Here is a 72089-nt window from a genome sequence, read left to right as displayed (position 1 = left end):
CAAAATACTTAAGCGTTATCGTAAAAATCATTCTCACATATTGAATACAAGTTATTTTACTCCATGTCACAAAATTACAATCACCGTTACTTTAAAATATAAAAAGTAGGTAATAACATTTTATGTAATCATATTCATTCAAAGATTCTAGCAAACTTTAAAGGTTCATTTTATGACATTCATTCATTTTTATTACTACGCTATATTGCCAAACGTAAAATAAATATAAGTTCACATATTATCTTTAAAAGTTTGTGTTATTATACGAAAATTGAAAAATAACATTTCAAACACTTGAAACAGTCTCCTATCCTATTAGGAGACCTCCATAATATATTAACTGCTCCTCCTCTTACTATATATTTATAACAACAAGTGAATCATTTAAACAAAATAACCAATAAAAGACAAAAAAACCATGCTAACTTGAAGTATTTTACTTGGTACAGTAAATAAAAGATTTAAAACTTAAATACTTAAAAAAAAAAAAATTATTAAAATTAAAGACAAACATATTATATTGCACCTGTACCAACATATTATAATGTAACTCATTTGTGTCAAATATGTACACGTGGTTCAAGAACACGAGGCTTATAAATAGATCAGTAGTATTTAAGTGGTTTTCGATAACCTGATAATAAATTGGCTTTTTTTTAATGTTCAAAAAGTTACTCGCGTAAACTGCACCTATATAGAGCTTTTTAAACTGTATTTGAAAAATAACTAAACCTTGAGAATAATTTATTAAATAGATGAATTAAAATGGGTATCTTTCTCGTTTTCAATGAGTGGTTGAGGTCAGAAGAATAGTAACATACAAATACACAATATATATATATGTATATTATAATATATGTAATTTGTATTGATGCCATATATAATAAACAAATACAAAATTTGACCAATCCCAATCCGGTTAAAATAAATGGCTATAACCTATTTGGACAAAAACCCGAATCAAGGCCTGGCAATAAATCATAATAGTAAAAAAAAAATTAACGAGTGAATAATCGCAACTACAATATAAGTTATAACAAAACAAAATGGGGTTTGGTTTAGCTTAATGTTGACTCTCCTAATCAAAATATATCGAAACATGTTTTTATTCTAATTTATAATACGTTATTAGATTAGGTACTCACTAAGATTCATATACGATTATAGGATAACAAGGAACTAATAAAGTAATAAACAGTGATATACTGCACCTAAACTTACTTTTTCAAAAAGCCAATTGAACATTTAAGGTAAATCTTTTGATAGGCTGTATGAATAACACTTTGATTGACCAGATTACTAGTTTGGCAAACACTGTCAAATAAAAAAAAAACACTTATGGAGATAGGTATTTAATAATTCGTTTGTTTAATAAAGTGTAATTATTTATTTTATGGAATTAGGTTTAAGACTTTTAGATGTGTTTTTTAAACCTTTAAGTATCAATAAATTTTAATCATACATTATGTACAATTAATGCAGTTTGATTATATTATTGTTATTACTCTAGTCTCTCGATTATACGATAAATATTGTACTAAATTATAATTTAATATCGAATTTAAACAGAAAGATTTATCCTACAATGGCAATACTACAGAAGTTGTATGTTTGAACTGGTTTTATTTTTGTTGTACGTCCCTAATACAGTAAAATTGTTAAAGATGTAATTATTAAAAGACCATAAAATTCAATTTTAACCTATGCAAATACAATGTTAACACATTTATTCACATAATACAAGTCTTAGTAAATATTAGGTACTTACTCAAGTTATTCAAAGTTAAAATATTAAAATACTTTTACATAAACAATAAAACATTTAATCTATATATTATAAATTAAACATAAAAAGATAGTTATTAAAACATATAAAAACTATTTCATATTATATTACACAGAGGGACCTGGTTGTATATAAGATATCATTATTCATAAGTTACGTTCAAATAAAAAAAAAGTTCCTTACATTTTTTTTATATATATTTTGGTTGATAGATAATTAGATGTATTTTTAATTAATTAATAAAACATAGAACCAGTTTAGGACTGGCTGGTATTGAGACTTAGGAAGTAAAAAATATAAGATATATATATGTAGTTTTTTTATAGATTTATTTACATATGAATAGAATAATATATGTATAGTGTATTAGTATACACCTTAACTAGAAACATGGATTTCAATAATTAAGCGTCGTATAAAAATAGGTGTATGGACTGTTAAGTATTTTTAAACTAAGAAATTATGTAACTAATCTATAAGCTAAATGACTATAATATAGGCAAAATCTCATAAATAAATTATAAACTTGTGTAATTTAAATACAGAACTTAATCATAAATTACTATTTGAAAAAAAAACCATTTACACACAAAATGAACGATTTATTATTTTTTTGGTATTGTTTTATAATAGCTAAATATTTTTTTGTTAATAGCTAAGTATTTATTGTATTATGAAAATTGAAAGTTTAATTGTATAACAGACATGTAATCATTGGTTATACCTATACGTTATAACTGATATTTATATGAGTTTGACTGAATTTCAGAATAACTAATGGTACAATAATTATTACCATAAGTAATACTCAATTTCGCTTTGATTATTAAGAAACCAAATTCATTATCGAAATGAAAATTTAACGGAACATCAAGATAAATCAATTGATTGTCAATCACTAATATTATATTATTTAAATTAAATTGAAGGATTAAACTGTGAATAGAAAAATAGTTAAATCGAATAACTAATAAATAAGGTTTAATCAGGAGAATAGATTAAAACTAGGATTGGTTAAAATCGAATACAAAAAAATAAGCATTTATGCTACTTTAATATCGTGGGTACGAAAAAAAGCGCGATGTATATGTAGCTAAAAGATAGATAATTTTATTGGAGATAAGTGGCTCAAACTTAAATTTGCCCGTGAAAAAAGATGAGCTTATACTTTATATAGAACATGATAACAAACGTAATTGAAAGTATTATTACAAAACAAGATAAGATATTTCATGGCCATTAATAAGACACACAAATTTCATTAATGACGTAAGGATTAAATAATGTTATATAATATTTTTACCTACCTAAAGTGTTATAGGTACTAATCTAAACATCTAAAATACATCTACAATCTAAAATTAAATATTGTTGAAATAATTGTTCTGTAAGGTATTATGTGTATTGTTCTTTTACTTACTCGAAAAGTTTATTATTTAACTAACTTACATCATCGACTATGATAGATTAGTGCAGACTTCTTTGGAATCACATTTATATTAAAATCTAAATGTGTGATATGCAATATGTATATTTTTACTGTGGCCTTGAACAGTGATTTTGTGCAAAAACTATTACGTCTATTATACTGTTATAAACCCTATAGTAAAATCAACTAGACAGGAATTATAGCACTATAGCTATTGTTTCTTATCTCCCAACGCGTTTTATAAAGAAAAATAGAACAAGTTATGGTTCAAGACCACTTCAAGCACTAATCACGATTCGATAACAATCGTCGGTCGCCGTGTGTTGCTCGAAACCAATATCGTTTTGAAAGAAAGTATGATTTTTAGTTTTTTGAGATTCAAAACCGAGTAGTGACAATTTATTGGACCACTAAATATTTTATTAATTTTTTATCGCAACTATAATGTTCATCGTTTTGTTGGATAATCAATAATACATTTCTCAAGAACTAATCAAGTGAACCATTTTAGAATTAAAACATATTATAATTTATAATAATGTTCAATAATTTTTATTAGGTCACACTACAACCAGAAGTCATTATCTAGTTTAAATCAAACACTCCTCACTTAACTACGGACAGGGCGTCAGGGCCATAATGTTTAAGACGGAGGGGGGCATAGTGTCTCGAGTTGACCCTGGTGGCAATTTTATATCGAGAAATTAAGCTAAAAATAATATCAACTGCAAGTGGCAGGTGACGTACTCTAAACTGTATATTCTTAATTTTATTTCACAAGTTTTGAAAAAACAAAAGAATAATTGAAATTACTATGATTAATAATGCAAATCCATATTATATAATAATGAGTGTAATATAATTTGTCCTGTCAACATAATATGTATATTATACAGATATTATCAAGAAAATGATTACTATGATTGATAACAGTTAGTTACAATCTTAGATCCAAGTATAATATGACCCAAGTCTTAAGGTTATAGCAATAGTAATAATACATGGAAACAATGTCTATTATAATTCTTAAGTTTTCGACCGATAAATAATTTTTCAAAAATTCAATTATTTTGATCAAAAAGCCGTAATATTCAATACACGTTTTGTTATATTATAGCCTAATTCCTAGAAGTATATAGGTCTTAAGTATATAACAAATTAATACACAAAACACAAAAGGTATTATATATCCATTATTATACACATATTAATATACTATTATTATAACATTATATATAAAGACATAATTATTACTACTACGGACATTTTTTTAATCTCTTTGACTGTTTTATTACACAGTTATTGTTAACTGAATAAATATTTTATGTACAATGAATAAAGTTTTCAAAGTTAAAAAATATAAATTATGTAGGTAATCAAATAAAATGATATGTATTAAAGTTTAAACATTAACTATGGGTCCTATCATAAAACATTTTAGATTACCAAATTTGTTTTTTTTATTGTTTATTATTTATTTTGAACGTTTCTACATACTACATTGACAAATTCGTTATTTTTTCCAATGTACCTATAATTACATATAATTTTAAATACATAATACGATGTTGCAAATAATATAGTAACAATACATATTACATAGGCAGTGATGAAAGCAATGCAGTCGGAGAACCTGATGAATTTTTGCTTTTGTGTCGGTTAAGAATTTATGTAGAGGTAGCCAAGGTCTCAAGTGTATGAATTAGCTTATCATAATGTTCAGGTAATATGTGTACATTTAAAAAAACGCATTTCCCCGAAATCGATATAAAAGTAAGTTTGAAAAGTTTAATAGCTCTTATATTATATGACAAATCCATAATAATACAATAATTATGGGAAGCATTTATATACTCACTACTAAAGAAATTATACAAAATCTGAAATAAATCACAACAATAACCGGGTAACCGGGTATATAGTTGTATCAAATTTTTTAATAAAACGCAGTAACTAAACTTTCTTAAGAAAAAAGATATTATTACTTTATAAACATTGAAAATGGCATAATATTATAAAAAAATTAATTTCTTCTATGGTTTTCTAAAGAAACGTCTGAAAAATAGAGAAGGTGTGAAATTATCTAGGACCTACTATAAGGCAACCATCTCTATGAACCCATCTGACCATGGTTTAGTTTAATGAACTTTCAATATAATATATAGTATAATATATGCTCGCAGAGAAAACAATTCAAAAGTCTTGAATTATCATCAACAATAGATGTCTGACCTTGGACTATTTAACTGTTTAAAAATAAAAACATTACCAGATGAATGATTTACACCACACGGAACGTGTGAAATTATATGTTCCCCATTGATAGTATTATGTAATAACAACAAAATTGTCTGGAATATTATAGGCATGCATATTTATATATGATACATATACGCCTTTAAGAGCAGAAAATATTTAAATTCTCAGTAGCTTACTTGATTAACGTTAATAGAATAATATTATCTAAACAACTAAGCAATACATTAGTATATTATTCATTAATCATTATTTTGTTTATATTTTAATATATTCAAAAATGTTATAATACCATGAGTAGAAATACATACAATACCTGAATATTTTTTCAACCCTTGTTTTAAAATACAATTCGATATAAATGTCCTATAATAACACGGCCAGGATACTTTTTTTTCACTTATACCATAATATTATAGTAGTGTCGTTGTAAAAACCCGAGATTAATTACACCAACCTAGGTACATTTTTTAAAAATATTTTATGAAATTTGAATTACACTTGTATGTACAGAAAATGTAATTTTTGTATCATGTCTCGTTCGACCACAAAAGATTTTTTCAATTTAATTGATAAATTAACAGTGATTAACAAAGTATTATTAGTACCTATACTTATTTGTAAAAAAAAAATGAAGCCAATCATGATGTTTTGAAATAGTTAAGACTCAAACAAATGAACTTTCTATATCAAAATATCAACTTTTAACACCTAAAATTACACACTTCATTGAAAAAATATAAAAATACATTTTAAATAGGTACTTATACCATTAACACGCACGTGAAAAATGTAACCATTATCAAACTATATACTTACTCATAAAAAAATGCGACAAACAATTTGTACTAGGTTTTTTTTTAAATTAAACACATTAATACATATAATAGGTAGCATATACGAAATAGGTTGCTAAAGTATAAAACATTATAGGTTTAAAAAATAAATAGAATGCATGATTATATGGTATATATTATGCAGGCATAAACAATTTAAAGTTACATTAATCGTAACGAACTGTGGTGATATATTGTCATAAATGGATATACAGGGAAATTAAATTTGTACAAAACATTCATTATTCCTTGTCCATTTTTGTCTTTTCGACAGAAAATTTTTGAAATAAATAGGTTCTTCTATTATAATTCATAATAATTATACACAATGTATACGAATATACTTCCAAAGTCGTAATACTATATTTTTTTTAAATATACTTCTTAAAGTTTTGAAACATCTGGGAAAATTAAAATTGTTGTGCACTACTCATGGCATTTCTTAACTAATGCTGATAAACGAAAAACTATTTATTCAATGATTTATACATAAAACTAACATTCTGATTTATATGGTATTATTAATATGGGTTGACTTATTAAAAAGAACTCCCTAATACTAATAAAATGTTATGTTATTTAGAATTACAGTTTTATTATAACTTTAAATGTTGAAATGATATTTAAAAATGTATCAAAATATCGAGATGATGTGTATTATGTTTAAAAAGAATCATCCTGTACATAAGGTTGAAATTTCGTGCATCATATAAGTGTTCTTGAAAATGAAACTGTACTGTCTCTACTAATAATAATATTCAAATATATATATATATATATATTATATAAATTGCTAAAGTAGTTGAAGGTTAAAAATGGCATAAATTAAACTAGTTAGTTGAAGATGAGTTTAAAAAAACTGATGCCCAAATTAAATTTAGAAAAAAATTGAGAAGTATTAAAAAGATTAATTGCAATAATTGTAATATAACTTTTAAGTAATAATTTCATACTTACTAACAGCATATATATTCAAAACATTGCAATTATTATTAGGTATGCAATAAAGTAGCCTTACTATATAGAAGAAAACAGTAAGGATGTCACATTTTAATTTAAGTACAAGAAACTAAAATCCTCAGTAAATAAAATTGAATTATTCATGAGTTTAGAATAAGAATTAATCGAAATATAAGTAGCAGAAATAATAATTAAATAACTTAAGATCAATATAATATGATGCTAATAAAATGGTAATATAATGTAAGACACCTGTAAAAAGATGACTAACAAAATAATTAGAACGACTAATTTTAATACAAAAATAATTATCTGAATGTTAAAAGGTTGTATGTGTTGTATGTAAAGATTAAAGGATAGCAATGTTGATTATTTCAATGACACTTTGTAGGTGTAAAAGTGACAAGAATTATCCACTTTCTAAAAAAAATATTGTTGTATCATGCATAGGTTAAGTACTTATTTATTAATTTGTTATTTTTTAATATCACATTCAGCATCAATCAACGTAATGTAGGGTTTAAATGCATTCGATGATACGTATGTACCTAATGATTTATGAGCAATAAAATCATTTTGACATGGGTAATGCGGACATATCATTGTGTCACATTGTAATCCGATTCATTAATAATTACATATCGCACCTATATAGGTACAACACAACAGTATTATTTTAATCATTAACTTATTTCGTACTGGATAATTTCAATATTTAAAAAAAAAATATTATCGTAATAGTTATTATTGATGAAAAAAAATGGATGCAGTATGCACATTACAAAAGAACTATAAAAAAAATATTAAAAATTATCTCAAAAATAACGAATTATAATAATTTCCCATATGAACTAGAAACTGAAAGCCAATTTTCATGGTATAACAGATTTCACCAGCATTTTTTGTGAATTCTTTGACATACGAGTGAAACGAAAAATAACGAGGGCATTGAATACAAAAAAAAAATCAACTTTATCGATACCTATTCTTTTTGTAAGGTTACATGCACATGTATGTCACGACGTTACGATATCTTCCACAGTCAAACAAAATAATTGGAGGATATGAATGATAAGTATAGGTACAAATATAGTCATATGAAAGAGTCATTGCAGGGAGACGAAGTTAGATACGAAGTTTCCTAAACATTGTATGCGCAAAACACTTTTAATGGCGTTCAGTTAAAATCGATGAACAGAAAATGATGAGGCTTTATCGTATAATAATATTAATAATTATAATACGTGTATTATATTTTAATCTGCCTTTTTTCGTTTATGACACTCGAAGCTTCGGTAAAATCAAAATACAACATTTCATATTTTAATAATATTACTTTTTTGACACGGGTACTTATTGATACCGTATTTATAGAAATTAGAAAGTAGCCTTAATACCTACTCCTTCTGTATTACCTAATAAATGCATATAAAATACATTTTTTTTAACATAAATCCACCTTTATTTACAATTCACACCCAACATACTCAAAATCTATAATCTCTTTATTTGGAATAATATAAGAAATCAACTTTTATCATTATTCTATTTTTATATTAAGTAATAATCATATTATACATGGTATAGCTAAATAGCTTGCCTCGCTAAGTAGATAATTACCAAAAGAGTTGAAATGTTTTCAATGATATTGTTCGTGAGAGTGTATGTTTATGAGTAGATTATATGATGATAAACTGTTGTCTGTTGTTGAACAAATAGCTCAAATACATTCTAAATTGATTTTTACGATATAAAACTGTGCATAACAGTAATGTTTTACGAACTATGAAGTGTTCAAATTTAAAGTTATAAAAAAACATTAACCAATTCCGCATCTAATATTCATAATTGTTTTATTAGTGTGGCTAAGCCAATTGTCCTAGAGTGGTATTAGCTTTTAATTGTATTATAATGTATAATTATTTTGTCAGTACAACTGTTAATAATAATATTTAATATAATAAATACATGTTACTTTAATATTTTCATAACTTATAAGACGTTATAAATAAAAACAAAACTCATAGGTCCTAATCGAGTATGTTATATTAATACTTTTTTATTATTTGTAAAGGTTACGTATAACATGTTATAAATATTTTAAGCTTAACGATCATAAATTGTTTTAGTATATAATACATTACTTATAACCTATATAATATTATATTGTTAAAATAAATTATTGTAATAATCGAAAGCGAGTTATACTACCAAATATCTACACTATACAGTCTGCAGCTTAAAGGATTAAACATTAAGTAAAATATCCTCTTACTTAGCTGATTTCGTAGGTCGACAAACATTTATAGTAAGTTATATTTTTATATTTGAATTTAACGCTTTACTGGTAAAAAAAATATGATCTCGGTTTATCAATTAATGGTAGGAACTCGCTTTCGAGTACACATTTTCTTCGCCTGTTTACACTTATATATTATGATTTATTCATAAATTACTCGGAAGTTTCAACAAAAATGCTTTATGAAACCGCTCTAAATAGTGTTAAATTAATAAAGCACGAGCCATCATAAAGTATAAATTCGTTAAGGCTTTAATACCCTCACAATAATATATGTTAATGAATATTTTACCAATTTTTTTTAGTTGTAATCCAGGCAACTTGTCACATTGCTCACTTGTGACACAAATATTTTATTATTCAATTTAACTTAAAAAATACTCAGTCTTCGTGAATTTTAAAATACATTTTTTTTAATGCAATCATGGATAGAAGCCTACATTATTAAAAAAGATATTAAGATATTCTAAATGTTTTCATATTTGTATGTCACTCGGGAAAATTGAAGGTTATCAAATTGTTATAAGTTATCACAAAATGTTTCATATGTGCAAACCTTTCAAACCTAGCAAATCTTCTCAAAAAATATTAAGTTCTAATTTTAAGGTATGTTTATAATCTGACGTATAAAAGATGGTAATGCACCTACTGTAACTAATGCAAACTAAAACCGTCGCAAATATTTATAAGTTAAATTGTGTCATCCAATGGCCTTTGACTCCGGCTTTGCTTTAATAAAAATAAAATTACATATCAAAACCTTTTAAATCAGACCTATTATACTTTATACGTCAATACGTCATAAGAGATCATAAAAAAATTCTAATACCTATATCAGGTACAAGAATTTTTTTATTACAGTTAATTTTTCTTAATTTGTGGGTATCAAATTCTCAATTTACAGATTTCACACAATAAGTTATTTTCGTCAACGAATATAATATGTGAAAAGTGTCTGAATTAAAATTTAAGCAATTTCTAGTTATGCGCGCATTAAGTGGCGGTCATGTAACGTGAATGGAAAATATAAAATATAAAATTTCAGAGGTCAAAAACAATCAACAGGAAAAATATCAGTAGGTACCTACTTCAAAACTTTTTTTTTTATATTTATGCGGTATTACAGTCTAAAAGAGTGTAAGTCACCCCCTTGATTGCAGAACTGTATTAATACAATGTTAATAACTAATAATCTAGTTCTAATAACTTGCATATGGTATTTAAAACATTGAAACATTATTATAATTTATTTATACTAATAACATTAACGTATTAAATATTTATTTATCGTATAACACATAAGTATAAATGTAATTATTAATCTAATGGTATTACCGAACTTAAGTGATCAATTTTCAACTAAAAATATAATAATATGAAACGTCGGTTTATACTGTCTTTATTGCGATACTTCTTGAATGAACTGTTTAAACCTGTTATAGAATTAGATAATTTTGACCAATTTTAATATTTTCATAGTCTAGTATAATAATCTCCAAGTACCTAATTTAATCGTGTAACATCACTTTACATTCTAAAACATTTATAACTATTGACATATAATTCTTGGTTATTTGAGTTTAAGCATGGCATGAACTTAATAAATATATTATACTTGCTAGCTATATAGTTAGTTATAAATAAATGTCCATTAATGGTATGCTAATTAGTTTAAGGACTTCTAAGATACATATAAATCACTTACCAAAAAAATGTCACGAATCACTCGTGAATTTTAAGTATATATTTTATAATCTACGTATCTTATTGATTTAATAGTTGTCAACCAATTTACATTATAAACATAATAAGTACATTACTACTTGACTTTTTTAAATTCATATCCAAACAGCAAATATTAAGTGAATAACAGTAAAAATTGATCGTATAATCATAAATTCATAATTCATAATATAAATGTGGACTCAAGCCCACGTATTTTTCACACTGTCTTGAATACTTTTGTACACCCATACCTACATTAAATTTATTAATGTATGTTATGAATTAATTAAAATTTAAAATAAGTTAAATTAGTATTTGTATAACTATTTTACAAACCATTGAATTGTTCGTGTAACATAAGTAGGTACAAAAACATTAATTTAAGTTTTCAAGTAATTGCATTTATAATGAATATAATGAATTAAAATAATTAAAAATGTTTTATACGTAAATTGGTAATAGAAAAATATTACCTAATTACAAAAAAAAACTCATCCAATCATACATAATTTAGACCTTTTGGTGAAGTTCAACATTTTTAAAAATTGAATCAATTTTACCAACCTGCGAGTTATAGTAAAGTTATGATAACATTTGAATTTTATACGTATTCTAAACTCTATACGAGTTCAGTGTATAATTTAAAGAACTTGATATTTTTGCAAGAGAAGGAAAGTCCTGCACACATTTTAAAGAATAACTTTTACATATATATAGTATATATACAAAATTCGTACATTAATTTTAGCCAATAATAATTAGCACATAAAGCCCCCCACTCCCTAATTGCGCCTATTTTCTCAGCAGTATTCTGTATAATAATATGAGTATTTATATGAGGTAAGTTAATCTTGATGCACGTTTTTTTTTAAATCTGCTATAAGCACATAAGTTATGTGTGTAAGTAATATTATAATAATTTCATTTTTAATCGAATCAAAATTTAAAATTTAAATTAAGAAAAAACAATAGACAAACAGCATAAAAAAAACGAAGATGTGGTCTACAACAACAGGACAGTTAACGGTCACCTCCAAAATAAACAGTTACCTCTAATGTGGATTTTGAGCAAAACGATGAATGTATTAGTTCTACAATGATGTGCAATTTTTTTGTGCCCGTCATTACCTTTTGGAGCAGTAAAGATGTTTCAATTGCTAACTTCTAGGGTAGTTTATGGCAGCTCCAAATTGGTTCTAGTTGGTGCTTTGGGGGTCAACTACTTTGTAGCTATTAAGTCAAAAAATGTTAATTTTAGAAACTTGAAACATATTCCATTATTATGTACATAAGGTTTAATTTTCTATTCACAATGAAACATATTTAGAATAACATTAAGCAATTTATTAGGATTTGTAATTTCCGAATATTGTTTTAATTTTTTTTTCTTAAGTGTCGATGAAAAGTTCTAGGCTCAATCAAAACGTTTGAAAATATAACTCGTGTAAATTAGTTAAGTTCCTCAAAAGTTGTTTGTATAAACTTAAAACTCATAAATATATTTTTGTAGATTTTCATATATTAAGTTCAAATTTCGACGAAATCGGATATTTAATTAAATAATTATATTGAAATGACTAACCCAGTGACAAGGTTCACTAGACACCTATCATACAGCGAAGAAACTTCTTAGTTTTTCGTTAATTATGAAAAATATAGGGCAACACTATGTGGGACAAACAGAAGTATGCTAAACTAGCTAATTTTTAAAACACTATTATTGCCTGGATAGTAGTAAATGAGCCAAAAAGTAATAATGTTAGAAATGTTCTTGCCAAGGCCCAAGGATTTTAAAGTAATATAATTTTATGAATGCCATAACTATATGACTAATAACTTACATTTTCTGACAATAAAACATCAATTTAGTGTTTATTTCAAATACATAAAAAAATCAACTATAGCTACCTAATTAATAATTTAAATGAAAACTACACGTTTAAAAGCGAATAATCAAATTTTATTTAAAACAATGGTACCTGTAATGAGAATAACATTCAAGAACCATGTCCGTTAAGTTTGTTCTTCAAAATGGGTACATAATGGATAACAAATTTTGAGACGATTTTTAAAATTTTTTTACCGTCTAGTTAAAATAAAAAAAATAAAAAATGACTAGTGGTTTATTGGCGTCCGCGGTCTTGTAGAAGATTTAGAAAATACACTCACGTTTTTTTTAGAAACATTTTAAATTTAAATTCTTACACGATTAATCAAAATCACGAAAAATTGTAAATAATATTTTGTAGTTAAGAATGCATACAATTTTTTTAATGTTCATACGACCCATAAAATAGTTAAATAATATAATAAAATAGGTTTATACATTTAAAACTTGATATTTTTATGTATATTATTGTATTTGACTATACACAGCGATATTTTCAAAGACTTTAGTATTTTGATTTATTTTAAACTATTGCTTAACCATACTACGAACCTATTCACACGTACACTGTTCTAAGGAAAGTCATAATAAGTTAATAACAAAAACAAGAAAAATGCTTTTAAAAATACGAATGAATGCATTAATAATACTACAAAATTTACAAGAGTGCCTTGAAAATTGATTTTAATTTTAAGATAAAATGTATAAGCGAACTGTAATATGGTTATAAAAAAATAAAAGTTTAAAAATGTTAATCAGTTTGAATTAAATAAAAATAAATCATTTATTTAAACGAACTCCAAAGCTAGCGCATAAAAATGTGCGGAATGTTAATTAAATACGTGTTTTGCTTTTCCTTAATTTTTTCACTCGCACGTAAAATGTAAAACCATCATTGGGAAATAGAGGAATATTCGGGGGGTTTTATTGTTATATTGGTGAACAGTGGCGGTTCTAGAGTACGAGTGGGCAGCTGTCCGTACCAAAACTTCTGGTACTCTTTATTGAAAAATTAAACAATGTAACGCCAATTATATTAAGTATTTGTGTCGTACATTTTTTACTAAGAAAATATGAGGTGAGGGAATGAATTTTATTTGCAGTTAAAAAATAATTATGAAAGTACTGTTTCCGGTACAGCAAGTTATCATCACCGGCTGGTGAACTTAAAAACGTGAACAAAAGTCAAAAACTTTTAGTAATTAAATACCTACTTAAAAATATTCAATTTTTTGTTAAATACTCAATTTTTAAGTATGGAATCATTATTCGTAATTATAGTATTTATTATAGTAACTCATCACAATCAACTAATATAAATTACCGCAAGTGCGTAGGTACCAAACCGCAAATTTTGCCAGTAATTTTTTTTTAAAACTAAAATTTATATACCTATATTACTTATTAGTAAAATAAATATTTAATTATATGTATTATGTAAAATGTTTATTTTGCTATTATTATAATGATTATGGTGTTGATTCGAATATTATCGTCTATATTATATCAGGCTCCATATTGGTACCTAATCTAAATACCAGCCTCAAATATTTCAGATTTTTATAATACTCATGTTTATTCGCTTAATATACATCATATTTAATGTTACAATAATAAAATATTGCTAATTCTAATTTTTTTCTCAAACTAAGATTTTCTTAGCGTACCACCATGAACTTTTGGTGTATCTCCGCCGGTTGAGAGCCACCACCATACGTAATATGTAATTTCTTTATAAGAGAACTTCAAAAGTTTTCATCTTGAAATGTTTAGTTTGAATACTCCAATCGTTAAAAAGACGAAAGACAAAATCTTATATTTATAATATATTATTCTTACTCATAATTATTATTCAGAATCGAATCTGCAATTCTGTTTTTGTTTAAATTTAACAAACTTTGTGGACGGGTTACATGCTTTCATTTCTAGTCGTCTATAGGAGGAGCATTACTTAACTGCAGGTCTCCGTTAAAAACGGTATACGTACATCGTAGGAATTAGATGATTCAGGGCCGGATCCAGAAATTTATCGGGNACAGACAGACACAGGGGTGGATCCAGAAATGTACAAGGGGGAGGCGGGTAATTAAAATGTATCCAACAGATACTATTCATACTTAATAACATACTTTTTAATATCACCATTATTTTGGGTAGTGGGTACCTACGTTATTAATTTATTATCGTTTTAACGATAAGTAATAGTGAATATGGCTAGTATTTCTGACAAGGCGCAACGAAATAAATTTGAATATAATAAGCTCAAGGGGGAGGGGGGCGGGTATTTACCCCATTACTCCACCTTGGATCCGCCACTGAGATAATTTCCTTGTGCGGTGTGACTTCTGTCGGTCTACAAGTGCCAGATTGTCAGGCGACTGAGATACCATTACCGTGATGTATCCATCACCATTACATCCACCTCCTGCGTACATCTGTGTGGAGAGTGCACTAGTGTAGTGCAGTAAGTTTGCGCTCGGAGGAGGAGGCGGCGGCGGCACTGGCGACGATCGCACGTGCGCGTGCTTTGCGGATTATCCGCCAGGTATCGCTTTGGCCGGTGGCCGCCGCCGGAACCGCCGTCGCTACCGCCGCGCGGGTGAGTGTGCTGCGTGCGAGCGGTTTCGTTAGAGAACGAAACCGGGTAACCAACGCAGTCGTCTCTATCTGGTTCAGTGTTTCACATTGTCAGTGTGTTAGGAGTGCCGCCACCGCAGCGGTCTGCCCGAAAGCTACACGTTCGTATTTCCGCGTACGGTCGCTATATACCAACGTATATCATTGCAGTAAAAATAAATCGCACAGAAACCGTCACCGTCGATCCGTACAGAGATCGCGCGATTTAATGTCATAGCAATATATTCTTCCGCGAAAAAAAAACCCTGTGCAGAATATCACAAAGCGAAAAAATTTTAAATCTGCCCGAATTTTACCGCGAAAAACCTCCGTCGAGTCGCCGTGTCCGTCATCCCAGCTTTTTACGACGATTTTTCTTTCCATTCCGATGAGAGGGCTCCACATTGAAACGTCCGACACTTTTTTTTCGATCCGTTGAGTCGTATTAATTTTTTTCTCTCACCGCCAACATCGACCGCCACGATTAGCGACACCGCCGCCTCCGCGACCGCTTCGACGATGATCATATCCAAGGACCTGTTCTTGTTGGGCGATCAAGACTACCTGCGATTGCCCAAAGACGACAAACGGTCCAGGAATGCGAACAAACCGCTCAGGTCAGTCTCATTCATACATATATAATATGTGTATTATATCGTATTCTATTTTTGAAGACTACCTACTTGCCATATTAGTCAGTGTTGCTGCACGGCTAAGATTGAGCGTTTTTCGATACTTATTATTTTTGGCTAAAGAAAACCCCACCGGCATCTGCAAATCAGCCGTTATCTCGTAGTTAGTAAAAATAATAATAAAATCAGTGTTAGAATAAAAAAATGTATATTTACAATAATTTTGCAATCCGAAGTTTATCGTTAATGTATTTATAATACAACACAGGTAGGTGCCTATAAAAGTCCATAAAATACACGATAATGTGTACCTACTTAGTACCAATCCATCGGATAATGATCTATAGTAGTAATAATCATTTAGTTTATAATATAATATCTAATAAACTCGTCTATGAAAATTATGAATACATATCAGTCACAAGCTCCAATAGACCTCCGTCCTCCATACACTATATGAAATATTAATCGGCTTCTCTAAAACTCTTAAAGTTGTCATAGGCATTTTCCGCCCTTTTCCACGGGTCCTGCCGCGGAAGGTAGACGTACAGAATCCGCGGCGGCGGGGACTGGGTCAATAACCTCCGCGGTCGGCCCGGCGCAAATTGTGCCGTACACATTTTTTTTTAAAAATAAATTTGCTAGTAATATTACACGCTTAATCTATACTCCGCGTTTAGGTACTTGAGTCAGTTTTTTAATATTTTATTTTTAATACTATAAACGCGATATATATATATATATATATTTATTTTATTTTATTATATGACGTGTTGTATTTATAACATTCATTATAATAGGTAGATAAGTATGTATATTGCATTACTATAGTTATTCTATTCGATCTATTCGTCGGGGCCACAAAGTCTTTTACGAAGCTATATAGTTTTAAATCGTGCACAGTATTATAATATATTATGAACAATCGTGTTCCAATTCGGTCAACTAGTTTTATTAATTTCTCGAGAAACCATATAATAATTAATAATAATGATAATTTAAGGCGGTAACGCGAAAACAAAGTTCGGCTATATAATACTATACCTATTTCACAGTTTTACGATTGGAAGTGCTCTCGAAATAAATCATTAGAATACAATTAATACACAGTCCACACATGCGCGCAAACGACGACAGCTTTTGTAAATTCACCAAACCATAACTCCGCGCCGGTGCCGCCAACGCCGTGTTTTAAGTGCATAATTGACGACGACGAGTCGCATTGTACAGTTGTGAGTTCGCTGTATACGTAGCTAGGTACCTATATCGGCTATATCTTGCGACGCGATTCCGTAGGTTATATTAATATTATTATTACTATTATGTCATATTAAATTAAATATTATCGAGAGTATCGGTGTTGTGTATCTTTATAATATGAAGGTGTTTGAAGTAAAAAACGTATAGAAAAGTTGTTAAAAATGAATGGGTACGGGACCTACCTATAATAGTAACTCTGCAACGACGAAGATAAAAACACCGCAGTCGGCGATACGACGCGTTTGTGTGTATGTCTATTTTAATTCTAGACGAAAGTAATATAATATAATAAATTAACGAAATAAAAAATTATCCATACAAAATATTATCCTCAAGGTATCTTCTCGTCTCCGTGATTTTATATGTACAGTAGACAATATATAAGTTGTATAATAATATATAAACGCTTACAACAGTCCTTGGGCGAATATCTATTGTAATACGACTCGAATACGAGTAAAGTCTTTTTTTGAACCTTTGGCCGTGCGATATTGCGCGCTCGAGGACTATATTTGGACGCCCCAAAGTTATAGTTTCGTTTGCGAATCGCGATTGCAGTGTATACTAACATAATTATATTACACCACGGCGAATATAATTTTAATTTGCAGAATATCATTTACAGTTATTATTAATTTATAACTATGTACACACGAAGTGTACAATATTTCAGCTATCAATTTATTACTATGTAATTTGTGCTACAAGTATAATAATATAGTCTTATTATTATCATACATCCCTCCCGACAAGGACCTAAAATAAGATTTATTTTCGAGATTTTCTTGTTCAGGTACCTACTGCGCGCTGCAAGCACTAAATACAAAGAAAAACTTTTTATTCCTTTTGACTTGCGCGGCGCTCGATGCAAATCACAAACTTCCAGACGTTGGCTTTTCCCTTTCGTTTGACGCGCGCGTACGCACTAGAACAAACGCGTGGCGTAAGTTAACAGACTATAACGCGTTTAACCTAGTGCTGTGTATAATATACCTACATTTGTGTTCCGCAGTTTTTACTTTTATCGAGTGTTTTTGTTTCAGTTTTTTTGTATTTTTGCCGTTCTTATTCTTACAAATCTAAATTATTTTTTTTCAAATATATGAACAATAGTTACGAGCGAGTCTGCGGTCCGCGTACCCGTTTTTTGTGTGCGTGCAATAGGTGTGTCACGTGTTATTAACCAGTCTTCGGACTAAATCGCTGTTTAATTTTCATCTCACGTACCGCGACTACAGTCATAACGCGGAAAGTGAAACCGCATCATTCTGTCGCAAAGACAAAAAAAAGTATATATATACATTTATTATGCGAAAAAAATACGAAAAACAAAATTTAAAAATATGACGGGCGAGGCAAACGAGTGGTGCGCCGCAGCTGACGTTATCCGCAAAATTTCGAAATTTTTTTTTCGTTTCACTATACCTACCTACCATGTGTTGTCCTAGCATGAGGTCGAACAATCACGAAATAATACTATTGTCGCCTTGGCCTTGTGAGCACACATGAATTTGATTAAATTCGGTTTGATGTGGGTTGAGTAAGTTATATTATATTATTACACACTAAAAATATATGAATGCATATGTTATATAAGTACGACTTCAGTTATGTTAAGGTTGACACATGTGATGGGACACGTTTGAAATTACTTTATTATAAATTTATTTAATTCCTGATCAAAGAAGATTTAGTAAAAAATGTCTGCGCAATATTTTGCAGTAGAAAACATTTTAAAATTATTTCTTATAATATAGGGACAGGTCCATAAAATGAGATTAATTGGGGAGTTTTATTCAACAGTAATATTCTTATGTAAACAAGAATAATTTAATAATCTAGTTTAAGTGATCGATTATAGTTTTTACTTTCGAAAAATGCAATCTTATATAAGTGTTTATATACCTACTTATAAGTTATAAATACTGAATTTACTTGAAACATCGCTTGAACTTAAATCTTAAAATAACTTGGATATATGATTATTATAGGTTCGTTTTAGGTCAGAGAAATAACAGTTTACCTCCAACATTACATGCATACAATAGGTCTTATACGCATAAAAAAGTATCATTATGTCCACACATATACTTCGATAGTTAAAGAAGATAACGTGTGTATGTATATTGTATATGGATAACGTATTTGTTATAAATGGTACGTCGCGTCGAGTGCTTTCATACATTTACAATAGAAGATGGTTATCGAAAAACAATCAAAATTTAAAGTAAACATTATTCACAAATAAGTTGCTTTATCGTCAACAAATTGGAATTGCGTAGAATATTCCAGTAAAAAATTGTATACAGGTAAAAATTAAGTTCATTTTTTTCAATTTTTTTTATTAATGCCGCTCTATAAATAAGCACACGTATTTGAAGGAAATTAAAAAGAACTCAATTACGATACTTAAAAAAACATAGGTGTTATGTATAATATGTACCTATATAATGTACAACAGACATAAATGACTGACCATGTGATATGGACTTGACAGTTGATTGAAACCGGTTGTGTCGATTGTTTTGTTCGTATTTCTAAACGATCGTTTAATATAAATAAATTATTATGAGATGTGCATTTATTATTCGTTTATGGTTCAACGTGTAAAACGAAATGCCTCCTGGCCCCCGAGTGTCTTCGTTCCCTTCCATGTATACATATTTATACATCTAGCTTATAGTTATAGTAAACCTATACATGTATAATAGTGCATACAGTATATACGTTGTATAATATAATTATTAAATTATTTTATATTTTAGCGTTTGGCGCGTATGTATTCATTAATCTTTACAAATATACAGTTTTATTCAACTCGTTCATAAATATAATATGTATAATATTTTACCTCCTAATTTTCCAACGTTCAAGTTTAAAATGTTTTTTCTTCCATTTTATTTTTTTACGTCACGCGTTAATGTGTATGCTTTTTGCTCGTAATATATAGCTCACGCTGCGCGCGCATATAATATATTATATACGCAAGTGCGTGAGTACATATAATATGAATATATATATATTATGTGTGTGTGTGTGTGTGTGTGTGTGTGTGTAACCAGTGTTTTGACGTACGGTCAAAAAGTTGTATTTTTATCGTCGCTATTTTCGTTGTCCGATAAAAAAAATCGTGAATTCACGGACGGACACACGGGGCAGGCTAATTCTTTTGTTTCTTCCATTCGAGTTTTATTTATTTATGTATTATGTATTATTATTATTATTTCATTTACAATAATATCACATGCTGCACGTTTTTTGTATTCATTACACGGTAGCTGTCTCTAGTGACTATAGCCATCTAGCATAATATAATAATAATAATATTATTATTTTTGTTAAGTTTATAATGTAGAATAACGTTACCGACTGTATAGTACCTAAACCTGTATATACCTCTGAGGCTCTAAACATATATATGGGATTATACACAAGTTTGTTATTTCCACTACCACTCCGATGATTTTAACGTGTTTAAAAAAATTACGACAAATTTTGACCGACTCTATACGGCAGTCAACAATCGCGCACATTCCATTCCCGCGCGGTGCAGGTTCGTATATAATTTTGTTCCCAGACGGCGACTTAATATTATGTGTGTGAATTCAGATTTTTTAATTCAATCAAAACCCCATTTGAATGTTTAAAGAACGCATATACATTAAAAGTATTAAGTATAAATACTCGTCCGAATACAGAATTAAAATTGAACTTGATTAATACAACTCCAATTAGACGAAGTAAATGAGTATCCCTGCAATATACCAATTCGATGAATTTCGGCGCAGACGATTTAACTTATTGATGTGTGTTGTTTTTTAAAATTAATTTTTGAACATCGGCCAGACGGATGACTCGTGTTCTCGTATTATTGTATAATAATAATATAATGGTGTTTAACTTTTTTTTTAAAAAAAGAAAATTTTTCAGCAGAATTTTTACAATTCCACCGTGTGTAAAACCACGTTGCCGGGCGCGTGTTGTTCGCATATTATAATGAATACGTTGTGTATAATATATATTACACATACACATAGTGCGGCCGAGAGCCAAAGGACGCGTTTTGGCAAACGGCAAATTCTCGTGTAAATGACCCCGAGGGTCGCGTCGAGTGTCCAATTCATTATACATTTCCAATTTAAATTTCATTTCCTACTCACTGTATACACACCATGTACATAGTATAATTGTACACCACCGTGGCCGTCCATGTCATCCTTTATAAAAATATATATATTATATTATACGACTTTTGCGATCCGCCGCGCCGGGATCGACGGCCGGTCATTACATAATTGTCGTTATATTATATTATATTATTTTGTGATATATTCGGTGCGCGATTGCCATCATTATATTATTATATGTATGTGTGTGTGTTTGTGTGTGTGAGTGTGTATGTCGGAGAGTGTAGGCGCTATATTATAACGACTGCGTGCCTTGAATTGTCTTAAAAAAAATAAATCGACGTTATTAAAAACCCGACTACGTGCAGTTTCGCCCAATAAAATAACTGTATTTCAGCACACATTTCTCACCGCCGGGTGTATGTATACATATATAATATATATATATAATATTATCGATGATAATTTTTTCTTTCTTTCTTTTTCCGTTTCGTATACTTATCTGCAATTCGCCACTCGACCTTCCCATTTGTTCCGTTATATATCCTCGATCGCGTGGTTATACTATATACGTTTTATTTTATAATACCACGGACGCGTGCAATCGATACATAATGTACATTATACATAATACTCATATAATATTTTACATAAATATGGTACACTTATGGTTTATAAGGTAATTATATACGCTAAATACGTTACATACACAGTAGGAGCAACAGTGGAGGAATAGGATCTACATATTATTATAATATTAGTTTAATAAAAACATCGTAACACGCATCTTCCGTCTCTTTCTTCGACTCGCGTATACCGGTATACCTATAATCCATGTACAATATAATACTTATACATGTATGCATAATACAGACAATTATATTATTAGTGTATAGACCGGCTATTTTTGTCACGTTATACAGACCATATTTTATTATCACATACTATTACCTATATTATGTGCATTATACACGACACACGCGTGTTTTATTATTACGGTTGATTGACGACCGACAGCGAAACATTGCGCGCATTTCGGACGTGCGCCGTTGCAGCCTGCGCCCTGCAGGTATATAATATTATAATAATAAAGATGTACGCGCATGTAATCAGATACCTACCCATATTACCCATACATACAAGTGCATAATATATCATGTAGATGTAAATATCATATTTTCCCTTGCTTATTGTTCATTATATATATGGTGGTTATCTTTTTTTTTCAAAACATAGTCATCGATGTACGACGGCGTGATTGTATACATTATAGTAATGATAATATGCATTCGGGCTCTGGCCATGAAATTCTGGACTACATTATATATTATATTATTATTAAAATATACGAAAACGTCCGTTCATCCTGAAACCCAGCTTTGAGCACACTTAGTGTTTGTCATACAGAATAATATACCTACCATAGACGGACTGAATTAAATTTTTGAATTTGCTGCATTAAACAGGAAGTCTATGTAATAAACCATTTTTAAACATTACAAAAAGCGAAACTCTAATTTTTCGGACGTAAACATGGACGTTAACGCTCACTGATAAACTTAGACTAAAGACTGACAGACAGGGTAGTTCATGGCCCCTGAGGCCTGTGGCCACTCGCACACATCAATCATTTATACAGGAGACGCCGGAGTCTTGCCGGATCGTATTACCATGAACCGCCTGTAATATAAGTTTATGACTACGGTATGCTTACTGTAAAGGCGTAAACATATTATTATATAATTATATTATCTCGGATAATTATCAAAAGATTTTCAGAAAAGAATTTGACAGCGAAATCATTGAAAACTAAAATAAAACACGAATGTTGCCAATCCCGGTTTACCTCCCCTCGTCCCCTCCTCGATCACCTCCCACCGCCATCACTGTTGCTGCCACCACAAGCGCACTGCTTCAGCACGCACTCGCACCCATTTATGAAATTTATCCGATGAACGGCCTTACCTTCTGGCCTCGCGAAGAACTTGTAATATATAGACACGGACAGAGATTTCGTAAAAATGTCACAGAGCGATGCCAGAGGGGGGGGGGGATAAAGGGTACACGGACGGATGGCAGTTGCGGCGGCGGCGGCGGTCACCACCCCGCGGCTGGCAGGTCGCCAGACGCCGCGGCGGCCACGTCGTACACGTACGGTCGCGCGGGGTGGTGCGTGTGTATTCTTCAGGGGGACCGCGCGCGTGATCCGCGAGTTCAGTAACCTCTCAAGGCGAGTTGCGCGCGCAACACGCATGCACCGCCGACGACGCGCCACTACAGGCACCGTTCACACACTGCACCCTTCTTTGGCAAGAGAGACGAGTGCGTTTTTACTTTTTTCATTATTTTCGTTTTCCCTTATTGCGCCTGTGTTGTAGCCTGGAGAGCATAAAATAATAATAATTATTTACATATTATATTATATAGGTAGACGTATATAGTGCTCAAGGTTAGGTTTTTTCCGCCCGTGTACCATGCGAACAATGCGCCGCCGCGTCTCAGGGTCGGTCGACCGTATATTCGGATTAATTAGTTATTTTACACGTGCTAGCATTACAATTCTATATACTATTATGTATGTATATAATATATATGTTGGTGCTCGAGAGCATATTGAATGCAATCCCCTCGACGGCGTCACCCTACACGTTCCACACCGCGTCGCTCACTGCTGCAGAATATGCAACGACGACGCCACTCGCGTTGCATTCGGCCAGCCGGCGGCGGCATAACATGCATTATGTACCTATATAATATAGTCGACAACTATGACGATAATGCGATGTATATATATATATATATATACTATATACAATGGTGGTGTTGTGGTGCAGAGTGGTCGGTCGATATAGAGTGACGAAGAGGAGACGTCAGCGATGTAATAACAAAAAGTAGGATAATAATAATAACTCCTAGGTAAACATAATACTATTTGTGTTATATATGATATTATTATTATTATTATTATTATTATTATTATTATTATTGTTATATTATGCGACACTGCAGACGGGAAAAAACAAAAACTATTATTATAATATTATAGTAGGTACTCGGCGAATGCGCTGTGTACAATACACCTACTACAGTGTACCTAAATGACTCTATTTTGGTTATTATTTTCACTGAATATTCGCGTGCTAATTATTACCTTCCACTCTTTGTCACGCGCATAATGCACTATACAGTATAGTGTTCACACGTCACACCAAGTGTTCCACAGCAATTAAAACTTAAGATTGTTTGACTGGACTAAATTAACCCCCGTGGTGGATATTCTAATACAAGATTATATTGCACTACGGTAAGCGGTGAAAATGTAAAATAAACGGATAAGTCTTGAAACATAATTTGGTTAATTGTATTGGTCCAATTATCTTCACTGGACACTGTATACTATGACTTCACCAAACGTAGTACGAAATTGGGCTCGCACGTAAACACGTTAAGGAGTTATGTTACTTACATGGTGTATAAATATACATACATATGACGGTCGGAGAGAACCTTGAACAACGAGGACAATGCAACTTGCAATCTGCCGTCAAACGCCACACCGGCGTGACGATCGCGTCAGAGCAAATTTCGTAAAAAAATGTATCAACTTTAATCAGCAGATCTCGTTGAACTTTTGATCTCTAAGAGTATATTATTATGGGTAATACGGCTAATATGGTTTATTTTATTATAATAATTGTTATTATCGTATTTCTATAGCATTTATCTTCCATCTAGATATCAAACCCCCGTCGCAGTGCTTGACACTATTTTCGATATTATTATGCACGTTCTATTACCTTTTAAGGCCCGAAACGTACAAACGACTGGATATCACGTTTCTATAATATATCTAACAATTGTCATTCTTTATAATGTAAACGTAAAGTTTATTAGTCTAATACGCAATAACATTAACTGCGAGAGAAATTATAATTTTTCGTTTTTACGATTAAAACAAAATACCTACCCCTACTTATGTAACCGTAGTTAATGTGTACGACATAGAGTTGGAAACGAGTAGGGACTACCTATAGACTATACGTTTATAAATGTATAACGACGATATTATATTCGTAAGAACAATTATTTTGGTATTATTTATTAATAATAATAATCCTCACTCCTGTACTGACCAGTGCCCGCTCAGTGCTTACCCGTTATTATTATACTAACAGTTTATAACCAAAACACATGTGCAATAAGTTATTATGATTAGATTACACATTTATAACGTGAATCGCTTGATAGGAGAAGTGATATATAGTTTAGCTGCAGGCAGTGGCGTATATAGGGGGGAGGCCCCCTAGGCCAGAGCCCATAGTGAAATTGCAGGTTCAATTAAAGCATTGCATGTATATTTACACTGTTTACAGTTTTTCACCATGATTTAGTTAGCCGGTTGATTAAAGTCATTTTTGAGGAATCAACAAGGAAATGTTATATTCACTGGACTTGCTTTAATGACTTATTGACTTTGATGTTAAATTCATAGTAAGATAACATTAAAATATATAAACGACACTGCCAATATTTTTAAAAAAGAAACAAAAAATTAATTTTACATAATAATTATAAAATTGAATTACGCAATTTTTATTTACACTGTATAATATGTCATAATTATTAACTATATAACCACGCAGCTGCTCCCTTAAAAATGTACCTATGGGCTATGCTACTTGACTAGTGATAATTGATAAATTGGCCCATAGTGAAAATAATTCGTATATACGCCACTGGCTGCAGGGTATAATATTTATTTGTAGAGTAGGAATTTAAATGTTGCATTTATTTTGTCAGACCAAAAATGTAAACAATATATTGTCACATAACCACATGATATAAGCGGAGCTTAAAGTTTTGAATTTTAAGAAATGTCCGTATTCCGTGCTAACATTAATCTTGATACAATATATTTAAATAGTCAAATAATATTATGCTACTTATGAACAGCACTACAGCTGTGTAGGAGTTGCATGCAAAAATTAAGCAGTAAAGCTTTATCGGGCTTCCATGCTAGGAAACGATTCAAAACAAAAGATACTATATAATATTATTATTATTATATTATATTACAAAACCGTTGTGCGGGCGACGCTATGACGGCGCTTCAGCGGCAGACTGTATATTGGCAGGCCGAATTGCAATTCGACACACGTTACCGTAGGACGGCCGGAAAGGATATTCAGACGATGCAGGCGGCAACATAGGCGAGGGGGTTGTGATGCACCGCCACCGAAGCCACTTGACTTCGAAAGGGGGTGAAGGGACTCAACACGTGTCCCCACTCCCCGTGATAGGATGGGTCAACGGCCTCGTGTAGCAGCCCCGCCGCTGCACCCAGGGTCGGGTTAATAAGTGCGTTTGCATTATATAGATATGAACTCGCAAAACGGTCATCTACACGCATGTGCATAGTGCATCCGGGGTCTAAAAAAGTGTAACACGGTATTATACCACTATACAAGTGATATAAAAATAAAAAATTGAAACCGATCGACAATGTTGGTAAGGTGTATCACAAGAAAATGAAATACGTACAATAAAAATTGTAGTTATAACTTAGAAACCCCAATAAATCTTAGATATAATAATGATGACAATATATCGATGAATAGACATATTTGAAACTGCTCGTGGCGACTATATAATATATATTATGCATATATTACACGTTTAAAAATTCATTTCCAAGGTCGAAATAATTGCATTTAACAAATGCAAATAATTACGATATGCAATGCGCAGTTTTAAACGTTTGAAATTACTGAAACGAAAACAAAAATTAATAATAAAAATAACTACGATTACGGTACAAGGTCTATCGCATAATAATAACAAAATAGACAATAGTTGTATTCAATGTATTATGCACCTCTATTCTAGCTTCTGTGTGACTATGTAAGTGTCCGCCACTTTATTTTCTCTCTGCTACTAAGTAATAAGTCACGACTAATATATTGTTAAGATATGGCCATAATAAACTTTAGCATCAGCAACCTAACCAACACCAACGCACATAAAGTATAATATCATTTATAGGTATCAACGACCCTAGTCAAAATTGTTCAGAAAAATATTTATAATAACTACGATATTATTATGATGCGTTCGGAATGAGCTTCTTTTATAGGCCACGCTGCAAACGGAGATCAGCGATTTCTCGAATGAATAATACATTAGAATTAGATATCATTTTAGATATTGTATATTATGTACGCTCCAAGTTGGACGTTATACTGATGTGGCCCACGCTCGACAAAAAGGATTTGGATGTGCCTTTCTTACAATTTGACCCAGTTTGAGTCGTATATATGCTGTATATTTTGGTTTTTACATTTTACATATTTGGGTTGCGAATTTCTACCCATCCTTTTTCAGCGACAATGAGCAATACATTATTATATTCGTCATACAAAAAAGTCAACATATATTATTATCATCATAAATAGGTATGAAATATGTATAACGTATACATATTTTTAAATAGGTATTGATTAATGTGCGATTATCGTGTAAATTAAATGATGTTTGAACAAATTTCAGATTAGTTAAATGAAAAAACGTGGATTTATGGTCTGGTCGAAGACGGAAAAAAATATTTTAGTTCCGTCGTATAATACGCCGAGTCAATAAGTCATACTGTACCGGTTGTACCGCACAAATTAGACAAACAACAACTTAATTATTGTTATATATTTACCCAATTATCCAAAACAATTCAAGTGACATTTATTATTATTTATTATCTTTATCCACCCATGTATACAAACGCAATTAAACGCAACAACTATTATATTATATAAAGTGACGGATTTTCAGCAATGACGTCACAGTCGCCGCTTCTGGCATTTTATCAGACGCGTGTGCAAACAAATAAAAAAATAGAAAAAAAGTGAATGTCATCGGGGATGTGGTGAAAAAGAATAATATAATAAAAAAAATAATAATTTTTAAAAACCGGTCTACACTACACACGAGACCGACTATACACATCCGCAGGTCTCTCTTACACACACTCTCTCTGCCTCTTCTCCCTCTGGAAACGATTCGTTTCGCCACGTCGGGACCGATGCATCTACGATAAAAACGATAAAAATTCGCTGTTGCAGCTCAATGCACTTCTAACGCCAAATAGCGTGTGTGAAGCTATAGTTATCATTCTCATTTATGATAGTCTCCGATCATCAGCTACTTCCGTCGTACTGCTGCAGAAACTCTCGGTTTTACTATAGTACCTATTATACTTAAATTTATATATTATTTTGAGCATCGCGATCGAGTTACTACAAATCGGAATTTCTGATTTTTTTTTTTTTAATTTTGTTGAACTCGTTTCGAGTAATAAAATATGTATGTGTACAAACAAAAACTTAACAAAAGGAAAGCGAACACTCGAGAGTTGTTTGAGAGAAACGTAAGTAGGTAAAAATCATTGCCTATTGTACATCGTGTGCATATAATGCATTATTAATTGTATTCCAATGCAGCGTTTAAATCTTGTCGAGAACCTTTGTGTGAGAAGTATCGTTAATTTGTCTGATTAGTGTCCGTAGCTGTAGGCAGTTTGAAACAATATCGGGAATATAATATACCTGTATATTATTATTATTATTATTATGTCCAGCAATATGTACAAGAACAAAAAATTCTCGTTTTTAGATAAAAACAGATCTGTGCAATTCGTAAACCAAAGAAACATAATGTTCATCACACATTTCGGTTTTTATCTGCGACTACTATATGATAGTGCACGCTCATTTCGCCGCAGAAAGAAAAAAAAACGAATACAATATTTGTTAAAAAATACATTTATTGCGAATTTAATGACAATGCGGTTGCTTTTCAAACGTTTTTTATGAATACCTAGATATTGAATTAACTTACCATTGTGACAAAAAAGGCAGGTATGACATATTTATTTTATTTTAATATAAATAGGTAACTGTATAATGAAGTTTTCCTATGAATGTAAAATATATCTTTTCAACAATATTGTCCGACCAAAATAAAAGTGACAGAACGCCGATGAATCGCACTGCAGTGACGGCATAATATAATTACATTGATACATTTTTCTTGCCAAATGTTTCATCGACACGTGGTGGTTGTGTAATATACATGAATAATATAAAATAATTTTATTATACATATATATGATATTTAATAACAAATAATAATACACTGCACAGAACAAAACGTTATTATACATACCTATATGTAGTCATAATATTATGATATCAATAATTATCGAATAACATTTTTACAATGCAATTTTGTTGTTGTATATACATAAAAGTAAATTTAAGCCTGTAAGTTGAGACATTATTTGTTTTTGTATAGTGTGTACTGAGTACGTCATAATAATATATAGAATCCACTGAAAAAAAATGGGACATTTGTAATGATATGTTTAATATTGTGACACTTACGATTTTTAATTATTTATATTAAACGCACTATTTGCCAAGTACTCTTTAATCACAGTGTTACGTAATGTATAATATGTGAGTCAGATGAATTTATTTTCCAATTCGACACAAATTAATGAATTGCGCACAATATGTATATAGTATCTTTATCGGTTTTTAATTTCAGTTTCTCTATATGACATCGAAAGGTTTTATGAAAGTAGTTGCAAGTTGTCGCTTGTATTTTATGACCAGTTACAGATCTTATCGTGTACGCGTGCATGTCTAAATGTAAACGATTTACTTACCTTCTTTTAGAGATTTGTTTTGCAGTTATTTGCGAAGTCCACAAAGTCCAAAGCAGTTTTTGCTATTATGTGAGTTCTAGTCGAATAAGATGTGAGCATTTGTAAAGACTTTTATAAGGATACACGAGGAAACCTTAAAAATTACCCTTGAACAAATTAATAGTCGGTACTTGTAAGTTTGTAATTATTATACAGCTATATAGATATTATACTTTTTACACCAAGGTAAACTTTGTTTGATTATATAGTTAATTATAGTTCCTAGAAAACGGAAACGTTACCAATAAATGCGAAGTGGATTAATCTTCATCAGAAAGGTCATCTCGGGGTATTTTTAAATTGATTTTATTTTCTCGTAAAACACTTGTTTTTTTAATTTACTTCCCTGTGACACAATCGTTGTTCAAGTTTAACTATTATTATTATATATTTAATGATATATTACATGATTTATACCGTTTGGTATAGAGATCCAATAATATAATAATATTTTGGGTGGGAAATAATAGCAAAACTAATTCAAAATACGTTTTTACGGAGAGTACGTGTATTATAATATCAATTGACATGACCAATTTCAAAATGAATTATCAACGAGTAAAATTTGAATTGATATTTACAATAACTTACAGGTAACTATACCAATAACTTTTAAAATTTGTCAAACGATGTAGGATTTCTTCGTTTCCTCTTGGACACCAGCTGTACCTGCAAAGTCTATATTATATATTTTCATACTAGTATACAAAATAGTATAAATACCACACGATACATTACAGTCGGATGAACTTCTTGGCTTTGTCCCCGGGTCAACGATTATAACTACAATATGTTTTTATACATTATTAATATATCTAAAATATAAATAACAATAATAATACTATGCATATCGTGACGTTACATATAAACGACACCGTCATCGCCATTTATCGTCGTTCTTCCTACAAGCTTGAATCTTCATCGTCTCTGTAAGGACAATTTTTTAATGGCAATCTATTCACTAATTGTAAATATCTTCTACAATAATGATGATAATCATATGATCCAGAACTGTATGGAAAAACAGTTTATTGAGTGCAAATGTATCTTTAAATCTCCAAGAACTTAGTCACCTTATAATTTAAAAATACATAATTATAAGTGTAATTAAAAATATTGTTATTTCAAACTGTTTTATACTCTGCCTACATAATAATGACGAACGTTACCGAACTAGGATTTCAAAAATATCTCTATGCAAAAACATCCACAGTTACTGACACCACTTATTACGCTCTTGAAACCAGTGTAATTTCCTGAAGTAACTAGTTACAAGCTTTAACCATAACGCTGTACTCTGTAATAGCTAGTTGTGACTTGAGAATAAACTGAAAACACCATCCGATTCTGAAGAAATCTATTGGCATTATATAATTTCTATTGAAATCGGTCCGGTAGTTTCTGAGGTTAGAGCGTTTCCAAGCACGCAAATTCATCAGCTTTACAATATTCGATGCAAATTCATTGTAAAGTATCTATTTATTATTACCATGCTTTTACCGACAGAAAAATTGTATTAAATGTGATTATTATTATTATTATTTTCAAATGGTACTTGTGCAGTTGTGCACCAGTGATGACGGACGGGGTTGGCCTCGGTAGGGGTGGGGAAGGTGGAGTCCATTACCTGCCACAACCTCGTACCTGCAGGTACTATGCTTGCATATAATATTATTATTATTATTATTATTATAACAGGCACCTCGTCATTATAAACACACGTGTGTGTGTATATATATATAATATGTGCAGCTGCAGCAGCACCCTCTCGTGTAAATTTGCGTTATACGCGAGTCGCCGCCGCCCGTTCGCCCGACCGTTTAATAATACACAATAAATAACGATAATATTATTGTGATGTGTTATTATGTGTGTTGCTCGTTCGCATCCGCCGTCGTCATGTATTATTACATCGTAATGACGCAAATATAAAAAATTATCGCTCTCAACTACGAATACGTGGAACGCGTGTAGGTATATAGGCACACAATTCGCGAGATGTAGGTAAATGACGTAAATATACTGCACACACATCAAGTTGTTTTCACACGAATATAATCGAAATTCGCACCTATGTGCGAGTGCATAAGCAATGCAATTTTCATGGTCGCCCGTGCACTCGCTATTATAAACTATAATAAAAGGCTCATTTCAAACGAGCTGGAGAATAATCGAGTGAACGAATTTTCTTCAGACCTTACAGTGCTCGTGCAATCACCCACCTGTAATTTATTATTTCAGTGCTGATGTGTAACAATAATTAATCACATGGTCAGTGTTATACTGTTATCCTTTTCCACCGTAATTGCATCCGCAACAGATTCCCTTCGCGGCGTCGACGCACATGCACTTCGTAGTAGACCAGCTAATAGTGGTATTTTCGGCATAAACGAATTATTTTTTTTTAATCACAAAATATGTAATGACGGGGTTAGAATGACGTCTGTAGTGACCAACAGCCGATGACTTATCGAAACTGCTGATCTCCGGGAGGAGTGACTATGTATATTTATTTCGGTAATTATTCGCATACCGCATATACTGCAGTGATACATGTAAACGCGTTTTCGGTTCAGTGATCACATGGTACATCAGTCGGTATTATATGCCAACTGCATATGCAACGTCTCAGATTTCGTACGCGTTGCACCGCAATGGTCTGTGCATCTCTAACAGATGACGTTACGACGCCGCAAACGAATTTTATAATTTTCTTGGCGTATTGTAGGCGTACCAGTGTACCTGTACTACTATGATCGTATTATAATAAAATAGTAGAAAAGTCAACGAAGACCAAATCAAGTTTGTTCTATTATCGAGCCGATATAATATATTCTGCAGCGCGGCGCACACCGATCGTAGTGCTTAATATAGATATTATTCCGTTGGGTAAATGATATTCGTTTTTTTTTTTTTTTGATTCAGCGTCATTTACATGACAACAAAAATAAACACTAGGTATTGTAAACGTTTTTCGACTAATTTGAAATAAAATCGATGTACGTTCAGAACGCTAAAAGCGCTACTATTAATCGAAATTAGTGGGCCGCGGCGGTCATGCATAGTCTATGTCCTATGTATATACTTTTTAATAGAAATCTATTATTTGTGTGGCCGGACAATATTATTGTGTTATTGTAATACGTCCAGCATTTCTTAACGCACGCGGGTCTACAGGATAAAACGATTTAGGACTTAGACGCTTATTGCGATCCGATAGTATTATATTTTACTTCAGCGAATAATCGAAAATTGTTTTCGATCGCTGCAGTTCACAAAGCAACGTTTTCCTATAATTTCGGGTCGGTCGTGTCGAGGCACGAGCGTGTGTTATTCCCAAAATAACGAGCCAGTGACGACGCGAAGCTCAGTCGTATTTGATGCGGTTCTCTCGAATATTTGGCGAACGGATTGTGTGTGTTTGGGTGTGTGTTGGTGTGTGTGTGTGTGTGTGTGTGTGTGTATGTATGTGTGTGTGTGTGTGCATGAGCTCGGATTTTGTGTTTTTTCCTTCCTTTTTGCACCGTTGCCAAATTTCCGTGATGTGCTCGGCGGTGGGCCCGATAACCGGTTGAGCGTCGCCGGTTGGATGCATACACACTACGTAGGTACCTATTAGGTACCTACCGAAAAAAAAAAAATTACAAATTGAATATTATGGATATCGTTAAATCAAAATAATAATAAAATCGTAGAGACGGAACTATAGAGAGAGAGAGAGAGAACAAAAGTTCCATACGTGGTTTTCGGCGGGAATACTAAACGACGTCTACATCCCGCCTCGTATTATTTATTACCTGTTGCCTATTATATATACATGATTATGGTGGGCCATATTATTATACGCATGGTAGCTACGATATTTTTAAATTTAATTTAGATACTTGACAGCCGGGCTGTAGACGAAACGTTTCCGTACATATTATGCATGTACAAAGAATAGTTTACTGCAGTGGTCAGTAATCGCGTGCTGATATTGCCCACTCACTAAGTTTAACGATATTATATAATATTAAATTAGCATTGCCATCCGTAGGTTATGTACAAGCGCATGCATCAAACATTGAAAAATCAGTCCAATATTCAACATCGCTTATAGTTATGTTTAGACGACTTCCGCGTTGGCTATATAATAAAAGTATTGTGGAATTGAACTCATTTTATACACCCATTCCAATATAACTTATACTAACAGTAGTCTAACCGTAAATTGCGATCAAAATAGTTTGCCATTTACAAAATTTTAACAGTCATAAATCCCGCGGACTTGGTCATTAATGATAACTTAATTTTTTGTTTCAATTACAGGGATGCTTTGTCTGGACAACACTTTTTATAACGATACAAAGTCTGGTGTGTGATTTTTATACACGAAATATAACTTTGAAATTGTAGTTTCATTCGCGTATAATTTTATACTCTTACTTTTGTCTACGGCAGAGACACGATTTTGTCTATGAATCTAGACTCTGATAATAAACAAATCAGAATAATGTGCGTATTATTCGTCTGCAAGCACACACACACACACACACACACACACACACATTTAAATCAGGTGTGTTTTAGTAGGTATATCGTATATATATATATATATTGTGAATCGTTTTCACTTTTTCTTCTCTCCATCTCTCTCGATCATCACTCCTCCTCGTGGAAGAGTTCATTAATCCTTCAGACGCCGCGTGGTGGTTCGCATTTTTCTTAGTCGTTTCGACTACCCCTTGCCTCCACCGCCGGCAGTTGTACCACCACCACTCGGGCCAAGCGTGCATATTAATAATATAATATAGTTAAATAAATTCCGATTTAATTTCTGGCGTGCGAGAGCCGATCTTTTCGATATATATGTATTTTTTTTATTATTATTATTTTATTTTGTTGTGGGACCACAACTGGTTTCACGGAACACTGACCTTGACCCCTCTCTCCCGTCGTCACCTCGCGCCACCACAGCCGCCGATGCCAATGGTATGCACAACCGTCGAAGTCGTGCGTTTTTCTCTCTCTCTCTCTCTCTCTCTCTCTCTCTTTCTCTTCATGTGTATATAATATACATTATACATATTATATAAATGTATAAAAAGTACATCATTCCCAGATTTGGCCTGCCAACCCTTTTAGCGCGCCCATTCATATGTATATATATATATTATGTGCGTATATGATATTAATTTTCCATCACTCGCTCGTATATTATATATATATATATATATATAGAGGGAGGGAGGGAGACACTAGGAGTGCTACACAGGAACCAAAAGACGAAAATATATTTTTTTTAAACGTCCGTCGAAAACCGGTTTTTTTTTATTCGCGCGGCGGCAGGCTTCGAATGCCCGCTGAGAAGGGAAAAAAATCAGAAACAGTCAAAAATCCACTTGGGTTCGCTTGACCGCCGCCCTGAAACGTCGTCGTCCCGCGCGTCTGCCCCTGAAAAATGACGGTATGCCGACCCGGTGCATAATGAAATACCTCTATACGTATATAACTCATATATTATGTGTATATAAAGTGTATACGATATTATATACGCGAACGATGCCGTATTTATTCCTCAAGGTCATAACGCTATTACAACACGCGCGCGCGCGCGACTTGCATCCATTTGTATTATTATTATTGTTCGCGCGTGTGCCAGTCGATATTGTCGTCGTATGACACTTAACAATATAAGTGGCGGCGGTGTGCCGTTGTTGGAAATGAAATTTTTTTTTATAAAAATGCATAATGCCCGTATGTAGGTAGGTACATTGTTATAAATTGCACGGACGACCTCTGCGTCGCGCACATGCGCCCGGGCCAAACGTATAATGTAGGTACAGTGTAGAGGAAAACCCATCACAACAGTGCATAATAATTACATATTATTATTATCATTTGTGTACACCGTCCGATTATCAACGCAATTTTTAGACTCGTTAAATCGAGTGTTGACGTGTATGGCCAAGAAAATGTGTCAATACTTAAAAGTTTGACCAACGTGTGTAGAGATGAGTGTCCGTTACAATTGTTTTTGTTTTTCATTACAGAAACTTTGACTTGTTATGTATTTGAGTATATTGTAGTGACACGGTGACGGAGGTGCAATAAGGTATAGGTAATAGTTTTTACGGGTAGGTACCAATAGTATTTGTGTAGAGTTTGTATGCCCGTTTTCTTTTTGGTTTGTATTTCTATAAAAGATAGCTGGCGGATTGGCGTGAGTGCACCGCTCGCTGCAGTTGGCGGATAACTTAGATCGGAGCAGTACAAGGTGCATATTATGTGTATGCACAAGGGCATATCGAGGCCAAGGGGCTGTTTTGGGTGTATTCGATCCGTCAATAAACCACAGTTATAGGTTTATTTGTTTTTCAATGATAACTAATATGCGTCATAACTTCTAAAGGTACGAACTGAAATGTAAAGTTCTTTATTTACTAAACATTTAAACACATTTGGGTATTATACAAATGTTATTAATCTATTTTTCTTAATTCGTATTTATGATGTACACAGTATAAGTATAAGTACTTACTAGCGACCTACTCGCAAAAAAAGTCACCCTAAATATAATACTCAGCTCTGAGACTATAGGTGCAGACATGCAGCAATATATGATATATATAAATATTATACTGTCGACAATATGTAAATTTCAAAGAGAGTATAACAATTAAATATAAGGAGATAACATTTTAATTTACGAGGACGCCATAATGTAAATACAGCTACGAATGCTCTCCCCGTCCCCACCGAGCAGCGAGACGAGACGAAATAAAGCTATGTAATATAATATACCGACGTTTTAGAAATTATCCTCTAGTCGTAACCGAGGCCTGAGAAAATTCGACCCCCCTCCCCCCTATTTATTAGAATAATATTTGAATATCAAAAATAATTCACGATTCGAGGAGTTTCTTCTTCTTGCACGAGCGCGCACTGCAAGGTTTTATGCGCGCACGTATATTTCGTCTGCCGAAATCAATGTCAGTCCTTGCGCGTCACACACACACACACACACGCCGGTGCAGCGACAACGAACACGACCTTCGACAACATTAACATAATACACTCAAGCTTTAACGTCATAATAATAATATAATATAATATAATAATAGTAGCAATAATAATAATAATAATAATAATATTAATAATACATAGTGCATATCTACGATAATTGCGGCCCGAGACGGCGACACAATTTCGATGAATTGTATTCTCGTTGTCGGCAATTTAAACGACCGGCGAATTTTCTACCCCCTCGGCTGCAGTGCAATAATAATCTTATTATATTTTATTATATTATACTGCAATGTATGTCTGTGCGTCGCTGTTTGTGATATTAAAATACATACTGCCTATATACATATATTATAATAAACTGATTACAGTGCGAACGTGGTTTTTTGAGACTCCAGAATCTCGACGTTTCGTCAAATATTATTACATACCTATATCATAGGTTTCCGTGTTGTATCCGAAACAATGGTAGCACAATATAGTTCACGGTGCCTCGATGCATTTTGATGATTTCCTTTTCTTAAGTCACATGGCTTCGTCGCAACAACTTTGTTGCGAACGCTGTATCGAAGATATTGTGAATAATACTAAATGTGTATATACATCCTGCAGTACTTACAGTCTATATAGACATAAAGTAATTTTTTTTTTTTATTATTATACATAGTGTACTTATACCTCCCTGCAATACAATTGAGTTCTAACTATTTTTTTATTCCAATCGAAGAAGAAACTGCATTTTGCCTGACATACTGTGTGTCATATTTCGCTAATGCGTTGTGCGTACTGCCTATAGTAATTATCAATCGACGGCAAGAATGTCCGAAAAACTGTGGACCTATATATAACAACGAAACCATACGATACATCTGAACAAGTAGGTAGTAAACAACACAACAAAACAATACGATTATTTACCGCAAGGTTAGAATTGAATTTTATTAAAATATATACGGTTTTACGTACATACTAAAATCATTCATGTGCAGTATAAAATATTTAACGTAGTACTGATAAATCAAAGTCGTTTTGTGTTGAACGTGTTGTTATACCGTGAAATTAGATCGACAGAGCTTATCTTGAAAAATTATAAGTGAATTCCTCAAATATGTATAGTTAATAACATACTGTGTATTATGTATGTGCCCACCTATCACAATGGTATAATGGGTATTAATTGCTTTTTATATTTTTGTTTGACGACAATATTTCGAATACAGAATTTAACGGTATTATTTATACGTTACACCATAAAATCTATAAGGTTGTCGAACACTTATTGAGTGCTACACACTAAAACACCTAAATTATCACTATCGGCTTTATAAACCATAACATCATACTGTCTTTAAAATTAAAAACTCCTTTTATATAAGCAAACAAACTATAGTATCTATAACGAGAGATTGGATTTAATTTTACTCTTGCGAGTAAAAAACGACTTTTATCTATCGCTTACATTTGATAGTGATAACGTCACGGGGCATGGGTACTTGACAAAATATGTAGTACAGCACACTATTATATATTATTCTCCAGTTAATTATCATTTGGTGGTTATGAGTTTTGTCTTTTAATGTATGTTAATGTTTTTCAAACCTTATGTTTATTCAGTAAAACGATATCACCAACACTCAATTCATATCATAATCATTATTAGTATATACTACTAAACTGTCTAAGTTGTTAATTGATGTGGCAGACTCGATAACAAACTATTGCTGTATTAACGGGATTTCGTTGTAATATTGTAATAGTTTAATACCACCGTCGATCATAACACCTACATCAATGTGGCGCCATATTCATAATATTATATTATATTGTTTATCAAACGCGCAGTATAGAAAAAAAAATTGTCTCACTCCGTATAGTGTTTCCTTTGCCACGGGGTTAAGGTTAAAATTACCATACGCAGTCCTACGCGGTAAAATTTAAAGGGGAGAACTTCATCCATGCGTATATATTGGTATTGTACAGTACGCCATTTTTTTCAAATATTTAAATGTTAAGGCATCTAGTATACGAGTACGAACTAACGTCGATCACTGTGCGAAAGATGGATTCACGTTTTTAGCTGTAATAGCTATACATATTATTACTGAAGTTTGACGATAATGTTATCCATTATACTTCAAAATGTCAATAGGTATATCGCAATAATATAAAAGCCGCAATAAGGATATACATATATGTGTTTTAGTTATTATTATTATTTATATTTATATACCACGGCGCCTCGCGGAGGACAAAACGTTGATCGAAAAACAACATTCATGGCCTACGTCATATAGTTAATAGTTACAATAGTTCATAACGCCATTGATTAAAAATACTATGTGATGGTAATTATATTAAACTAAAACCTACACTGAACGCGCATAACGCACCGAAATTCCGTTGACATATTATATTGCAACCGCGGTGTAGCGACGAACAATAATAATATGCAGCCGGTATAAATTATATGCAGTAAGTATTATGATTACAACGGTATAACAATGCTTTTTAGATAAAACACATATATTTATAAACGTGTACGAATGACGTATGAAAGTCGTAAATACAGGCAGAGAGTTGTTTTTATTTTTGCGTTCACCGCATCGTAAATAACGATGATGATATACATAAAATAGAATATAAATATAACCAAAGTAAGCACCTATTAGGTACTGTTAGGTATAACTAATAGTGATCATCATCGTCGTCAACATAAAAGTATATAAAAAAAAAAAAAACCTTTAAATCTATGTTATATTACAATATTATATTATGGTATCGGACCTTGACAACCATAGTATATGTACCTACCTGTATATAATATGCATAGGTATAAATATAATATATATATTATATATATATTCTTGAACGACGTTATATGCGCTATTTCGGTTAAGGTTGTTATAAAAAATATGTTTTTATCGGGCGTTCGCCCAGAGCTGAGATCGGACGGGCAGAGGGACGCGCGCGGGCGACCTTTTTCTGAATTGCATTTACCATACTCATTTTTTTTAGAAAATCTGTTGTAATTTATATTCGCGTATATATTTGGAATTTTTTTTTCACACCACCAATTGAACATAATGCGACGATAATAACAAAAATATTATAATTTAGTCCTCAGCTGCAGACGCCATTGTCATCGTTTTCGTTCGTCGTGCACTGCGCTGGCCGAAATACAATTGAACTCTCCGCGCGACGGTTTGAATGTTATAACATGAATAATTTCGTTATTATCATGTATAATACGTATATTTATATTATATTATAATTTTTTCGAGTTCACCGTCAGTTGGGGCGTTGACTTATTTTCCCATCCGAAAGCACACACACGCCATTTTATTATTATCATTACATACTTGATTGTTGCCAATTTTTCGACCAGAAAATCATAATAATATGTAAACGTCACTGAGTTATATTTTTAGCGCCCGAGCCATCACCGTCAACAGCACCAAGCTCGCGTGTTGTTTTTCTCAATCCGCAGGGTCGCATGTATATGAGCGTTGGGGAGGGGGGACCTAAGAATGTTTGACTAGATAAAACAATCATTTCACTCTCCGTCAAATTCTCGACAGTACAGTATATATATATATACTCTATATAATTGGTATTCTAGGGAACCACGTTTGTGATATAAACACCCCCGACGACCCGATCCATCACTGACACTTTGACCACGAACCCTGCGGCCATTGTCACTCCACCACAGCGAGTTATTTTATTTAAGATCGGTTCAAGAGCTCGTTCGATATTATACATAATAATAATATACATATACGGCACGCGTTGACCGTGTGTGTCGTTTGTGATAGGTAAACGCCGATGAATAATGAGCTCGGGAATAATATTATAATTTACGTCATATTATTATGTATAGAACTGTACAATACTATACACACTATAATATGTACCTACTATCGCGTAATCCGCCATAGTGTATCAAATTGTCCTGGCAGTAATAACAAAAATCATTTAAAGTGCCTATATTGTTTATTAAAATGTAGTCTATTAATACATTGTTTTTTCGTAACAATAAACTATTAAAAATCATATTATATCGGCATGTAAGGCGATTCGGACAGTGCCGTACGGCGCCTGGTGTAGGCGAGAGGGAATTGAGCGGTCGACCGTAACGAAACGGACCTAGTGTTTTAGCTGGGTTACGCTGCAATGCTCGCGAAGAACAAAACGTAATAAAAGTGTATATTATATTATACGTTTTATTAGTCCGTTTATTATTTAATAATTTTTTCCTCGTGAACCCCGAGTGTTGAATGGCCGCGCTAATTGCCGTTAATTACTGCGGCGTAATTGTGTGCGAACCAGAAACGTATTGTAGACAGGTAGGCCGCACAGGACGTAGGTATTATGTTGTTGTAAAACAACAACCATAATAATAATTAATAACACAACATATACACGTCAAGCGTGATCTTAACCCCGGAACACACTCATGATTTTCGGTTATTGAAAAAAAAAACCGATGTTTTTGTATATACCTACAGTTTTTTACACACGTGTTTCGTCGGTTTCGCAATAACTGCAGCCGGCACTGCCTGCCTGTAAAGGTATAAATAATAATAATTATATAATATTAAACAATATTAAATATCTTAAAATATGCGTGTTTTGACGTCGCGCTGAGCCGATCCGTGTTTTCCTCTCCGCACCAACGACCTATACGAATTCCTCGAAACGCTTGGCAACGAGTTATTTTTTTACACACCCATCATCTCGTCGACTGAACACCATATTGTTTTAGGAAACAATTAGTTCAACGGCGGGAGATTGTTGTTTATTCTCCAAATATGTATTGAGTATATGAGTAACTAAGTATAATATGATATGAGAGCACGCGTATTATAGTAATTATGTATACTATTTTGACAATAAAACGATGATTATTGTTGACCGGCATTCAATTGTTTGCAGTCTACTTGAGCAATGGGCATGCATATGCATTAAACTTATATAATAAAACATGCAAAATTATACCTACCTTTATAATAATTATAATCTAAAATAATAATAAAACACGTCGATAAAAAAAAAATTTGGGCAAAAGAGGTTTGACTGATCGTTGATCGCCTCTTTCCGTAAATTATATAAGTTTTTTATCGCACATGTGCAGTGGTTTTATATAAGGGTTGCCCGTAAAAAATCAGTTCAGTGGGTGAAAAATTAATCGAAACCTTAACCCCTCTTCCTCCTAGTACCATAAATTATTAATCCACCACGAGAGTATCAATTTGTCATAAATATAAAAATATCTATTGAGTATTTTTATTATTTTAAATTTTTATAATATATCCGGTCAAAAGAAGAATGATATATGATAATAATTTTAATTTAAATCCTAAGACTTGGATTTCCAAAAAAAAACAATGCTAAACCCTACTCTCCGTGTTATCTCACTGATCTACAAAGACATAGGTAAATATTATATTACATTTAGTTGTTATCTGTTATAAATAGTTACGAATATGTTTTCCAAGGTTTCTCAGATATTTTACTGGGTAATTATTTTTTTACACACCAAGATATATAGCTGGCATGTTATATTACTATATTATATTGTACACACTTTAGTGACTTTACGTTTTAATGGCGTATACAACAAAATAAACAAAACGCTATTCTAAGCTAAATGAGTAGATACCTAAGGAACTCAAGATACTCATTTTTAGTACGTTATTTCCTTGCTCAAAATAATCAGCGTGAAAAAACAAATTGAGTTTCATATCATAGTTTTGTAATGAATAATATTATTTATTAACAATACTTAGGTATAGTATAATGTAGTCATCAATATAATACAAAATATCGTACCAGTCACTCCATAGTGAGTAACTTATACGAAGATACCTATGGCGGATTTTCAACATTTTTCACGTGATGCGGGGAGGTACAATATCCCCCCCCCCCTATTGGTAACCGACTGGTAAATACCTGTCTGATGATATCTGGTGGCTGGTATACACCTGCTTTGTAATAGTAAGTATATACAATTAATATGAGTATATTATGACTAATAGTGCTATTTTCAGTTGCGGGGATTTTTTTTAACCGCTTGTAATTATCTTTTGATTGCGTGTACAATTATTTTTCATTCGAAGGAAAAAAACATATCGTAGCTCACATACATCATATAAATACATACGAACATATTAAACGGTTGCATTTATTAATACACGATGAAAAAACGCAGCTTCGGCGTTTGACGTGGACATACGTCACGTTGCACTTATTGCAATGCTATTTCACGATAGTAATATGATTATCGTGTTCAACTGAAAGTTCCTTCGAAGCTGATAGCATAGGTAACAATAAATTGTTAAAATACATACATGAAACGTCCGTGTGCTAAGACAATATGACACGAGCTTAATTGCTATTTATATAATATTATTACACACTGAATTATATTTTATACACTGACAAACATCTCGAGTTTTTAGACGTTTACCGCACTAGAGTCATGTGTGTTCATATATATATATAATATAAATATACAATACATATGTATATGTGCATATACTTGGCATTCGGGAAACGCGCTATAGTATTTAAACAGCGTCATTTGCAAATCACATATATATGTATTCAGCGCCCTTGACGATGTCCGGTTCAAGGTCTTTCCGCCATTTTTATTTCTTTTTTTTCTTCTTTCATTATGATTTTTATTTTCATTCTTCTCCTACAATTTTTTTCTTTTAATTAGCCAATATTCCCCATCGGCACTATGGCCATCGTTGCCGCGTGGTATCTTTTTTAAATTAGTGACACGACGCCGAAATTTTATTAGCAGCCATCAATTTGACGCGGCGGCGAGCGTGGGGGTCAACTGGCTGCCGAAAATCGTTTAAACTTAATACGATCGGTTGAACGACCGACGACACAAAATTGCAATAAATCCGTTCAAATACTGTCTCTATACCGGAATATTGTAAAAAAAATCGAATAACATCCGAAGACCGATTATAAGGCGCTTATAGTATATTTATATTAATTATATTATATTTTTACGAGAGCCTCGAGCGGAACAGGGATACATATTATGTGTATATATATATATTTATATTATATATACATAATCGCCGTGAGTGATATACGATAGGTACATAATATGAGGATTTGTCGAAATTTGGCAGTCCGCATTTGCAGTTGGAGATTTCTGCACAAGAATTATCACGTATACCTACATCGCATCGATGCGACCTCCGTGACCTTATTGAGACGCGAAATTTCGACGACCCCACGACCCCGCACCATATATATATTATACCTAAACTGCACATACACACACCCATTGTAGGCTGCGTCACTGGCAAGTCCGTCTCGTCGTATACACATAAATATTAAAATAATATGTATTAATATATCATCGATGCAGCGGCAGATGATAACACGCCGCCGTGGTTTAACGAACTCGCGAACTGTGTAAACGATAACCTCCGACGATAACACGCGTGTCCACTGCGCGCCGTGGCCACTTGCGTAATGCGTAGATTAAACGAACATACATAATCATAAATTGCAATTAAAAATAGTGTTTTTTAAATTTAATATCATTATTATATACCATTATAATTAAGCTTCGGAGTTCGGATGTGTATCTATGTAATATATTAATATATTGTATTCGATGTTCACTGCTAGAGCCTATGTACCTAGTACATCCTATAATCAGCAGAGTGCAGTTCACCATCAAACATCTACGACACAATATATATGTATACTATAATTTATAACACATAATATTATTATTATACTTAAATCGGTATGGAAATATCAGTGGTGTATTTGATAGGTTATCTTTATGGGTGTTGGGTGGGAGGTGATCAATAACGAGTACACAACTCACACACAATTATGCATTTTCAGGTTATAATGGCATTTCCGGATTAGTCATTTTATAATGACGCGGAATTCGTGTGAAAAACCGCCTCTATGGCTCACCCTGCCCCCACCCCAATCGAAAATATACCATTTGGCACTGATAGCCGATAGGTATACTATAAACGATTCGAATGCGAATTATGTGGATACAGTAAAACTTCCACACAACGAATCTCCGTTTAACGAAATATTTTTGAGAACCAAACCAAATATATTTAATTCTATTTAACGAAATTCTCTATAATATAAATTTTTTTTGCCTACGAGACTTAGTAGTTTTGCTATATAATATCTGTATTTCATACTAGTACAGTTATACTGAAATATAATCGTACACAATAATATTATGTCCTATGACCTATATCCTTGTGCATATAAGTACACTAGGACAGTAGGGTGAGATTTATTTGGGGGTTAAATAGAGTATAGCCACAACTGTCAACACTCACCCCCGGAAAGAAAGAATTTATATTTGTTTAGGTTCACGTTTGTATGACAATAATTAATAACAATAACACTAAAAAAAAACGTCGGAAAGTCTCACGTCTCGGGAAAGAGTTTTTTTATACGTTTTACTTCGTCGACAGCCACTCGTATGCACAATAATATTATTATAAATCATAACATTACTATGTGAGCGTTGAATTCGCAGTGTATACATTATATTACGTACAAAAGTACACAACAATAACCGCACACCTAAATAAAAACGATTATTATTAAGCACACTATAATATAATAACATATGTAATAATATATTATGCAGGGGGACACGAACCTTTTGAAAACGAAATTAAAATGAAAATACCTCGTCCCAATACACCCATATAATGTATGTATGTGCATAATATAAATATAATATATATAATATATATAGGTACAATAATAACAGCAAACTGCCAAAGTGTGTACGTAGGTACATTATAACATTTATATATGTGTGTGTGTGTGTGTGTATATAAATTTCATATTATATTATTATTATATTGTGTGCTGACACGATGGGGCAATAGGGGGAGGGGAGGGGGGACAGGATGTGTTTTGATGAATCGTCAAGGTCGGGACTAGACAACGCGACTAATGTTGGGGCAGGGTATGACTCTGCAGCAGCAGCAGCAGCAGCAGCAGCAGCAGCAGCACCGCGCCAGTACATTATATATGCGCCTTGTATACAATAATAATAATAATATAATGCGCGTACAATGCACGCGGCGGTGTCGTCCCCCTTCCCGCTCGTCCGCTGTTGCGCCGCCGCCGTGGCAGTCGACGCCCACCCGACGTCGCCTTGGATACGTCCGAAAAACTTTTGTCGTCGTAACCCACTATAACATTATACTCACACCAACTCGGCACACTCGCAGCACCGGCGACCGACCGACCGACCCACCCGCCCGATGACGGTTACAGCTGATCCGTCGTCAGTCCACCGCTACGCCAATTGCCCGCGCCGTATACCTATCGCACGGTATTAAATTAATTCGATCTAAACTGATTATGTGGAGACGGACCGCAGCAATAATCCGCTAGTGATTCCGAGCATATTAAATCGGCGAGCGAGCGCGCACGCGCACACGCTCTCTCTTCCTATGTCTCTTCTGAAATCGATATGAAGCATATAGGTATACTATAATATTGCAGTTGTATCATAGGTTTCGACGCTCTTGAGGCTGATCTCGTGATTACAATTGTATCACACCCTTCAGTTCCCGCTTTTAACGTGTTATACGAATTTTGAGAAAAAAAATGGTGTCCCCTCGATCCCTCGTTCACGATATTGACCAACAAACTCGAAGAACAAAGAACAGTATTAGGGGCCGAGGCCTACGGTATGACCAAAGTATGTGTTAGTTCAAACCACATATAGTTATGTACAATTTGAATACATTATGAGTTTTTATAACGAGACTTGCAAGCTGCTGCCAATCACCCCTACGAGTGGATGAGTAAATTATTGTAGAATCCGAAACTTTCTAGTAGTACATAGAACAAGTGTATCGGTTAACCTCATAATATTAGTAATTTGATGAAATATTAATATCAACACAAGTACAGTTCAATTAAAAAATAAAATTCCTACACTGTGCACCGACGTGTGTGCAATGCGGAAGTAGATTTGGATGATTCGGGGGCAATTTTAACAAGTTGTACATAATGACGTATATACCGTGTAGATCTGTTCGGCGCAGACCCGGGGACGTGCAGGTAAAATATAATTTAATTACACATAATATGACGTGTACCTACGCTGTACACTCGACGTAAAAATTATAGTAAAAAAAAACGTAGAAAAGACGGACGCGGACGGCGTGTGAAAAACGATGACACGCGTGCGCGCATATCGCCGAGTACCGGCCGAGTTGAACGTCCGCCGCCGTCACCTCTCGCCCGGTGGTGCCGTGGCGGTGTCGGTGGCGGCAGCGCCGGCACACGAAGGGCCCGTCTGCGATGTGGGTCAAGGTCACCGTATCGCTTTCGCGCTCCGCCTTCTCACCGCTCGTCGAGTGGCGCGGGACTGGCCGCCGCCGTCGCCGGGTGTTCCCTCCTTCCCTCCCACCAACCTACTGAACGACCGACAACCGCTGCTGACAACATCAATCCGCCCGGTCCACCCACTCAACCGCGTATTTATATGTATACATATTATAAGTACATTCGGCTGCTTCATTGTACCGTCGTCCGATGCGCGCGCATCGTTTATTTCGCCGCAAGTCCGTCTAATGACACTAAATTTCGTCCGTACAAAATGGTAAAACGCGGCCGTAATTTGGCCCCCGAAAAAAAATAAAAATAATTGAACTTTCGTATTGGGGTTGCCTAAAGTCAAGCCGCAGCCCAAAATAAAGCATATAATATTACATACACGGCCGAGTACATATTTTGTATTTAGTCGTGATATTATAAAATACGTGATTAATCATGTCGTTCATTTAGAGTTGTCGGGCGGAGCACTGAGACTCACCCGCGCTGTAGTACGTATGATGTATCAGTTTCTCTTCCTACACGGTGTCTGATGTCTGAATTATGCCTATCGTATAGGCGTCCGCTTGATTATCGGTAACCTAAATATTTTAAAATATTTCAAATATAAATATAATATATTATATTTGTAAAAATTCATACTTAAGCTTGTAAAAGGATTATTGAATATCTTTCGTATACGTATAATCACGTATATTAGTCGCGAAATAATTGTAAGTACATCGGTTTTTGGTATTTTAAGTAGTCGATAAAAATAGCATCACAGCAGGACACTACTCTTATGAACGGTGAAACTTTGTATATTATGATATACCTTGTATGTATAATGTAAATACCATACTTACTACAACTCTAAACAAATATTGTTTCGGATAACTACGCCAATACAATTCATTATATAGGTACGATATGTTTTGTGCTATGCCTTCCCGTAACCTCCGTACGATTATTTCGATTTTAGAAACGTACCTTTACCGTAGTTTAACATCTTTAATACATACTACATAAATACATATTATGTGTGAGAGTGTTTGTGCGTGTGTGATACGTGTGCGTTCGGTGGATAATATGTCAATCCATCGAAAAATGTTAATAATAGTAAAATATTATCGTTATCATTATATTGGTATCAGCTCAGCATTGTGCTTCATTCGTCCACTGCCATCCCTCGGGTAGTATTAACGCAACGTTAAGTGGATCTTCAAGTGAAAATAATTTGCAATATACATAGCACAGTGCATTAGTGCAATATACATTTACGAACATACGTCTCACTGAATAAATATAATAATATTACGCTAAAAGCCTACAATACCTACATATACGATATCATAATAATATAATATGTATTATTGTATAGTATTTTATTGGCCATTTATAAAAGCTCGAATATTACTCACAATGTAGGTACTCAAGCAGTAATGGACAATGGTATACTTTATTCGTTTTCTTCATATATACCGATCGTTATATTATATTAAACCATTAAGGGACAGCTCGACTCGAACACTGCTACACCACATATTCAAATAAGTTTCGTCGTAGTAATTGTATATTATTATGAGATGGTTATAGGTACTGCTAATTCCATAAAAAGACGTTACTGACTCATTTTCAGTATCAAATTCTCTAGTATATCTCTATTTCGTTTTTCAAATATTATTTTGTCCCACTATAGGAAAAAGTATATTATTTGTATTTTGTAATATGTACTCATTGCACAAGCGTATAGGTACCTAAATAGGCTATGACTGCAGTGTATAACAGAAATATGTATTATCTGCAATTAAGTATAATATATATAGAATAATATGTAGTATATAGTTACTCGTAATTATTAATAACGCACTAATTACAAAAATATGGAGTGTTAAAAATTAAACCTATGCGTGAGGTTGTGTCACTTCATTTAATCATTATAATTGCAAAGGCATAATTATAATGTTATACTCTTACACTTGAAATGTTTATATAACTATTACATACATTTAAATATATAAGCATTGCAATGTATATGACCTATAGGTACAATATATAGATTCATTTAACATTTTTTAATTTTAATATTATATTATTAAAACATTATTTTGATTTATTTTATTATATTACACTATTTAAAAGTACCTATATATTGATCGATTTATCTTTAATACATATTATTTAAATATGAACATAATTTTATAATTTTGTTATTACATTAGTATAATATGCGTATTCAATAGATTTTTCAAATTAATTGGTATTAAAAACTTCTAAAACATGGAATACTTATTATACCTTTGTGTAAAATTGAAATTTTGATACACGGTAGCTCCAAATTTAAGTGCGATCATCTTCAAGTTTAAGAAACAGAAATTCGATGTATGTACCTACTATATTTCAAATAAATATGCTAATTTATTCAAAATTTATCTGGTTTGTCATTCGTGATTCGTCTGTAGACTTATGGAAGACGATGAATAGTAATTGAATATGATTTCATAACACGAAATCTTGAATTTATTGAATCCTTATAAATTTATAATATTTCAATATTAGACTAAGTCTTATTATAAGACTAGAGAATATTAATAAATTTATTTAAAAACCTTTTAAATAGACTTTAAAATGATAACTAAGTTCTTAGAAACCATAATTTTCTTAAGTATACAGATATAAATGTCTCCGATTTCTTTTTAACTAATCGAAAAGTCAAATGGCGTGAAATAGAGTAATATACATTTTTCTTTTATGATTTTATACTATAATGTAAACAAAATTATAGCTTTTATTTCGAGTTCTGCAGTAAAAATAAAAGCTGTAAAAGTATTGGAAAATACTTCTAAAAACTTTTCATAAATTAATTAATGAAAACTTTCGGCTGTATACGTAAATAAATGTATAATATATAGTGGTAAAGTTTCAAAGTTTTATTGGTCGATGTAAAATTTTTATTTTACGTACTCATAAATAATATAACTTCTTTACGTTACCTGCAGGCTACCTAATATATTCATTTTATAAGTATGTATATGAAAATTGTGGCTATAAAAATCCCAAGTATAGATGTACGTATACCTCTAATCTTATTATATCGAAGTTTACCAGTTCTACATCAACGAATTTGATTTAAAAAATGGTATTATGTAAAAATGAATGGTAACTTTATATAATTTATTATATATATATAAAGCAACACATTTTGAATAGAGTGTTCACAACTTAACGCGCATGACACTATAATTTTCTGTCAATATTTTATCATAGTGACTTTTATTAGTTCCTTAACTTTTTTTTAACTTTGATGATTGTTTGAATTTTCTTATATTTTGTGTCCATAATTTATATCACACACTGAACCAATACAGTAAATCCCTACTATTATTTATAATCATATTTAAAGAATATATTATGACAAAAAGTGGTGCGTATGGTGGAACTTTGAAAAATATTTGCTTTACTTGTCTATTTATATTTTAAATAATACTTATTAAATTAAACGTTTGGTATTTATACTATATATATATCAGATACCTAGAAACATTTTCAGAAATAAAAATTTTTTTGAACCAGAATAATAAAGTTATTAGAGTTCTCTTATACAGTATAAAGTTTTCGTTTTAAAAGTCTGAATTGCATCTTTATGACGTCATGTTGAAGAAATTAAACACCTAAAAAGCCATAATGTCAAACATTTGATGTTCTTGTTGTATAAATATCATCACACATTCACAAATTATAAAGAGTGGTCAGTAATTCAAAAATTGAGTTGAAAAATCATGACTGCATTATGTAACTTGAAATTTATTATAAAATATACTTTTTTTTACAGAAATATATTTCAAAGTGTCTAATATAACATAATTTGTTATACAGGTATTGAGATGTATAATATGATACGTATTCTATACATTTTCTAGAAAAAATATTATGAAATCGTCAAATTATCGGATTGCATAATGCTATTATTGTTTTAAATGGTCATCTGATGTGTTGATTGCGTTCAAATACTTATAAATATATACTGCGTGCGCAAATGAGTAATATCCTATGTTTGCAGTAGAATCATAAAGATAGGTCATATACGTGAGTTAGATAAACCACTGCGGTGCGTAGTGGTTTTCATTTAAATACAAAATATAAGCAGGTACGTGCGAGTTGAAAAAAAATTAATTGTCCTTCGTACACGCGTAGAATTCGATAAACAGCCAATTGTTTTTTAAATGTTTTGTTTAAAAATTAAAAATACGAGTGTAAAATTTCTCAGATTGTAATACCTGGAAGCCTGGCTATAATAATAACCGCGCGCTTTGAATACAATAATAATATGGAGTTTTGTTTTGTTTGAAATTGTTAAATAATGAACTGTGCCATGCGCGAGGTCAATTAGTAAAAGTTTATTTACGTACCGGCTCGCGGCTGCGTGGTAATTATTATTCCGGCGACGACGACTACGGCGACGCTCTATTTATTGTTTAATCCTGCACACTGGTATAGACCACAATTAATGTAGATTATAAACATTAAAATAATAATTACGATATTGTAATAATATTATCTACGACACATATCGCGCTTCGAATATTATTATGCGTAATAATAATACAATAATATGTGAAAAATGCAGTCGGGCCAGCGACCGCTGCCGTGTGCGTATAATAATAATAATAACATGTGGCAACATTGCATCACCGATTTATATTAATATAAAATATATATTATTATTAATATTATACGAAATAAACTAAAAATTCCTCAGGAAAAAACGCGATTCTATTATTTTCAACTTTCATTTATATTTTGTCTATAGTACCTCCTAGTACACTCATGTAATCAGTGTGCGACGGCAATAATATTGGCCACTGTGATGCATTGAATTTACAGCATTTTAAAAACAAATTGTGTACCTACGCAGCTCATACATAATTCACGACGGACTCATATTATAAAGGGTGGTTGCGATTATTACCAATGGCGTACGGTCTGAGCTGTTTTATGACTTAGGGTGCTCTTACATAAAATAGGCGTTTGCGTAGATCCTAGATATTGTCTTTTTAATTTTCACGACTGTAAACGTCGACAAGTATGAAGCTGATAATACGGTATAGGTACCACGTTATAAAATTATGTGCATAACAACAATCTGCAGATCGTGAACTGAAGACCAAAGACTGAATATTAAGTTAAACTTTAATCTTTTTTTGAATTGTATAATAATACGCGATATAAATTAGGGATATACATTTATTGTTGTAGTGCCTTGGTTTAATATTGAATATTTAAATCTATGCCGTGCCAACGTTTTTTCGGAACTCGATTTGGAGATTTTTTAAAATTCAAATAATTCGACTTCAAGCCTACAGCCTATATATCTACCAAACCCTCCCAATTTGAGTCGACGACAACGACAATAAGCCCGGCATAGGAGGAAGTGTTATTATATTAAAAATTAGTAAAACACATTACACGATTTGCGAGTGAAACGGGAAACGACCGAAGAACGTTGTGGCGATCACGAAATCGATTTCGCTCGAAAAGAAACCTTACATACATAATAATATAATATACGCGTTTTCGCAGGTGCTCGAAATTAGCGGAATCGAGAGAAGCACTATAGTTCGCTCTATAACGGCAAATTTCAGTGTTCATTTAGTGTTTTCAGAGTATTATACAAAAATAAAAATTAGTGTCCCCGTATTATCTCACCCCTTCGATTATCCACTTATCCGAGGTTATAACATAAACCTCCCGCTAACTACACGCTGCGGGAGCACGGAAAGCACTAATTCCCGGTACATATGCCAAGTTTTAGTACTCAATTACTGCTACACCATATTCCAATCACATATTCCATAACCACTATAAACCCGACGTGATGGCGATGGCGGCCGTTGCAATGATCGCCCAAGCACCGCGATGGCACCATGTGTATACCTACCTATATATGTCTATGATGAGCTAGCTCTGACTATAACAAGTGCGTGTTTATTCACGCAAATCGGTAAATCGTCAACGGAACCTACTGTACAGATTAATATTATAAAAATATAAACTATAATTTTATGAGCTTACACCATATTTTGCAAGACTTGGGACAAACATCGTGGTGTTGTGGTATCGTGGCAGAGGTACGCTTAAATGAGTTGGGACTAACCCCCCCCCCCCCAAATAACAAGCCAAGCGCTTATATTATATTTTATTACATTCTGGTATGATGTAAGCTAATATAATAATATTATACAATAATGTAATAATGAAAAACATAATAATATTTCGGTCGAGGCAGTCTTTGAATTATAAACATAATACCCGTGTATTACGCAGAGAGAAAAACAAACAATAATATACGACGGCGAAAACAACAAATCTCGAACGGCAAGGAACAGGACGTATACGCTCGCGCGTTCGAATCTGGCACATCGCGAGGCGCGATGCGATCCGCTGCGCTGGCCCGGTGCCACATTACCGCGGAACACAATGTCTTGTCGTATCGCTACACGAACCCGGAGCCTAGCGTTTTTTTGGCACGCACCTCTTTTCCACCTCCGTCGCCACACATCATCCACATCTCCCTCCCGATTTTTATTCTCCGCCGCCGCCGCCGCCTTCTTATCGTCTTCTTCGCTCCCCGTCTCGCCGGCGCATAACTCTGCCGCCCGAACTCGCGAAAATAAATCAAACGACGGTGCAGTGCGCGCTTGTTCCGGAGACGGCGCGCGCGATCATCATCGGCATTCGTATAATAATAATAATAATAATAATAATAATATTATAATACACGCGTTTTCGCGCGACCCGTGAACCGCGCCGAGAAGTCGACGACGGCGGCGGCGGCGTCACTCCGACGAATTTACGTAACTATGTTATATTATCGTCGTCCCGTCGCGGGGTCGACGGCCTCATCCGCACGCATGTAATTCTATATATTATTATCATAATATAATAATATCATATCGATTTTTATTTATTTTTTCATCGTTATTATCATTATTTTTAAGACCGAGACGGTGAGGTCGGCCGTCTCGGCGATAAAAATGAATAATATGTTGTGTGTAGATTATCACACATGCGTGCGTGCACGTAAAAATATATTAACAATAATTGTATAAAATATATGTATCATTATTATAATAAGGTGGAGGACACTGCCGCACACACACACACGCACACACACACACACACACACACACACCGTTACGGTCGATTTCGTGGAGAGGAGAGGTCGTTGGCCGGCCGCCGCTGGGTCGCCACGCTGGTAACTTTCACTAGCGCCGCGCCGCCCGGTGAACCCCACCACCCCGTCTCGTTTCCGTGATGCAACGGCCGCCCCCGTCAGCTGACTATAAACTCGCGAGCGTCGTCCTTGTCTCTCCTCGCGTTTCTCGGCTAGAGGTTTTCTCCGCGAGACGATTTCCTCGAACCCGCGCTCGTCGTCAAAACGGTTAATTTTGATTTTCACAGATATCTGCTATGAGCCCGAAGGGTGGGCGGCACGACAGAGTACGCGTCTACATTATCTACCCATCCACAATACCGCTTTGCGAGTGTTATACCCGATATTATGATGATACGGGAATCGCGTTATTTTTTGCTCGGAACCAAGGCGTGTGGAACAATGATTACGATCGCGAGCGCGACGAGGCGAAAAAGGTAAAAACAAAACCGACGAGACGTACTACACCACGTACATAATAATAATAATAATAATAATAATAACAATAATGTGTATATAGCCCGGTTGTTGTTCAGCCGCGGTTAGCCGGCCGTTGAACTATGTCCCAGATTCGTGTGTACGCGCGCTAACCACCGCCGCCGCGCCGCTTCGCCTACAGCACCGCCCCGTCCCGCCGAGCGCGTACACGCCAAACGCGCGCACGCACACACTCGCACAATGGGCTCGTCCCGGTCACGTGTCCGTCCTTGCAGCGCCCGGAAAATCGCGCCGCGTCCTTGCAGTCGTCCGCAAATCGGCCCGTCCGCCGGCGCCCGTCCGACGTGGGATCTCCGCGGCGGCACGATCTTGTCGCGCACCGCGTCTCGACGGCGGCAAGAAGAAGGGACTACGTCGTCGGTTCCACCGGCGAAAACGCGAGACCGGAGACAAGACGCGCTCGCCGTCGCCGGCCGTTGACCCCACGACGCTGTCTGCGCGACGTTACACATTATTATTATTATTATTATTATTATTGGAAACACACGACGCCGGCGAGACCTGCAGTGGGTGGTCGGTGTGGGCAGGGGGCATTGTTGCAGCCGTTGCCGAATAATATTGTAATTATCGCGATACGTATACGTTAAATATATATATATATATATATAGGTCCATACTTAATACTGTAATTGTGCTGGGCGCCCGCGATTGTGCAATCATAACGGTCGGCCAAAACACCGACAGCGATTTCATTTATATAGATAGGTACTATAATAATATCATACTTGGAATAATGTGATTCGGACAAAAGAGGCCCCCGCGCCGCCGACAAGTCACATAATATTATGCACACACTCGATTAACATATATTATTATTTTATTTGTTATCGTTATTATAAAACGATATACCGTGTTACGACAACCACCGCTGCCTGTTACGGTGTATTTTACCAGCAGCAATATTGTCACAATAATAAAATACGCTATACATCATACACACACAATAGGTGGGTGGCGTGTGGGTATAGGTATCACTGGTGGAAGAGGTGATGGCACTTGCGCGGATACAGCACAAGGAAATCTGGTGTGAGCGCGGTCCGACCTGCGGTCCTCCCCTTCCCCGCACCACCCCACGCTCACATCCCTCCGCGCGCGTCTCCGGCCTCGTCGCAGCCCGCGAGTCACTGACCGATTATGATCGTCGCCGCCACCGTTTCCTCCACTACACCACACCGTTCCCCTGTCCCGCCCCCTCCCATCGCTACCCCCCCGCATCTAATCAACCCCACCCCTGTTCGCGGACGTATAATAATGTACATATTATTATGATACTATATATATAATATTATACGGTCCTCTCCTTCGGCGCGAAAAAATTTACCGAGCGACCTACTTGCCGGCGCACAACGATTATTATTATAATATTATATTATTATCATCGCACACCTTTATTATTATTGTTTTTTTTTTTATTATTATTATTATTATTATTATACATATTATTTATTAGTTTTCTTTCTCTCTCACTTTTCTCTCTGCCTCTCTCCTCTCTCTCTCTCTCTCTCTCTCTCTCCGTATCCGTCTAACCACTCGCGTTTTGTTGTGCCGTTTTTTTTTTCAGCCGAGGATACGCACAACACCAGTATTATAAATATATGCTTCGTATGTACACTGTATAGGTGTATTATAAATCGTCGTGCGCTGCTCCGCATTCCGGACCCATTGCCCTAGTGAACGGCAGCGGCGGCGGCGGCGGTGGCGACGTTTCCCCTCCTCGGTCTCCCCCGTCCGATTTCACCTGTACCTATAATATAATACGACGACGAAATATAATATATAACAATAATAAATAAAGTAAAAATACCGCCGCGATCTATACACGTCGTGCAAGTTTTTTGCCTGAAAGGATTTTCATTTAAAAAAACGCACTGCGTATTGCACCGGCGTAATAACAATATTGTAAAATATTGTACACGAACGTCGCGAATATTTTGTGTTTGAACGGCACGGCGCAGCGAGAACCGCGAATTTTTTACCTTTTATTTTATTTTCATTAATCAGGCCGATATACGCATGCTGACTTTGGTATTATAATATTAGCATATACTGTCAGAATACTATTACTTCACGGCAAAGCGCGTGTTTATTATTAAACAAATAAATACAATATATGTATAATATATAATATGGGGGGTCATTGATCGCACATTTTATGCAGATAATCGCGGACACGACTCGTACCCACACGCTTAGTTATGTATATACACTTATTATTAGTAGTTTCCTATAAATAGGACTCTTACTTGTGTGTTTGTGAATTGTGTTACTCGCTAATTGGTGGACGTGCGGCGGCGTCCGAGGATTCCAGGTTTTCGGACTTATAATATTTTATTAAAATACTCGAGACCACCAGCACCACCCATAAAATTAAAATCAGATAATTCATTGCGCCACAACATTATCATAATCATCGTCGTTTTCGGATGCCGTTAGAGATTTAAATCGTTATTTCTTTTCCAGCCTTAAATCGTTTTCAAGTTACGGAAAAAATAAAAACGCTTTTTTGATGACAACATAATATTATTACAAGCTAAAATCGATTTTGTTTAAAATATTCTTACTATTATTGCTAGTATATACGCGTAGTGCGTATTAATATACTTATTCTCGGCAAGCTCGTCTAAACTATCGTTGCGAAAATAGTTGCAATAAAAAATAATAACATTATGTACCACAGTTGCGGCTAATAACTACGACCGCGGTTATGTTCTTATTTGTATGATACCGACCCGTCATCACCCGTCGGTCACTTCGGTGTACGCTTCAGCGGATTCGATGGGATTACGGTGTTGCCTATAGTCGAAATTCGTTCACAGCACAAGACGACGATCGTTCCCGCATTTGGTCACATCGCGGTTATACGAGTATCTGGTAGCCGTGGTCCGTATCATAATATTATTATGTTGTTCGCAATATTAATCATCTCAGATACGAATTCACGAAATCTCATCCAAGTCAAACAGGATAGGTATATATTGTTGACCGTATAGGTAGTAGGTACCCAACGCTTCTGTTGTGAGTACACTGCGATAATAATAATATAACTGTCGGCCGTTTCGAGTTTAACTGCGGCAGATCGTAAAATCCATACATGTACGTATAATATAATATAATTATTTTGTATTTATGTTTCGTTAGAAATGCGATTTCGTCGTTATTGCGGAATTCACTAGAGTCGTATAGGTAATTGCGTTGGTTTTTTTTTAAAGTTTTATCTGGCATAGGTGTACATACGAATATAATATATTATTTAAGTGTACTATATAAGTACCAAAATCGTATTCTAAATTGTATATTCATTTGCACGTATTTAGAGTTCGTTTACCTGTCGTCAACACTTTTACTGACTAGTTTTCTTGAAAAATACAAAAAAAAACTGAGTCATCTGACAAAATGCAGTCTTATATTATATTATTATAGAGGGCACTTTGAAGTATTAAATAATGCGGTGGTACGGATTAAATGTAGGTGGTTACTAACCTAACCAGCTCTGAAATTGAATTAATTTAAATTTTTCGTTTTTTTACATAAATAAAATATGCATTATTTTTATTTTTTTTATCACAAATATATCTATACATTATATCATACTTTCGTTTTTACATATATAGGCACAGTTATTGTTTCGTTTTGTTACAAATGATAACTTAATTCGTTAAAAACTCTTTATAGTAAACTATACTCAATGGCCATACACACAGTTTGGTCTTCAGAAAAGTTATAAATAAAGTTCATGTAATCATCATTTGGTTTCTATACATATTATAACATGTATAAATTGTAGAAAGTTCCAATACCAGACCTATATAATATAATATTATTATACGTAGTAATACGAGTTTCAGGATTTGCAGTGAATTTAAAACAGTAGAATTAAAAAAAAACTACATACTCGTTATCAATTATTGCAACAAAAAAATTGCGATTTTCCATCTATATGAAATAACATATATTATATAAAGGACGTTGACCGATTAAAACGTTTCTTGAGAAAATCGTGTAGATAATCATGAAAAAAAAATAATATAGAGAAATAGAATCGACCGCGGTGGTTTTAATATTAAGTACACCTATATATATAATTATTCATTTTTATCGAACTATATTTTTATCTCTGTCTCGTTTTCCGGAAATTGTATTTTTTTCGCCATGGCAAACAATAGCAGCTCTCACGGTCCGAACGGAATGTCCCCGCACCCAGACACAATCGCAGTATATACACACACACACGCACACACGTATTTGCGAACTCCAAAACGGATTTATCGAAAACGTTATGATACGTATGTATATAAATAAGGAAAAAAATTCGATCGTTAGCAAAATTATAATACCGGCCAGCCGACAACCACGCGGGTAGGTAGGCACTAGGCAGTCGATAAAACGTATAAAAACATTTAATAATAATAATAATAATAATAATACAGTTCGCACGGCCTACATCCGCCCAAGTGTTGCTGATGGTCTTTTATCAGTGGACCAATGACTAAATAGTTTTGAAATATTTTTTCCTCCTATCGCGTTTTAACGGGCACACACCACGCACGTACACTACACAATATTGCTGCAGTGCGTTCGCTGTTAGCGGTTAGAACACCTTGCAGCGCTCGTGGTACAAAATGATCAAGAAACTTCTCGCTGATTGTTTGTAAGTTGATTTTTTTTTAATTCTTTTTTTTTTTTTTGCTCGTCAGTTATAATTATTATTGTCAAGCCGTAAATTTATACAGTCGTCTGTTCGGAATTTACATACGTTTTCTCTAATCCCTATACCTTATCAGAAAATATCGTAACCAGTCTACAATTTAATAATATAATCTAAAAATAATTTCTCGTCGGTATTATATATATAGGCGAATAAAAATCCTATTCGTGCAGTTGTAGAAAGTTCGTTTATGTGTTACATGGCAAACATTAAAAACGGTACAATATTGCGAGCTTTCTGCGGGTGAGCTTTAACCTCGACCGCTCGATGCACGAGTGATGAGTGTTTATTATAGCACCCTCGGTTCCGAGGATATATTTTTACTATATTTCTAAGTGTTATGAATTTATGATCGTAAAATAAAAATCGATCTTCGGTTTAAAAAACGAGTGAAGATGATTAGGCTTTTTTAGCGACTGCGCGAGATATTGTGTTATTATTATTTTATTATATTCGTGCAGTGTATATATTATTATATACCTATAGTGCAGCGCGTACCAGCTATACGTCCCGATGAAGTTTAACCGGTCTTGTCAGCAGGTCATCTGCAACGAAGAGAAATAGAAAGTGGTGTAGAACTCGCGGTCGTATATTAATATATTATTATTATTATTATTATTATTATTATTGTATACCTATAATATAGCTTATAGGAGCTGGTGTATACATACACATATATAAACATCGCAGACGTCGGTGCATACAAGTTGTTGACTTCGTGTGACGCTTGCCAACTAGAAAAAATATATAATAATAATAAAACGGAAAACGATTAAAACGCATACATGATATAATAATTATTAATTATTATACTTCGGCCCGTACGTTCGCCTAGCCGTTATACGATTGCAATCAATACATTTTTATATGCACTATATACACATAGCTGCGACCGTGGACTATAATAATAGTAAACGGTCAGATTGTGCATAGTTGAGGAATGCGTGTTTTAATGCACTATTTAACTTTAGGCTATATACGGTACACGATGTATAATATGCACTATACATACGCCATATTAATTGATATTTAAATATGTCGAGTTTTTTTTTTCTCAAATACTAACTATATAATAGTCGTCTTCGTTGGCAAGTTACTGCAACTATATTATGTACAATGGCGCAAATGAATGCGCGATGTTGCAAGTTGAAACGATGTTTCTTAAACATCAAAGGACGCGGCGTAAAAACACAATAATATCATAACAACTTATGATGATACGTAGACACATACACCGTGAGACACATTTTTTTTCCAGACGTCTGTCACAATCGAAACGTATTACTCGATACGATAGACATCTGGTGTGCAATTACAATATCTGCAGATTAAGCCTACGCGTTCAGATTGCCTGCTTTGCGCGGCGTTTATTCGTTTAGATTTAATTACCGACAGCCCATGTGATACTACGTGTATATAGTAATCACGAATGAAAACTTGATGAGTATAGTTATAGGTACTTGGATTACAATATTGTTATAGTAGGAATAAGTGTTTTTACCATCGGTCCGGCTGTAATGCCGTGTATCGCGGTGCATTATTGTCGAATTAAAGCGACTCAAAAGAAACCGCGTAGGTACCTATAGATAGGTGCGTATTACAGCGATAAACGAAACGCTGAATAATCCAAAGAACAGAGTAATAAAAAAATTATAACAAAATATCATTATGATTCACGAATCTATGGATCTTATTGCCTTGTGTTATTATTTTCGCCGCATCAGCGGAATGGGTTAGCGCCGCCACGCTCTCGCAATATAATATATTAGAACAACAGCTGCTGCTGCAGTTTTCGCGCGTTCGATGTATTATTTAAAAGCTTATTTTGAAATCGGATAAGGTCACTGTGAACCCAAATCTCATTATAATATACATTTATACGATACATTATACTATCGACTGTCGAGCAGCAGCAGTATACTGTGCCGTTACCTATTATACGTTATAATCGTTGTTGTGTTGTGCGCCCAACGAGCTCGGAAGTATACAGGTACCTATGTAATAAATATTTAAAAAACGTAGCCCGATCTGCTTTTTTTACATCTCGAAATCACTGCAGACGGACAAAATATATGCTGTGAATAATAACAATAAACGTATTTAGCGTCGAGTCGGAGGCGGCGTACACATTATCATACGCATTTATATAAGTAATGTAGCGCGCACCATGGCTTTAATATAACGGGGAAAACAAAACACTGCTGCTGCGCACTTGCTGCACTCGTATAATATAATACATATCACACCAGCCGAATAACAAATAACAATAATAATAACAATAATAATAATAGTCGTAATTCGGGAATAAACGAAATTGCGTATGGTTTTTTAATCGGTGTTAACTGATGCTAAATGATTCCGAGACCCGAAAATTTGCAATGTCGAATCGAAATCGGTCCACACACACACACACACACACGCATACGCGTATACACTCTTATGCATAATATATTTGCGTGCGTGTGTTTTCGTCTGGTTAATATATATAGCTGGTTCGTTGACATCTGCTGCAGCGTTATACATCACGTGGGTCGGTGAACCTATTGTAATAACATTTTTGTCTCTTGATCAAATAATCGAAATTAACCGAATAACTTCGTCGGTCGAAAAAAAAAACAGTAAAATTCAATGGGAATTCTAGAGTCGTATCTTGTACGGCAATACGCCCCAGCTATTAAATGCAAGATGTGGTTTAGAGCGGGCGAAGTTTAATTTCATACAACATTAATGTCATCGTTTCATATTCTGTTACAGGTTGGAAAACGGAGTGAACGTGCAAGAACCACCGGGATGTATGCACCCGTTGCCCGCACATCGGCCGATAGAGTTGACTTTCAGCAACCTAACGGTGACGCTGGACGACAAGAGACACGTGCTGAAGAACATCAGTGGAGTCGTGAAACCCGGACAGGTGTTGGCCGTAATGGGACCTTCGGGTGAGTTGGATACCGCGCTTCGTCGAGTTATACAAAAAATATAATATGAAATAGCTGGTATACGTCATGATTACGAAGACGTTATGTTTAGCTGCATTGGCCGCGATATCCGTGAAAATAATCGAATCTAAAATAAAGGAATGCATGGACACAAAACGAGTGATCCGTACAAATTAAATACTCTTACAGTTTTAAAAGTGCATAAACCGTACAAATATTAGAAATATCAGGTATACCGTGAGAGTGTTAGATCATAAAGTAAACACATACCATAATTGTGTGGCACTAGTTTTAAACCATATTATAACTGTGTCTTAAAATGCGTTTGACGATTTAGGTCCAGCACTGCGAACGAATCCAATAATCTGTAATTACATAGTTTATCTATATCGACAGTATATAAGTACTTTATTACTAAATCCCACCGCTGACATAGGTAAAAATTTTAAGATTATCGAAATTAATAATGCTATATAAGTTGAATTTTCCACGAATTTAACTCTTATTTTTTTTTTTTTTTTTTAATTATTGTGATAACACCGTATATAATATTATAGTTGGTTATTAATGTTTTCATTCTTTAGGATAAATACCTGTTAGACGCATTATGTTTTTAACGATATTTGACCGTAGAAAACCAGAATAGAATTTTATCAATATATTATATTATATATATGTTACTTATATAATATTTGTTTGGGTGCCAATATTAAAAAGTATTGGGTCAAATAATAGTATAATATTATGAATAATAATAATGATAATCCACAATCGTGGTAAAAATTTTACTAATAATTTCGATTTGTTCGTTTTTATGTGTTAAAGGATGTGGCAAAACCACTTTGCTGAACTGTCTATCGGGCCGGACCAAGTTAGACTCGGGGTGCATACACCTGAATCGCGAACGTCTCAATAAGCGGTGCAAGCGGCGCATCTGTTACGTATTGCAACAAGACATCTTCTTCCCGGACTTGACCATGAGACAAACGCTCGAGGTATGTACTTCGTATTTATATGCACAAAACGCAGTTCGGACAAATAATACCTATATACCATGACGGCATATTATTATTATTATTATTATTAACATAATTATGAACGTCATTGGGCTGTATTCAATAATCACGAGTAATGACTGATATTATAAAGTTTCGTTTTATTTTTCATGTTCGCGGTCGCAGTACACTGCACTGCTCAGACTTCCCGACTCATTATCCCGCAGCCAGAAAATGCAGTACGTTGATCATATCATAGACGTGCTCGATCTGAACAACTGTCAAGATACAAGTATGTAAATCCGCATACATTATTATTATTATTATTATTATATAGGCACCCGGTTCAGATTAACAGCGGTGCGCTATACATGATATATTATAATAGATCGATAATAATAAATTAGATTAGAATAATCGTTGGAAATGATATTATATATACGCTCCATGCAAACACACACACACACACACACACACACACACACACACACACACACACACACACACACACACACACAGACGGGGACTGTTGAACGAGTGTGCTTTGTTCGGGCTCTGTATATAGCAGTGATGTGGTTGCATAACCGATCGAGAAATAAAACCGCATCAAAAATACAAAAAAAGCGAATAACAAATATGTGTACGAGAGTATTATACGCTAATCTATCATAAAGGTTAGCCAAGGTTACCCTTCGTGTTACGCTATATATGTATATATTATATACATATAAATTGTATGCACCTATACAATATCCGACGGCCGTGCATTATCAGCTATACCTACCTTTATTTTAAAACAAAAATAATATGTATAATAGTATCACTTAATATAATATTATAATCACACGAGGAGTTGTACAAAGTATTGTTGTGATTTTCAAAAAAATACGAACATCTCCGACGTTTCAGTAATAGTTATACATATTTTTAAATCACTGACACGTCTGATATTTATGTCTGTATAGCTACTAATTGAAACTCAATACTCTAACAGGAAAAAAGTAATGTACTAATTGAGTCCCGGGTATAGGTACTGAGTCCGAAGATTATTTTCAGTGAAATGTAAAGTAAACCATCGACTGCGTGATATCGTTTATATCATTCAACATTTGTATGACTTTAATAGCACGTTAGTCAGTCAGTAATAATCATAGACCTTATACAAGAACTGTCTATAACCATAGAATTACGATCAAATGTTTTGCAGTGATGTAGGCAGTCTTGGCGGCAAAATAGAATCATCTATTTACCTATCTATAAGTCTTACCGTGCTACCCCTCACTACCAGACATACCTGCAGAGTCGCCCAGTCACCGAAAAGCTCCCTCCGTGTTTCCATGCTTAGTGCGCAACACTTCTCGTCTATTAGTGTAAGCCATAGGGTTTATGGTATTAATGTACATGGACTCGATTAGTATTACATTTAAAATTTCACGGGACTCAATTAGTATTTACCTTAAAACAACCCGGTTGTTACGCCAGGACTCAATTCGTTCTAAATGGTTTTATTGGGACTCAGTTGGTACGCAGCCGTTTTAATAGTTTCTGTAGGACTATTATATTGAGTGGTGAAATAAAGATTTTGGCAAGTCACAAGACAGTATAGGAACCCTACCTACAGTAAACTTGATATTACCGAGCATTTTGTTTTTATATAATCATGTACTCATGTACCTACAATATAAAATATTATTATATAGGTACGTTCTCGAAATTAATGTATGCAGCTTATCGGTGCACCGTGCACAGAGTTTAGATGATGTTTTCTTCGAATTCATATTATTATTCAGTTTACCGTTTTCTTGTAAAATGAATAATTCACCGTCAATAAATTACATTACCATGATTCGTATACCTATATTATATTGGTATTTGATGTCTTATGTTTCTGTACCGAGTACTGCTGCAGTGCTACGCAGGCAAAGACAAATTTATAATATATCCGCCGCTGCAGTAATACTAAACCGGCAGTGTCCTCGTTATTATTTATCAAACACTTTTTTTTTTAACCAAAAAATACTTTCAGGCTACAACATATATAAATATTGTGTTTAATAACAAAACTAATTCTCTATTTAGATAATAATATTCTACAATAATTTAACTATAGGTACTTGATTAAGTTTATGTGATAAAAATATTATGCAAGCACATGAATTGCTCATACTTAAAAAACCAAAAAATCTCATCTTTATGATAGTATATGAACTAACTAAATGTTAACTTAACTAATTTCACATGTACACTTGTTTAATTTTAGTTATCGGAGACTACATGAAGCGTGGTTTGTCCGGGGGCGAAAAGAAACGTGCAAACATCGCTTGCGAACTCTTAACCAATCCCGCTTTGATGCTATTAGATGTAAGTATAAGACCCAGAAGTCGAAAATATTTCAGCTTGAATTGAATTAATTGACACTATCGTTGTATGTTATTTAGGAACCCACGACTGGACTGGACTCTCATTCGGCCTACAAATTGATGTGGTCGCTAAAGAAATACGCCGAAAAAGAAGGGAAAACTATTGTAGTTACTGTTCACCAACCGTCATCGCAAATATTTCATATGTTTGACAAACTACTTTTGATCTGTAATGGACAGGTACGAAACACTAAAATAAAACATAAAATATGTTCATATTTTATATTTTATATTTAGCGTTAAACAGCACTTCCTATCAACCTAAATATATTATACATATATATATCACAAACTAAGACTATTGTTATGTTTTATATATAGACTGCATACTTTGGTGACATCAATCAAGTAGTAAATTTCTTTAGTAACATTGGAATGACGATAGCACCACATTACAATCCGGCTGACTTCATTCGTAAGTTTCATCAAACATAGTGTTTAATTATCTATGACCTGTTGTGGTTATGTTACTAAGACTGCGATATTATTATTCGTTTATAGTGGAACAAGTTAAAGGCACAGAAGAAATGAAACAAAAGATAATAGCCGCTGCACAAAGAGCCCAGGACGATTATTATCAACAAGAATTGTTGCATTTGAATTGCACGTGTGACAAGTACCTAAATAACTATCGTCACAATCATAACAATGGTATGATTATTATATATTATCATTTATCATATATATTTTAAAGAATTAATATTATTATTATTTTTATTATTATAAACCTACCAAAACTTCATTAATACATCCATAAACGTTAGACAGATAATATGTTGTTACAATTATTGTATCCAACGCTCTAATCTAATCGTTTGTTTGTATTGTTCAGATAACTATCAATGGCCCATGAATGCTACCAACGGTCATATTTGTACAGCGTTCAGCGACTCTTCTACAGATAGCAATGAAAAGTGTTATACTGCCATCAGAGGTGTGTATACAGCTTAGTTTTGTGGTGCAAATGTACAACTGTAATATAGTGGTGGACATCGTTTAACTTTTGACTTTGTTGTAGTTCACGAAGACGAGGCGAAGACTTTATGGCCCGACAGTCAGAGCCATTCTTCGACTTCTACGTCTGACGAAGACTTTACTTGGCAATGGCCCACCAGCTTTTGGACACAGTTCAAAGTAATAACACATCAGTATAATTATAATACGACACGGGATTTATATGGTATTTCGTTATTTAGGTGTTGAGCCAGAGGAACTTTCAAGAAGCGCGTCCTCAAATGCTGAGCACTCTGAACTGGGTGCAAACCGTTGCGCTGGGCCTATTGGCCGGTCTGCTGTGGTTTCAATTGCCGCGTACAGAACAATCTTTGCAGAACATCCAGGGATGGATGTTCTTTTCCACTACTTACTGGATGCTTTTTGCTCATTTCGGTACACTGTCGTCTTGTAAGTACCTGCACAATGTCATAATGATCACTCGATACGACGAGACCACAGCGTTATAATAATATGTACACTAGCTGCTGTGTATAGCTATGTAATGGCGGCTGCATCACAATATACCTATACTGCTATACATTTATCAATAACTGTGATTTTGTTGTGTGTTACAGTCCCTCCCGAAAGAGAAGTCATCAATAAAGAACGCCAGAGTGGTGCGTATCGCTTGAGCGCGTATTATCTGGCCAAAATGGTCGGCGAACTGCCGTTGACAATCACCTTGCCAGCCGTCTATCATCTGATCTCCTACCCAATGCTCGGCATGCATAGCTTTAGTACTTTCTTCACCCTGTTAATGTTTCTGCTGTTGAACACCATCGTCGCTCAGGTAAATTGAATTGAATACATTTCGCGGTGCGATTTGTCTGATTGCTGAAAACAACAAAATTACCTTTTCCGTTTACAGAGCGTCGGGTTTTTCGTGGGAGCGTTTTGCATGGACATGCAAGTCTCGATTACGATCAGCGCCCTGTACACGCTGGCCACACAACTTTTTGGCGGCTACTTGGCGACAAATATTCCTAGCTGGTTGCAGTGGATGCAGTATCTCAGTATGGTGCATTACGCATATCAAAACATGCAAATCGTCGAATTTAGCGACGGGGAACCAATCTTGTAAGTGCCTAACACGTAACCAACTAATAAATAAAGTTCTCTGAACGAATATTTAACACCTATAAAATGGTACCAAAATATTCTCATTCAGATCTCATGGGAAAATTGACCGCAACGACCCACTAATGAATTACAATTTTTTTACTTCGAAAAATATTATAAAAGGAGTTATTGCAAAAAAAGTTCTGAAATATTGATCAAATTAAAATCACGATATTCTATTCGCTTCATTCATCAAAAAAAAAAAGTCTTAAGATATTTAAAAGTAAAATAAAAGATCTTGCTGCTTATAACTTCTCTGATAACAATTCCTAAATAAATAACACACAATTAAAAAAAAAAATCAAAATTCGTAGGTATACGTTTCATAAACAAATCTTGTTTGTACAATAAAGCTGTTCGTAGTTTCGAAGAGGTGTGTAGATTGCTGGGTATTCTTGAATTATATCTACATAATATACATTGTTTATTGGTAATTTAAATAATATACAAATTTGACGTATAAGTAGATTGTATTCGAGGTATCAGCATTTAGCATTTGTAATTATCTAGCTACGTGTATAATTTTTATCTAATTAGGTGCCTATAATAAAATAATAACTATTATTATGTGAGGGGCCAAACTAGGTGGGCGGTTGGGTGATAAGAAAAATAATATTACACAAGGCCAGCTATATGATACCCTTTGGCGCCACTGTATATACCTATATGCACATATTATCATATCACGCCTGGCTATATTATAATAGTACCTACCTATCTTGTATTACGTATAGCTACACTTACCCTAACCTATTCTAAAATAATGTTGTATGTTGCTCGTACAGGTGTGCAAAACAATCCAAGTATGCGGTGTGTGAAAACTCGACTTTTATACCGGCGTTGGACATTGTGAACGCGCAAGGTGCATCGTTCCCGTTATGGCTGAACACGGCGATACTGTTCGGCTTCCTTATCGTGTTCAGATTGTTAGGTTATCTAGTGTTGCGTTTCATCCGAAAACCAAAGTGAATACCTAAACCGTTAATGGCTGTGAGCGATTAACATTTTTAATTATTAATCGTTTTATAAAAACATAAATATGGCTGTGTCATTTTAGACATTATAATATTTTTTATCTCGTTATAAATATTAAACTTAGAGACTCGTTTTTCAACTCGATAATACCCCGAACTCATTTCCTAACGCTAAAATTTGGTGCTTGTACCTATTTTGATCGGATTTCGGGAAAAGCGGTGTGAGATGTGTTACACGTATTTATATGTCGCATTGTTTTGATTTTTTGTACTACATCGTAATAATGTTTTTAAATGTTGCATAAAAATTATTTTATGACTTTAATTACCTATTTTTTTAATTTTTAAAAATTATTGTATAATTATTGTTTTATTGAGTTCGAACATACAGAATTTTTTTGTCGCTAATATACCTCTGAGATGAAATTTTGTTATATACTGTTCGCACAGATTTTTCGTTACTACTTAGATAATCACATTTTTAATTTTTACTTTAAAAATGCTTTATTAATTTTAATTGAATCACTATTCACCGTTATTTTATTTTATAGTGTATGAATTATACATTTTTTTTTAACTATAAATATTGTATTTATTTTAATTTTTTTTTTTTGTTCTTATTTATTACCATTTAAGCGGTACAAAAAATGTTAATTTTGTTAATATATATATATTTTTTTTTTTTTGTAATTTGATAGTTTTTGTAAGCAATAATAATTTCTAACTACAGTTTCTGTAATTCTTGACTGGCCTGTATAAAGTCATATTTGTTTTTATTGTAATACAATATAAAATTTCAATTATTGAAAAAAACATACAATTAAAATGTTTTATTTATATTGTTTTTCATATATATTAAACATTCATGTTGCTATTGAATATTATGCGTTTGAGTATTTAGTAAAACTTTAATTCGATTGATTTATTTTTACAACTGTCGAAATAAGCATAATAAATTCCAATGTTCCATGTATAACTTGTAGATATATTTTATTAATATTTTCTTTTTGCGTGGATAAGATAAATTCTTTGCATTACTTATTAATGATTTGAATATGCATTGATATCATATGAACAAAAACATTTATTTTATTCATTAATACAATGGTAGGCATCGAGTTACACGTTGGCCACTGGAGCCCTAAAAGTGTTAATTGTGGGTACAGGTTTAGGATAAAATATAAACTTTGATAGGAATATCAACAAAATTTTTTATGAAAGTGTATATACTTTATGCGTATTTTTCGTCCAAGATTAAAACTGAAAAATACAAGGACACAATTAAACAGACGTTTGCCAATAAAATAAACTATTTATTTTTAGAGAGAAACTATTAATTTTAATGTATATTTAAATTTACCCATCTGTAAGCTTTTTAAAAAACTAACAACTGCCGTCGTTACATATACGGATATACTTTCGAGCTGTATCGAATCGACGACTTTTATTTTAATTTATTACCATTAAAACAGATATAAATCAGGGATTCTTGTGCATAACATTTTAAAGCCAATATAGTATAAAGTATAGTCACAACGCATACAATACACTGTTATGATACATCGTGTAATATGTATTCGTGTAATTGTTGATATTATAATAATATTTGACATACATAACATGACACGCGGACAAAGCACATAATAACACACTCTATATAGGTACGAAAGTGAAAAAAAAAATGTACCTATGTGTTTCTGTTGTGGAAAAATAATCATAAATAGGTATTATCAGTTATTACTTATTCAGCGGAACTGTCGCTCCAATTGTCGCACTTAAACAATAATTGTAACCGTTATTAATATAGTGTGTGATTATAATTATTATACGATCAGAGTCAAGGTGAGAACAGAGTCACTACGTCATCGCCCCATCGGTCGTCACAGGTCGTCCACTGTTCCCAGAAGTGACCGGAGAGACGTCGCACACACGCACTCGGCATAGAAGTATTAGTGTGTTACAATGCCTATATTATAATTATTATAGACGTAGGTAGCTAAACATACTGTCATCGTTAATTCATAATTAAGAATATAACTGTACACAACTGTATATAAGAACTTGATTGATTAAGATTGTTTTTGTTAGTTTATTTATTGATGACGCATACTTGCAAATATTTAATGATGGCTGAATTTCGAATATTAGATGGTTTTTGCGTGTCCCGCACACTCCGCCTGTTTTAGATTTACAAAATCGTTTATTGGCATAAGACATTGAAAAATAAAAAATAAAAATTCCATTCTACATTTTTTGTAGAATCGCGCGTCCATAAATATTATCGACATAATAGTGTT

The 72089-nt window shown here is 33.4% G+C and overlaps 1 protein-coding gene across 2 annotated transcripts; it reads left to right on the top strand.

Annotated features, from left to right (window-relative positions):
• Window positions 1-16314: 16314 nt before the first annotated feature.
• Window positions 16315-69872, top strand: LOC111029762 (ABC transporter G family member 9). Of its 2 annotated transcripts, none has more exons than XM_022308912.1 (14): window positions 16315-16412; window positions 63107-63288; window positions 64114-64283; window positions 64470-64575; window positions 66544-66644; window positions 66722-66883; window positions 67025-67118; window positions 67205-67354; window positions 67536-67637; window positions 67722-67837; window positions 67900-68107; window positions 68275-68489; window positions 68568-68776; window positions 69604-69872. In XM_022308912.1, exons 1-14 carry the CDS (start codon window positions 16315-16317, stop codon window positions 69785-69787), a joined length of 2097 nt encoding a protein of 698 aa, XP_022164604.1. In that variant the 3' UTR covers window positions 69788-69872. The 2 variants fall into 2 exon arrangements, with proteins under 2 accessions (XP_022164604.1, XP_022164605.1); XM_022308913.1 differs by lacking the exon at window positions 16315-16412 and adding an exon at window positions 60177-60295 and having other exon boundaries at window positions 69604-69787.
• Window positions 69873-72089: the final 2217 nt, after the last annotated feature.

This window comes from Myzus persicae, unplaced genomic scaffold (assembly GCF_001856785.1).
Source record: "Myzus persicae strain clone G006 unplaced genomic scaffold, MPER_G0061.0, whole genome shotgun sequence".
Classification (NCBI taxonomy): Eukaryota; Metazoa; Arthropoda; class Insecta; order Hemiptera; family Aphididae; genus Myzus; species Myzus persicae.
This window is presented reverse-complemented; position numbering and strand designations above follow the sequence as displayed.

What these genes read in the sequence shown, in the direction of transcription:
- LOC111029762 (XM_022308912.1), top strand. Translation starts at nt 16,315, where the DNA reads ATGATCATATCCAAGGACCTGTTCTTGTTGGGCGATCAAGACTACCTG. An exon ending in AATGCGAACAAACCGCTCAG is followed by an intron (nt 16,413 to 63,106) that starts GTCAGTCTCATT and finishes ATTCTGTTACAG; the next exon opens with GTTGGAAAACGGAGTGAACG. An exon ending in CAATCCGGCTGACTTCATTC is followed by an intron (nt 67,119 to 67,204) that starts GTAAGTTTCATC and finishes ATTCGTTTATAG; the next exon opens with TGGAACAAGTTAAAGGCACA.